The sequence below is a fragment of the Telopea speciosissima genome, chromosome 1 (genome assembly GCF_018873765.1).
Source record: "Telopea speciosissima isolate NSW1024214 ecotype Mountain lineage chromosome 1, Tspe_v1, whole genome shotgun sequence".
NCBI lineage: Eukaryota > Viridiplantae > Streptophyta > Magnoliopsida > Proteales > Proteaceae > Telopea > Telopea speciosissima.
In genome coordinates this window covers 44,231,602-44,303,690 of record NC_057916.1, presented here as the reverse complement: position 1 = coordinate 44,303,690, position 72,089 = coordinate 44,231,602, and the positions used below count along the sequence as shown (strand labels likewise).

At 40.2% G+C, this 72,089-nt stretch overlaps 1 protein-coding gene and 1 long non-coding RNA gene across 2 annotated transcripts; one reads left to right on the top strand and one right to left on the bottom strand.

Annotated features, from left to right (window-relative positions):
• Nucleotides 1-18,889: 18,889 nt before the first annotated feature.
• On the bottom strand, nt 18,890-69,588 carry LOC122643259 (putative PAP-specific phosphatase, mitochondrial). Its single transcript, XM_043836903.1, has 9 exons — nt 69,357-69,588; nt 69,170-69,266; nt 68,964-69,066; nt 68,557-68,768; nt 68,088-68,147; nt 56,213-56,601; nt 53,725-53,803; nt 53,588-53,638; nt 18,890-19,166 (listed from the first exon to the last, which is right to left on the bottom strand). Exons 1-9 carry the CDS (start codon nt 69,461-69,463, stop codon nt 19,017-19,019), a joined length of 1,248 nt encoding a protein of 415 aa, XP_043692838.1. The 5' UTR covers nt 69,464-69,588; the 3' UTR covers nt 18,890-19,016.
• Nucleotides 47,536-53,216, top strand: LOC122643270. The gene is made up of 3 exons (XR_006330175.1): nt 47,536-47,751; nt 50,633-50,638; nt 53,204-53,216. It is a non-coding gene; the product is annotated as an uncharacterized LOC122643270 (long non-coding RNA).
• Nucleotides 69,589-72,089: the final 2,501 nt, after the last annotated feature.

Here is a 72,089-nt window from a genome sequence, read left to right as displayed (position 1 = left end):
CTGCGAGTTGATTCTATACCCATTTATGGGTATTTTCTGCCACATCTCCATGCCCATAGTATCGGGTCTTGACCACGTAATCAAAGGCTTTAAAAGGTCTCTGTAGTGGAATATTTTTTATGTGCAGGACCTTCCGCTTTCACACTTGAGCAAATTAGATATATTTAGCTAGTGACTTAGTAGGTCTATGGCCTGCCCCCGAAACAAGTACTAGCATATAGCATAACCAAATGGAAATGTGGCTGGGCTCAGAAAGAAAGGAGGAGTCGAGATTTCAGGCTTGAAGAAGGAATCAATGAGGCAAATTGAGCTAGGTTACACTACTTTGAGGAGAAATCCCTTACAGAATGAATGTGCTTTTGATCAGTGATCGTAGAAAAGTGAATGCTTTCTATGATATCTTCTTTCTGGCTACCAAACGTGCTAATTGGTCAAAAGAACTTATTCTGAGTTAGAATTCCCCTATTTTTGTAAGCTCACTTAGTCTACCTGTTTTGTTCTGATGTCATTGTATTCTTCCGTATTCAGCATTCGCCGGTGTCACAAAAAGCAAAAGCATATCAATTCATTGAGGCAACTAGTCTTGGTAAGGTTTACCACTGAATGAGAAAGGCCCCTAGGTAGATAGAACGTATGACCATTTTCGGGTGTTTTAAGGCATGTTTGTCTGCATCCAGTGTCCCCATGTGTGATACGCGTACGAGGGACAACAAGACAGCAGGGAGTCTTTGTGACCGGGAAGAGCCATGCATTAATTTGGAATATTTAAGAGCTTCTCCCTGACATCCACCCAAAGGAGTACCGTCAACCCCCCAAAGGGGTACCATAACAGCCACCGCTGCCGACTGACTAATTTCGGGGAGTGCAGGGTTCCAAACCATGTTCGGTTCTGGTAAAAAGGGCGGTGGGTAGGCTTGGAAGGAAAGTCAAAGCGGGGGCTTCTATAACCCACCACGATTAGGGCTGGAGTTGTCACCCCTGGGCAAGAATAGGAGGTTCTACACTCGCTCACAATCTCTTATTTAGTTGATATTGTAGGGCCGCAGACCTCAATCAAAAGAGGAAAGACAATGCCCATCATACCATTCGGGGATGTCAGTTAGGCCATTCCAGGAGACAGCAAGCGGGCTGGGACCGAAGCTCGCTATGCCGCTACAAAGTATTAAGCTTAAAGCAAAGGGCGTGGTTGGGTCTTCTAGTAGTCAGATAAGAGATCACACGCCTCTTTGTCTTTTTTTGTTAGGCCCGTTTTGAACCAAAACACGCTAGTTCTTCCCATCTGACAGATAAGAAAGAAACTGGCACAACAAGCTCAGCTGGGCTGGCCATAGTTACTACATCTTCTATCGAGGTAAGTTACTCACCTGTTCTCCCTTCCCGACCTGGCAAGAAGTAGTGGATAGTAGCCCGGTCTCCCCATCCTTCTATCAGAAGGGCAGTCCCCCGCCCCGGTAAGGCTATTGATCCCTATTCATTCGAGCGAGATAGAATACTTTATTTCAAGCTGGTTAAGCACCTTCACGATCCTTACCCATAACCGCATTGCTTCCGAGATGCTGTTGTTAGTTCACTACCGAATCATTCATTCAAGCTCGCCCCTTATTATTATTACTTGGAGCAACCTAAACTAGGAATCAATGTATATATCCTATGTGTCTAGCACCAATAATGGGTTTGATGGGCCCCTCATCAGAACGGAGAGAGCGGTTAGGCTTAAGTAGTAATAGTGATAGGGCCTCAAACAATAATGAGGGGTTAATGCGCCCTGCATGCATGCTCGGATAGGCACCACCCTACCCTATGTAACCCCCAGGTCGGGAGAGAGCTTTTACCGCCACACTTGCCTCGAATCGAGAATCGAGAGGGATCGATTCTCCCTCATAATTAGATGGAACTGCTGCATCGCATCCAACGAACGTTTCGTGATTGCTGTAGTTTGGAAGGCCAGTTGGCCGATGAGAATTATGCACAATCGTTTCCTTGCCCACCAAGTCATCTCTTCCCCACGCACCGCACCAATGCATAGAGCTCTTTCTCATAAGTGGGATGAATGAGAACTGCACCACTGAATTTCTCATCACAGAAGACCGGCCTCTTCCGCAGCAAGCGAGACTGCCCCCATGGCGCAATCACTCCCATCTGTCTCAATCCCAGGTTGTCCCCCCACCGACAATGTGTCCTAAGCACACCAACGACTAGTTCGCACTTCTGAAGCAGCAGCCTCCCAATCGACATGATTGGGGGTCGACGGGATAAACGTAAGTTGGGGTGGTATAACATGCTTTTGGGTATGTGAAAGTAATGCACAAAGACTGTAAAATTAAAGTACAAGGAAAAGTAAAAACTAAAGTACGGGGAGGGGTAGAAATATACCTGGAGCTTGGCTGAACTGTAGGAGTTAGTATACATGAAAGTAAAGGAATAAATATTAACATATAAGACTAAACACATGGGTGAGTGATGAGTATGGAGAACGGTGGGAAACACCATAGGGATAAATATACGTGGCTATGATTATATGCAACAAGAAATATGGAGATACGGAGAAGAAAAAGCCTATTCTACGTGCATGCATATAAGAAACAAGATATGGAGGCATGAAGAAGTGTGAAACATGATATGGCGTGTGAATCATAGATGAATAAATACATGAGTGTAGTGGACAAGAGATAGGATCATGGCATGTGGACAATACAGGACATGGATTATAATACATGGAATATGGTAAGAAGGTGGGAGATAAAGAAAGAAGATCATGCAACGCAAGTCTTAGCATAAAGGGGGGGGTTGAGGATCATACAATAAGAAGTAAACATAAAAGTATAAGAAAAAACAACAGGTTCAGGTGTGTGTGATCACCATCTAAAAAAATGAGATCACACACCCCTTTTTGCTAAGGTGTGAGATAAAAGCGAAAGAATGCAATAAAACCGGTAAAACAAGTTAAAGTAAAGGAAAACTAACATAGTTAGAGAAGCTTGAACTAAAAGAAGTGTAGTCTTCCCTTTGTGACTCAGGGGAGAGATGTTCGGAGATGATATCGCCAATAATTCGGCTTACTCTGGTTCTCCCTTGGACAACACTTCATCATCGAACTCAAAAATCACCAAGTAAAGGTGTTTCTAAGCTAAGGACTTAGAACCAAAAAATCCAAGGACCCTCCTCAACATGAGAGAAAGTGTATTTATAATTGTAGAGAGGTATGTGCACTCCCAAATTTGTGCTAGGTGGTGAGGTTTGATCTAGGTCATTGGTGAAGCACCGGAAAGGCTGTCTTTGCAACGACGGTGGGTGTTTGGTCAAAGTAATGGACAATGGGGTGAGGGCAAGTGGTTTGTTACCAAAGGGGGAGTTGCTTGGGGCCTAAGAGAGCCAAAATACACATCCAAGTTGCCAAAATTGTGCTTGGGCGTAAAAGGAAGTGAAATCGAAACTAAACACGACAAGTTTGGGTGTTTCAGATTTGCATAGTATCGACATTGATATGGGGTCGAGTTAATATCAAAGAGGGAGTAGGCCGACATCGAGCAGCTGTTGATGAACAATATTCGACATTGGTAAAGGTATTTTTGGGTGTTGGTTGAATGCAACGAGTGTCGAGTGTGTGTAGACATTAAGGAATGGGGTCGATGTCGATGGAAGGTAGGGTCGATGTCAACTCGGGGCCTTTGAATGTTGACTTAAGGTTTGAGTGTTGATAGAAGGATTTTGGCTGTTTGAGCTAGTTTTATGCTGGACCATGCTTATTCCAACGAGAATTGGGTCAGGTGTAACTCTTCCAGGGGTGGTTTGACTGTCTTGGGGCTCTGGTTTTGGCTCTATTAGTGGGTCAACGATTTGTTTACAGATTCGGGAAGTGTATACTTGCTCAACATCTACAGATGCATCGACTCTACGCCTTGGAGGATGCTCATTATCGTCATGGGAAGCCTCCAGGGAAAACGACAAGATGAGGTGTTTACACTGGGAAAACCGAGAAGAGAGAAGAAAAATTACCGAAGGAAGAATACTTACTGGCTGTGAAAGATCGAAGAGAAAATATAGACACAGAAAATTGTAAGTGCACTCACTCGTAGAAGAATGCGAAGATGGAAAATCTAAAAGTAGAAAGATAACATGCTGTTCTATAAACCCTCGAAGGCAGAAAACTGTTTTAAAGTTATGTCCCAAAGTGCTTATACATTTGCAAATAGATGCGTGATGTGTAGCGACCCCAAGAAAGGGTTTTTGGGTAAATTTTGTGATCTTCTAAGGAGATTAACCATTCTCGAGCTATAGTACAACACTTGGGAACATCTGAGAGCACCACAAAAATATGCGCAACAACGATCAATGGTTCCAAGAGAAATCCGCTGAAAACACCCTTTTGAAAGAAAAAAAAAAAAAGACCTAAAAGGGCAAATATAGTATATTGATAGAATTTGAACGCCTCCGGGTCTTAGCATCCTCACCGTTTGGGAAAAGAATCACCTGAGCAACAGCATGCCCACCAACCATAGGGCTTGGCCCGTGCATGACATCCAACTAATCCCGACCAGTTGATCGACACAACCAAATCAATCTAACAGTCTACTCAATTTACTCCCTCAACCCTATTCAGGTCTAAGGGAGTGGGGGCCCCTAATATGCATAAATATAACCCTCCAATAAGCACGCGACATGTGGTAAGTATAATTCCCTAATCACAAGATACACTAAGTCACCCTGTCATATTGGGACTCTCCTTCTGCCCCGTGGAGGTTTTGCAGCATATCTTATCTTTCCTTTTATCAGGATCTTCCATCTATGGCACCCTCCCATTGGGTTATCTTCCTATCAGAGAACCAACTCTACCACCAGACAGTCTAAGGAAACCTTCCACATTGGGACTGTCCCTCATAATCTACATTCCAATACAGTCTCCCACAATGATCCGACTTCCTTCTGGAGACACCTACGTTAATTGGACTCTCACAACCGAATCTCCAGGATATAAATATACGGCTGATCACACAGGTATGGATGGAATTCACTACTCACAAGCTTTCTGCATTGTTGCTCAACCACTTCGAATCATTGTTGCTTGGGAAATTGACTTAGGCATCTAAGAGTTCCCCCCGGAATCCATTTTGGTCCTCTCTTGTGTCTCTTACTTCATCTATGTAGATAGACATTATACGCACTTCAGGCAGATCCAGTTTTCCACCGCAACATTGTACTTATTAGAGAAGTACTCTGACAAGTTGGAAGCCATCAAATGAAATGTAAACATAAGCACTGCCAAAATGTATGTAAAGAAAATAATAATAAGTTTTCTAGGAAATTGGGATTGACTGGAAGGCCCATTCTAATTTATCTCTCTCTCGTCTTCCTACCCGATGAATCGTGTGTTACTATGAAGGGTTTTTCTTATGGATCCAGATCCTCCACGGCACGGGCCGCCCCAATGGTCGTACTGCGTAGACACAGGGCTGCGTGCACTTACCGCCTTACCCCTTCCCGAGCACCTTATCTGGGTGGGGCAAGGCGGTCATTATGCGCGGCCCTGTGTCTGCGCAGCATGGGGCCGTAGGGGCAGCGTGCAGTAGAGGATCTTGATTGCTTTCTTATTGCCTACTACTATGTATCAAGGTGATTCGGACTTTCAGGCATACAAATATGCTTGGCCCATGGACCATAGCCCATAACCGAAAATCATTGTCATCTTCTCCCTTTCGCCCTCTGTTTTTAGGGGAAAGGGAGAAGAAAGAATTGACTCTCTGTGAAATGGAGACGATTTGAATTTTCGCAGCATGGCTTATCTCAGAAAGCCAGAGGTGGCCAAAGAAACTCCGAAAGAACGTTTGAGGTTGGACAGAATTGTATATTTTATATATGTTCATCCTGAAAAGAAAAAGGAAAAAAAATTAAAAGGTAGCTAATGATTGACGTTGTGTCAAGTGTTAAAAAGTCTTTTTCTTTTGCAGGTGGGTTTGGGTTGTGGGGGAATAAATAAAAAACCTTTCACTTCTGCCTTGCTTGAAAGAAAAAACCCAGGATTTTGAAAAAATCGAATCATTATTGTTAAAAGGCTTGGTTCGGAGTTTTGCCAAAAAGCACAAAGCTCAATTGCGAAGAGCTCAGTCATTGGATCATCCTTTCTAATTTTATCCAAACCAACAAGAGTCCATGCCTTGCTTGTCTGTAACAGCCGACCATTGTTACAAGTGTTTCTCTCTTATTTCTTCTCTCTTCTCTCTCCCTCTCTGTGTGTACAAAGCAAGCTTCTAGAGAACCTGGTTTGTTGACTTCAAGAAGGGAGATTGAAAGAGATTGAACTCTGAACTTGCTTTTGCGTCTCTCAATAATTGGCTTTCCTTTTGTTTTGGATCCATCACGGTTTCTAATACTTATAAAGAGCCATCACCTTTTTTATTATTAATTAAATAAGGTTTTCCTATCAAAGAAAAAAACAATGAACAAGGTTTTTTTTTTTTTTTTTTTTTTTTAAACTAATGCCTTACTTTAAAGCTCCTTATAGGGCTATACGGTTACCAAAGCCACATTTTCTTTCACTCATCAAAGTCTAGTTTGAAACCAGCCGGCTAAAGAGCTGTCAGTGCCGGCTCGGCCTAGTCTTAGTTCACACAAATGACGGGGGCATTTAAGTCAAAATGCCTTTGTACTAAGCAACTCTCTATATAAAATTACGCGCCCCTCGTCCAAGGATCCCAACCCTAATCTATATTCTACACGATATTTGCATGACGACCTCCATCCATGCACCGTGCACGGTTCCCCTCCATACCAAAAAGGGCCTTTCTTCTCTTTTTCTTATTTTATTCCGATGATATCCCGGAACGTCCAATGGCTACGTGTTCCCATGCAAGACGCTATCACTCCAAAGTGGGGTCCACTCTAGAGTAAGAAAACCCCAGTCCAGTCACCCCTCTCCCGCCTCATTCACGTCATTATGACGTCTGCTCTCGCTCTCTCTCTCTCTCTCTCCACAACAAAAAAGAACAAAAAAAAAAATAGCCTCTCTACTCTCTTTGACATCCGTGTTTGTAGAGTTCTTCTGGTTTACAAATTACAAATGGGTATCCCTTTCCCCTATTAATTTCACTATTTTGTTGTTTCTTGTTTCTTTGTTATATAAATAAATGGTGTTTTTTTTCTTGTTTCTTGCTTCTTTGATATATAATTTGGGGAGTAAAGTTCTCTGTGGGAGAGTATATCATCCACACTCAAACACAGAAGACGCGAAATAACAGTCCCACCCCATGAAAGGTGAAAATTCTACTTCCATGAAACCAACCCACGTAGAAGCCATGAGAATGTCGAACAATAAGTTGAGAGGATTTCTTAAGCTGGGAAAATCTCTGACAGCCCACCAATCACTATGAAGAATGGCATCATCCATGTACGGTTATATGATCAGAAAAATAGAATAAAAATAATAAAAAAAAATCCTATTATGAGAGACTGTAGTATATTACATTGCTACATGGGAAACTTTTTTCTTATATAAATAAATAAAAGGTATAAATGTAAAACCTCTACAAGCTTCGAAGACATTGAAAATCATAAGTGGAAAGTGTCTTATCCACCTCTATCTAACAATAGTAGTTAATTGGTCAAATGTTTTTTTATTCATTTACTGAGATTTGGCAACTGACCTTATAATAACGGATTGTTTGACCATTCCCTCCTTTCTTATATATGTTTCCTTGTTAGTTGTACATTTTCACCTCCATTAAATTACCATAAAGAGAGCCCTTGACGAAATTTCTTATAGTTGTCATGGAATGTGAGTAGGCAATATGGTGTCGGCTTGTAAATATTACAAGCTTTAATAAAGCTTTAATTTATACTCTATTAATTAGATTAATGAGGTTTATCAAGGACTCGTCTCCCCATGCTTGCTATCTTAAAGACACCTCACTTGTTTAATGACCTTGCTAATTAGGGATTAGATTTCCTTAAGATGCGTTAGCCAAAATGAGTCACATACGTCTTTAGTTGAAACCAATATATTTATAAAAATTTAGGTATGGATAATCTAAATATTGGTAATGACTGTTGTGAAGTGTCCAATACCTCTCAACAAACGTTGAATTATAATCTTATTATTCTCTATCCTCCTATCCATGCATTTTTATTTAATTTACGTAGTTGTATATGGAGTCCACATGAAGTCATACACCAATACAAAATGTAAAAATTATTATTAGTATTTATTTATATTTATTAGCTAATAAGAGAGAATACATGGCTTACATTGGTCCTCTAGAACTTTCATAACATACTAACACTATTGCCTAATCTTATTATTTTATCTTATCCATGCATTTTTATTTAATCCACGTAGTCGTATATGGAGTCCACTGAAGTCATACACTAATACATAATGTAAATTGTACCATTAGTACTTCTTATATGGGCAAGAGATCTCTACTTGGTCGCATGGTCCCTACACAAGCGTATGGGATATATTTATCAGATAATGATAGAGAACACATGGCTTACATTGGCAAGAATGGATCATCTACATGTACGTTTAGGTGAACGTACAGGTGATCCTCCCATTGTAAATGACAAAAATGGGACAGGTGGTTACCTCTCACACGTACGTGCAGAGAAACTGGACTCTTTCATAACATACTAACACATACGTAGCCGCATGAGGCTATACATACGATACACACTGGCATTTCTCCTCACTGTGTATAATAAACGTGGAATACTAAATAATTTATTCTGACAGCATCCTCATCTGAAATGCACATTAGAACCAGAAGAGTAACACAAAGAGAGGAAGAAGGCATCTTAAACTCGTCAAAGATGATTTCCAAAGTTAGTTGGCCAAAAAAACTAACAGAACTCATTTAAGTTGTTGGAACAATGCAATGGAGCAACCTTTGGAGTCAACTCCTAGCACCTTACAAGATGGACAGATTCCCATCTAAGCATCCAAAATGGTTCTAACTCAAAAACCAAGACAACAGAATAAGCTTTAAACAAAATTCGAAGAACTACCTTAACAGTATTGTCAGTAAGTGGTAAGAAGTACGTTTGGGCTATTCAGCTCTATTGTTTTGAAATTAGGTACACTTGCCCACCAAAAAATAGATAAGTTTTTGCAATCTACATGCATTTCAGTTTGGAAACTGGATAGTAAGCTAGGGGGCAACCCACCCTTGTCACACAATTGGTTAAGACTCACAGCACATTCTTGTAAGTCATAAAGCATATTCACAACTTATAATATGAGAAAACATATTTGTAGACTTTTCATTTGCTTCATTCACCCCTTTGCCTCTTGGGACTAACTTTTACAGCCATGGAAGGGTTTCAATTTGGCAAGCTTCTATATTGACAACTGTCCTTTATTTCTTTTCTATTTGTGCCAAGTGTCCTTGACAGTTCTTATAACCATTTTTCTAATGTGGGGTTTCTTGTTCTTGAGCCATGGATCTCCCATTGTTGTTAACCACACTACTCACTTAGTTTGGACGTGTTTTGCTCTGGTTGATCATCATTTTTTCTTACCAAACTACAACTAAACCCAAATTGTGTCCCCATCAATTAAGTTTTGTAACCAGAAGTAACCATTAATTAACATTTAGATCATATACTTATAACAACATCACCCTCACCATCATTTGACGCTAGTCTTGAGAACATAGTTGGGTACTTGTAAGATGGTATTCAGAACTTCTATGGTTCATGACCTTGGTTGGTTTTCTCTATAACACCAAATTAAGTGGAATAACTGACTTCCATCCATCCATTTGTGGTGGTTCATGGTCGGATGTCACCTTGAAGACAATGATTGATCGAACTTCCCAAATTGTGGTGCAAATTCCTTTAAAATGACGCACCAGGATGCCTATGCAACGACAATGGTTGACTGAATCTCTCTAAACTATTGGCCATTAATGGTCTGTGATCTTGTGGCTACTACTCTTCCTATAGGTCACTTTTCTCATCATGTTTCTAACTACTCCCTGCCATGAGGCAACCCCTACATCACCATTTGATGATTGATAGAGAAAAAAACAAACCTCTTTTCTATTATTCAGCTATTGTAGTCTTGGATACAGCTACTCACCTCTTTGCAGCCTATAAGCTTCCAAGAGAGGGCATGACTAAAAATGGGGTAAAGGATCAACAAAGAGGAAGAAATACATATAGAGATGGGAATTTCAGCTAAGATGCATAAACTTGTATAAACTTCCTTATTCAAAGATATTAATATTTTAAAAATATTACAAGCAATTGAAATCTTATCAATAAAAGGGTGTATCCAGTGCACGAGGGTCCCGCCATTGCGGGGTCTGAGGAGGGTAATAATGTACTCAGCGCAGAGAGGCTGTTTCCAGAGACTCGAACTAAGTGGTCACAATGGAGCAACCTAACCATTGCACCAAGGTCCCACCGTCCAATTGAAATCTTATCAATATATATTTAAAACTTAGGCTGTGCTTGGATCCAATATTATTATTGTCATAAAACCATAGTATATTTTTGAATTAGCAAAAACAATTATTCTTTGGTAATGGTAAAAAATTTCCATTTTGTTTTCTTTTTAATTTTACTGAATTTACTTATAACCAAATAGGACCTTAATAAAATTTTAATGATTTTTCAGCATGATATACTTCTACAGCCACATTTGTGATTTTTGAAGCATGATAGAGTTCTGTTTAATTTGCAGTAATCCCACGGGGGCCTCTGTTGTATGTGTCTTTGTGTACTCTACATCATCAAATTTGTTAAAGATGAAAAACCAAGTATGGTAACAAAATTTTACTTTACCTTTTGATCAAAATATCGCTAGAAGCGATTGTGGATTTGCAGGAATTTTCACTACCAGGAATTTTCAGGTCAAAGAACTAATTTGGAGAAGAGCAAATTATTTCTGGGGTCCATTTCGCCTCAAAGACATCAAGCGATTGTGGATTTACTTCCAATCCCAATTTGCAATTTTCCTACGAGATATCTTGGAGCGGAGATTTCCAAAGGCCGTGTTAAAAAAGATATGTTGCTTCTAGTGCTTGATAGAGACAGAAATAAACTTGTAAGATGGAAGTGCAGACTTTTATCAATGGTAGGACGAGTGGAGCTGGTGAAGTCGGTGGTGTCTAGCATGCCTATTCACAGTTTTTCGGTGTATTGGTGGCCTTCATCCCTCCTCTCTATTCTTGAAAGATGGATGAGGAACTTTATATGGACTGGTGATGTGGAGTCAACTAAAGCTATTACCATTGGCTGGGACAAAGATGTGGAAGCCGAAGGAGGAAGGAGGCCTTGGGATTCGGACACTTAGAGATGTCAACAAAGCAATGCTAAGTAAATTAACCTGGAAGGTTAGGATTGAGGGCTCGATGTCTTGGAATTTTCTCAAACATCGGTTTGTCAATAAATGGGGCAATATCCGCCTGGGCTATAGAGCTTCTTCAATCTGGCCAGGGATTAAAAAAATGTGGAGCTTTGTGGCGTCGAATGAAAGATGGATCTCGGGAAATGGTAAGGACATCAATTTCTGGTCGGACAGATGGATAGGGCCAGATTCTATTCAAAAAATTACTTGCCTTGATGATGCTTTCTTTCGAAATGATGGGACCAAAGTGGGGGATTTTATTGATCTTGGAGAGTGGAGGCTGCCGTTGGTCACCTCATATGCTCTGGCCTGTGCTTTTCAGATGATTAAAAATATTCAAATCCCAATCTACGCAATGAAGGATAAAGTTTGTTGGATCCTGTCGAAATCTAGTGACTGCTCTTCAGCATCTACCATGGGAAGGCATTAGAACGAAAAATCCGAAGGTTTCAAGGGCAGATTTAATATGGTATAAAAAACTTCAACCTCGCCACTCCATGATAGGTTGGAGGCTGGTCCATGGAAAGCTGCCTACAGATGAAGAAATTCAAAAGCGGGGAATTTGCATGGTGTCCAGATGCCATCTATGTAGGAAGGATGTCGAGTCTTTGAAGCACATTTTTCTCCATTATGATGTTAGCAACGCTATTTGGAGGGAATTTTCTTCATGGTTTGGTTTTGTCTAGGCTCGGCCCTCCTCTATTGCTGAGCTTTTTGGATGGTGGAAGAGGAAGTTGCGAAGTACCAATGTCAAGGATCCTTGGGCTGTTGGTGTGGTTGTCATTTACGCAGTTATATGGGAAGAGCGCAATAAAAGATGTCATGAGGGTCATTCTCGACACTTAAATCAGATCCTAGAGTGTATTAAAGGAGAAATAAGGGATTGCAATAGTGTGATTAAGGGGATTAAAACTTCCCTTGATCTAATGTGCGTTAGATCTCTGGGCCTGGCCACCTCCAGTTCCTCTTCCAGAGGAATTGCCGAGGTGTTCTGGTGCAAACCTCATACAAATTGGATCAAGCTGAATATTGCCGGTAGCTCGATTGGGAATCCTGGTAGAGCGGGGGTAGGTGGCGTTTTTTGTAATCACCACGTTCAAGTGATGAATTCTTTCAGTAGATTTCTGGGGGCCTCCAACATTTTTGTGGTAGAGTTTGAGGCTCTTATGGATGGTCTTTTCATTGCAAAGAAGATGGGAATAAGGGACCTATGGATTGAATCTGATTCGGACTCCGTGGTGATGTCAATTCACTCTTTTAATATTCCTTGGTTTGTTCTTCAAAGATGGTTGGTGCTTAGATCCTATCTGGAATACTGCCATTGGAACTTACCCACTGCTTCAGAGAAGCTAACCCAATTGCAGATTACATGGCAAAGCAGGCGGCTAATTCTGGCGAGTCGATTTCTAACTGTGTTTTTCCTAGACACATTGAAGAACAGCTGGCACATGATGCCATAGGAATGCCGAGATTCAGCTTTCTATAGTGGTGGGTGAGGTCCCTATTGATGGCCATGCCGAAGGTGGGGTTCCTCGCCTAGTAGTTTGTTTCCTGGGTTTGGTCTTTCTGTAATTTGTCTTTTTTGTTCCTATTTATTCAATGATCTCTTAGCCAAAAAAAAATAAAAATTACCAGAAGCTGTTTATACTTTTTATCTTATCTATGTTGTGGGCTCCACATGTTTGAGAAAGGAAAAGGAAAGTTCCCAATAAAAGGATAGTGAATTTATTTTACTTCATTTCACTGTGATTTTATTTTATTTCTTCTTATCTTCTTGCTGGAATTCTGCATCACTATAGCATTATAAAGCAAATCATATTTAATGTAAATAATTCCTTCTGACAAACATGGCAGATATTTCATTTCTTTCTAACCTAATTTTAGAGTCTATGTCCTATGTCTATTCTACAGAGCAGCTGCAGGAGGAAAAACACCTAAAAATGCCGTGAATCATGATATATTTACAGATTTTAAGGGCCTCTCCTGGGCCTCAAAGTGACCTTATTTATGGGCCTATTATAGGCCACCCTTTGGGGTCCCAATGGATCTCCAGACAGGACTGAATGGCACATCTTATGGCAGCCCATTGCTACGGTGTCCTCACCTCTCACGAGATAGCCCATCATAGCAAACTTGGGTCCTATATGGATTCCTAGAATCTATCAAGTTGCCTATTTAGAAGTATAATGATTTCAGATTAGTACTAAACATGTCCATATTTTTATTCTAACATAATTTAGAAGGCCATCAGATTATTAAAAGTTAAACCTTATAAAGAGTAGCAACAATTAAAGGGTAAATTACTGATCACCCCTGGTTTTCAAGCGAAACTCAAATCACCCCTTGGTTTTTTTAAAAACTCATCCATCCCCCTCTAAAGTAACAGTATTAACTAAAATCAAACCAAAAAGTGAAATGACATTTAACCTCAATCAAAATAAGATAAACAATGACAATTGAGGTACCCAACCATTGTAGAAAATGCACTTTAGATACCCAAAGTTTTTAAATTATATTTAGCATACCAATTTTAATATATTTAATTATATTTTTTAAATTATATTTAGCATACGAATTTTGATATATTTAATTATATCCCAAATCACCACCACCGCCGCAGCCACCAACATCACCACCCCTACCCACCATTACCGCCGGTTCACCCGACCACCCTTGAACCCAAATTCCCAGAAGGCAAAAACTCCTGGAATATTCTAAGGAAAAAGATCTCTCTTCTTGAATATATAGGATTCTTCTTTATCCAAAGATCCCACTTTCACGGTAGCACTTGCAGCAGCCATCCTCGGAAGAATTAAACAGCAATCCGTAGCAGTAAAATGGTGATTGATTGTTTCTGTAGAGGAAAATTTCTTGTATTTTGTTTTTGACCTTTTCTCTCTGAACTAACCTCATCGATTATGTGAACCAAAAACAAAATTTGTATGTTTCCGCATAACAAATCAAGAGAGCATTGATGATTTGAGGGCTGCCACACGCAGAAGACTAAATCCCCCTTGAATCTAAGAAGTCACCATCTGATATTATGGAAACCAGTCCCCCAACTATGACATGCACTCTGAAGAAAGTAAAAGCTATTGATGATTTGTTATGCCATAACATACAAATTGATTCAAGGGAAAGAAACAGATTATACTCAAATAGATAACCTGGCATGCTCAAGAGGGGAGAATAAGAAAGCACCAGTAGCGGAGAATGAAAGGAGGGAAACAAAGAAAACCCAAATAGAGAAAAGAATCAAAGAAATAACCTATAACCATTCCAGGGTTTCCACTTATGCAGCAGCTTGCAATTCTTCAACTCTCTTCTTATGTTGTTACATCATTTATATAGAGACTTAAAAATTTCATTCATTAAACCTCATCTATTTCATCTTTATGAAAGATCAAAGCATCAGAAACTTGATGGGGAGGTTCTCGTATCACAAACCCTTGACAAACAATACACTTAGCTGCCCATCTCGCCTAATTTTTATTTTTCCATTACCATTTAAAGATTTGGGGGTTCCAATCGCAGCAAAAATGGGGTTATCAAAACCGCAATCAACACTGCAAACGGAATACACAATAGTGTGAGACTTCTGGGCTTCTAAAGGTGAAGAAATGGCCAGCCTCGCAACAGTATCCCTGTTCAAAATGTAAACGAACTTCTGCTTCTCGCAAGCAGCAATCATTACTGCACGGCTGTTGGGATCAATAGTCAGGTACTTCCCCGGAACATTGCGACGACAACCCGAGAGAGGGAGAGGGAGGGGGTTGTAGGTCGGGGTGGGAGAAGATGGTCGCGTGACGGCAGCGGTGCGACAGTGGGGAGATGAAGAAGACGAGAGGAAGAAAACCTAAATTGTGTTTTGGGGTTTTTAGATTTCAAGGGTAAAATAGTAACTATACATTGGTCAAGGGTAGTTTAAGGATTTAAATTTATTTAACTGGCTGACATAATCACTTAACAGCATAAAACTAACGTTAGGGACTAATTTGTCATTTTGGGGTCTAAACCAGAGGGTGATTTGAGTTTTTTCAAAAATCAGGGGGTGATCCGAGTTTCCATTGCAAACCAGGAGGTGATCGGTAATTTACCCTTAAAGAGAAACTAATAGAGAATTTCTTGGAGTCCAACTCAGAGTTAAGAGTATCTATTTCTCACCAATCAGTAACGAAGAAAAAATATGATGAGATTGAATATCTTATTTGAATGAAATCAAAATATTTTGAGTGCAAGATTTACATACCCTACCTTGGCAAATAGTTTCTACTATTAACACCATTGCCATGCTTCAACTTCAAATATAGATCCATAATTTTATTTCAACGGTGAATATCTCCGAAATCTGCAACCTTATTTATCAAGCACAAGACCCTCCCTCAACCCTACAATCCACCATATTCCCAGAACAATCTAAACTCAATTCCCGACAAGTGCTCAACCAATTAAATTCAGCCCACTCCTTTCCCAATTGGTTGATTACTAACCTTTTATACCCCAGCATCCCTATTCCTTACTTGAATTCATCCTAAATTCGGGTCCATCAACCTGAACCCCCACACTAATAGAACATCCCTGCCTGTCCCACGTCAGTATCTCTTGGTTATTCAAGCAATGGATGTGTTATGGTTGGAGGAAGAAGAGAAAGATGCATTATTACTTCGCTAAAAATATGCCAGCTTAGAACATTAATATCTATTTCATTATGGATGCTTCATATCGACTACCAATATTTATGCAAGAGAAGTTGATGTATTTTCAGAAATATAGGGTGGTACATGCATGCACTACTTGTCCTCGCTTACCTATCATGAAGACAATGCGTTGGATAGATAACAGAGATAATTTAGGATGAGATCGGTGAAATTAGGAGGTTGCCGAGCCTCTTTCTCAATAGAGAAGTTCTAGGGAATTCAAGTCTTATCTTTTTTTTTTCCACTTCTGATTACTAATAAATAGTCTGCGTAGCCGTTACAACTTACCACTCCTACTAGGTTACAACTGCTCCTCTCACGCATCTTCTGTAACCAATCCCACCAACTCTATAACACTTGCAACTCTTAGTCACAGTAACCAATCTACCCATGATATTGCAATTTACCATAACCATGTTGACTTCACAAGACACATGTCATTATTCCATGCACGATGTGCATAGTGTGCATGTAACATAGGGAGTGAATCATCATGGATTATCTTCTAAGTCTTTGATGGGGTTAGCATCATTCTCAGTTACCCAGAAAAGAATACACCCATCTGACTTTAATACTAAAATGTCAAAATTCATCACCCGACAGTTAAAGAAATGCCACCAATGCCACAAATTTCCCCAGGCTCCATTAACCTAGACACTGGCATGGTGAAGGAACCTAAATCACAATCTTTTCCAGTTGATCTCCGGTAAGATTTATTCCTCATGAATCGCCACGAAGGGAACAAGTCACAAGGTGAATGTACATTCTAGATATTTATTATTTACAAGAGGGCTAAGCACACTAGGTTTCTTATTACATTTTTTTTTTTGCCTACTATACACGATTAAATATTATGATGCAGATAAATCATCTAAATGGCTTATTTTATTAGAAATAAGCTCTGGCCTGGGTTATATATGTGTTGAGCCTTTGGTAAAATGGGTTTTCATTGTAATAAGCTACTTTAATGGGCCTAAATAATGGGTGTTAGGTAGGAATACAGGATTTACTTTACTAGGTTAGTTTCAGTTGTTTTATTTAAGTTTAACTCCTTTATCTAATGTAAAGGGTTTCCTTTTAGGTGTTATTTTTCTGTAAGTTTCCTTTAGGCTATGTAACTTGGGTTGGACGAGTGTTTTACTTAGCTAGGGAGTCTTTCTCTTATATAAACAGCTTGTAGGCTATTTGGCCCTAACCAACGAATTGATGAATGAAGTTTATGGTTGTTGCCTTTTTTTCCTACTGAGAAAGTAGACTGCATTGAGACTCAGTGAAGAGTGAGAAACTCTTGGGATTGGAGGGATTCTGATCCAGACCTATTGGTGGGAAATCAAAGGTCATATCCCTTTCTTTATATATTGTTTTCTTCTTTCAAGTACAAATTTATCTACTGTTGTTGTGCTTGCTGAAGTTTGATATAGTTTGATATTGGAAGGGGTATTCACCAACTATTACTGCAGTTCATATTCTACTGATGTTGGGATTTACATCACAGCAAGGGATTCCCAAATAGAAGCTGGTGGCAGCCCTGTTTCCAAATTGCTGAAGTTGATATTGGGTGTCATAGGGGTCTGGCCAGCAGATTACCCTCATTTTGATGTGTCAAAGGTCCTCTTAAAAGGATCCTTCGACTAGAGGTTTAGCCAGATCAGACCAGGTGATCTGTTTTTATAAGAAATCACTTGATTTTGGATTAGGTATTCAAAACTTCTCCTGTTTTGGCTGTTATGCTCAATCCGACTGTTAGAACGTTGTTGTATTTTGGTGTTTGCCCATTCTAACAGTTTATAAACATTGGGCATAATCTGACCTTCATTGGATAAAGTTGACTTTGACCCTACTCTTGACCTAAATTCTATTTTTCTTGAGGTCCTGTTAAAAGGGGTGTATAACTGAACCTAGGGTTCATCCTACATTCCTACCTAACCCCTGGCATATTAAAGAGCAAAACGTATGGTGATTCGACAAGTTTCCCCCATAAAGAAAACCCCAAACTGATCAACTATTAGACCCAATTTAAGGGTAATAAGATTATCCAGTTCTCACGTACTGATCTTGACAAAGTTTGAAGTCTAGGCAGTCCCAAATTAAGGATTTATATCTTCCACCCTAAATTTCCTACTCGAATTCATAATTTAGAGTTTCACTTTCAAATGCAATCTGCCCCCTTTTGGTTGATCCCTTGAGACTTCCATGATTCCATCCATCTTGCGCAGAGAATAATCCGTGACAAAGTTTGAAGTCTAGGCAGTCCCAAATTAAGTATTTATATCTTCCACCCTAAATTTCCTACTCGAATTCATAATTTAGAGTTTCCCTTTCAAATGTAATCTGCCCCCTTTTGGTTGATCCCTTGAGACTTCCATGATTCCATCCATCTTGCACAGAGAATAATTCTTGTGCAAAGTTGACATTAAGGGTAATGAACATCACTCTGACTCTTCTATTCTCCCACAAAAAAGCCTAACTAAGAAATTGATCATATAAATCATAAATGACACAATAATTTGAATTAAAGTAATGTTTCCCAGACAATTAGCCACTGAAGCTTCCTAAAACCAACATTAATGATAAATTTGGCCCATTGACATGGCCTAAGACTTCCCCAAGTCCACCTGGTGCATCCAAGTTCCAAGCTAGTTAAAATTTTGAACAACTCCAAGAGTCATGGAACCTCTTCTTAACCCTACCATCAATTTGCTTAAAGCCACCTGTAAATGACTCAAAATTTTTCTTTCCCATCAAATATTCTGTTCATAGTAATCATTTGAGGTGTAGCTGGTCTATACCAGTAGCAAAAAATACAAGTTTGACTTCTAAATAGGTTTGATATTATAAGCATGAAAACTGTCCCAAATAATAGTGATTTTGATGTCAACATTCTCAAGACGATTTGTAGAGTCCTTATGAGTGCAATCTAAGAACATCATTATAAGAGATATCTCATAATTTAAAAAATGTTTACAATTGTCAAATCAAACAATAGAGGAACTAACAGAGATAATCTCCAAGATCTGTTTATGTAAGTTACCATTTGTCACAAGCACACCAGCTGAAATAAAGATGACCCTTCGCTCAACTTGATCTGCTGCAAGATCAAATTGACTCCCTTTCCAGTCAGTAACCTGATTAGACGGTGTTACTTTCATCAATCCCAAAAAATATTGAAGGAAAGGAATAATCCTTGTTCCGGACAGATGTTAAGGTTTACTAGGACATGTATTTTGTTCAGCATAAATGTGTTCTTGGATTCTTAAACTATTAATGTATTTGAAGGAAAGGGATGCCATTAGCATATTTCCAGAAGAAATAGCAATACCAGAAGTTTTCTTGCACTGATTATGGCTACTTCAAATGGCTATAACAAGGAATAAAAACACTAAGAGCCCGTTTGGTAACACTTCTGCTCCAGAACAGGTGTTTTTTACCTTTATCATTTTTTTCTGTTTCTGTGCTAGAAACATGTTTCTGGATGATAAAATGGTGTTTGGTAAACTTGTTCCAAAAATATTTTTAGAACAGAAAAACAACACAAAACCATTTGGTAAAATCTGTTCTGAAACACCTTTTACCAAATTAATAAATTAATACATTTTAACCACCAAAAAGCTTAAGAAAACAAATAATGATTATATTTAAGCTGAATTCGGTTGGATTTAACATGATGTAAAGTTAAGCAAAGGTTTAAAAGAAAAGAAAAAGGCAAAAGGAAACTTTCTAACCAACAATGACTGTGCAACTAACTCAAACTTACGACAGAAGTATATATAGCAAGTAAAATTTTCAGCTAAATTACTGGGTTTTTTTGTAGAAAAGTATGGCAAATGAAATGTTTAGTTTACCTTCAAACTACTGTCTAAAGTGTTACTATTTTTTATAAATGTTGATGTTCTCTTCTTAAAATATTCTACTTCACAACTCCTTACATCCAACCAGAGCCAACCTCAGTTTGCCTTAACAACCAACAACCATAAACTCAATAGACCACTAGACTACTCAAGCCTAAATACAATTGCCTAATAAAATGAACAACACAATTGATGAACCTTGACACAATTTTGAATTCAAGGTTCCACCCAATTACCCGAAGCCAAATCGTATCCATCCTAGAGTACATCAAATGTGCAAGTGAGTGCATGTGTGTATGCATGTGCACTCACATGTGCTTGGCCAAGATTGAATCCATAGATCCCAACAGTCTATGCCTGATTACTAAGATTAAAGTTAAGGCCCAACCTCCCATCCATATGCCTTTGGAACCCAATTCCCAATTGAGTGTAAAAAGCTAGTGAACTGTAAAAGGACCAGCCATAAACCTGCTCAGCAGAAATGATCGTCGGATAATCCTAATAGAATTGGTTACATAAGTGAAATAGCATGTCTCAGTATACAGGTGCAAGTATGAGCATTACACCCAATTTCAGATAATTCATGGAATTTTGGCTTTTTGTAATGAAAAGTGATATTTAGGAAACTAATACTGAGGAAAATTGAAACGCTAACCTGTTGCTTGATTGCGCTCTCAGCGGCTTCAAGTGCCTTCATGACCTGAAATAAACTATCATTGGAAGAATCATGGACACCCAATCCAGAGAACCTGTCGACTAAATTTGCAATTCTGGTCTCAATCGGAGGGTTCCACTGAGATCAAGTATCTCGACAGTTAGCCAATCCATTCCGGACCAGAGGAAGAAGAAGAAGACGAGCAGAGAAAGAAAAAGAAGAAGATGAGCAGAGGAAGAAGAAGAAAACGATGAACAAAGGAAGAAGAAGAAAATGACCAGAGGAAGAAGAAGAAGACGAGCAGAGGAAGGAAAAGAAGAAGAAGAGCAGTTTTTACCTGTTGCAGAGGACGATCTCACAAGGAACCAGTATAGATCTTAGGGTTTCGTTGGAGAAGCCCCTCACAGGGGCGGCTCGTTGGAGAAGAAAAGACAATGGAGCTCTCGTCTTCAAAAAGATCGGGAACAAGTCTACCACTTTTCCCAAATTTGTTTCATTTGAAGTGTTTCAGAAGTCAAGAAACAAGGTTTTACATGTTTCGACATTTCCTGTTTTTTGTGTTTTTTTTGGCCGGTTTGTTTCACTAGCACAGAAAAACAGACCAGTGCATCCAAAGGGTAGATTTCGTTTTTCTGTGCCAGTAGCACAGAAAAACACCAAAAACAAGAAACAGAAGTGTTACCAAACGGGCTCTAAGGCTCTGTATGGCAATGTTTCTGTTTTAAAAAAAACTGGTTCCGAGTCAAAAAAAGTACTCTCTGTTTCTGGATTTTTGGAGTGATTTTGTACCAACAAATGTTGTATGGTAAACCTAGGAAAAAACTGTTTCTGTAGTTACAGAAAAACAGAAACATGTATGGAATGCGATATTAACATAAACAGTTCTCTTCTATTTCTACCAAATTACATAAAATGCCATCCCTTGACATAATTTTCATGACACAAATTTTTGAGAATAGCCACATAAGAATGATTAACCCATTGAAGTTGAGGTAAATTGTTATAATATTGAGTAAGTTCCTACTATTCAAACTTCCCCATAAGAAAAAGAGTTATTACAAATCACTTTAACCTCGTAAAATAAGGTAAATAACAGCAATAGAAATGATCATACACCACATGACTAAAAAAAATTTAATATCAAACACCAGATTGTTGTTCCCAGGTTGACACTAAGAGGGGGTGAATTAGGATCTATAAAATTTTCTCCAATTTTATCTCCCAGCACTCTCCCCAATGTACCCACTAAGAATCCCTCACTTGGCACTCCCTACTAGCTGTCCTCAATCACTAATAGGCTAACCCACTGTTGTAGACACACACTTGGCATTGATACTGTTTCCTATCTCAAGCACACACCACACTGATAATGCTTCCTAGAGCTGACTTGACTACTATAGGTACTCCCACCTGCAACTGTTACAGGCACCCTCTAATTGGTTGGGGCTATTCCAAGTTTACCATTCCTCCACACACTTTGTCTCAAACATTATAATGGCAATCTCAATCACACCCAGTTGTGTGACACACCTTGCCTCTCAACCACTGGCAGGCATACAATTCATGTGGCAAGGTCCAACTGGTGTGCACACCCATCCTGCAGACAAGCACTCCAATATACATAGGTAGCAGTCACATCCAAAACACAAAATATACGTGCTTCAGCAAGTTTCTTACATTAACGGAGGAATGCCCAACTGGGCTCAGCATCTACTAAAAACTTGGTTCTGACCGTGACAACAGTCCAGGTCCTGTACACCTGCTTTGGCTTGTGATAATCACAAACGAGGGCTGCAAACCCCAATAGTGTTTCAGTCACAACTATGACTTAGGAGCACCTCTCCTACTTCAACCCTTGATACTCAAAGGCAAGGGTGTTACCCCAAAAGAGTACCCAACACCTACTGAATACCCAGTAAAGAAATGGGGTTATAATGATGCCCTACAATGTAGCAGAATAATACAAACCCCTAATATTACAACATTTACATTAACCTAGGCATTTATACAAGCATCTAGCCTACAAGTCAAATACAAGAGATAAGGTTTACTAATGGATTACCTTCCCAATGTAATCCCAACTTGGAGTGCTCCACCGGTGCACAGAGTACAGACAACTCGGATGCAAGCTTCAAACTCCATGGATGCTCACCTTCAATTTCCACAACATGGCAATGGCATAAGCATATTTACTCACACTTTTTCCCCTCCTTGCACAACCCCTTCTATGTTTTCAACAAAGCATACCACACAAGATTTGTCTTCAATGGAGCTTGAAGCAATCAATCTTGAGTGATGGAGTAGGCAATTGTACAATAAAAACTCCCACTTGCTTCTCTCCCTTCCTTTCTTCATGTTCTTTTTCAAGCATTGCATAGTATTCAACAATAGCTCACATACATTCCCTTAAGCTCAAAATATGACATGCAACTCATGGAATGAATGATGAATGACTTTTATGCCCTTGGAATGGTAGTTGGGATGGATTCATTGCAATACACAAACAAAACCCCTCTCAAATCTTCATCAATACTCACCCACCTTTCAAGTTCACAATGGAGCTTTAAAGAAACCAATAATGGTGGTTGGAGATGAGTCAATGCACCATCAATAACTCCACCCTTCTCTTTTCTCTCCTAAGGATTTTCTACCTTGTGTTATTGAAGAGATATGAAAAATGAGTCGTTAAACATACTTAAGAAGCTCAACAAAATCCCCAATCTCGTGCATGGTCTAACCACCCGGTCAGACCAGTTTCAAGTGTAGCAGACTAACATTTCCTCAGTCCAGAAGTCATAAGTCCCTCTCTGTAATTCCGATTGGGCTGATTCTTGTTGCATCTAAAAGAAGACTCAAAATGCATTAACTTTCATAGAAATAGCCTTTCTCTAATTCCGCCCAGAACATACTCAAAAATCTATCCTAAGTCAGATGAACCAAAACTGTCATGTGTTAACCGAAACATTAGAGCTCCCAAACGGACGACCAACCATATCAAAAGAAGGGCAGAATGAGTGTCCTCCGTGGAACGGCCATATCTTCCTCGTGCAAACTCCGATTGACCTGATTCTTCTTTCTACATGAAGAAAACTCGAAGGGCTACAACTTTCATGAAGACACCTTCAACCAAAGTCCAGTGCAAGGATCTCAAAATTGCTCATGACTATGACATATGCTGAGACTCCTTCCTGACACATATGGGCCATGCTTGAAGATCAAATCATAACTCTCTTGTCTAATCTTCAATTGAGTTGCTTATTTTTCCACATGAAAGATGACTTAAAGTCCTACAACTTTTGTATTTACACCACTAACCCATAATCATTTTAAAGATCCCAAAATGCAGCTTGAATCTGATGCATATGCAGAAACTGCATCCTGAACCATACATGCCTTACCTGAAGAACAAGCCATAAGTTTCCACTCTATTATCATATTGATATGCTTTAAATTTCCTAGAAATCTAACTCAGATATACTAATTTCACATGTTTTAGCTCCTCCAAATTCCCACTAAAAGACAGCTGAAAAAATCCATAAAGGTACTGTAAATGCACAACCAGAATTTTGGGCACATGTGCTGCTTTTGTTCAAACCAAATCTCCCTCTTCCAAAAGCAGATTGATGTGATTATAAATCCTAATGGAGAGGAGTGAAGGGGCTTCAATCTTCATGTTTTGAGATTTTACAAATTCAACAAGTAGGACAGCTCAAAAATCCATGAAAGCACTATATAGTGGAAATAGTGTTCTGAATAGTTTAACGCTTGCCTGATGTCTTTGCTGTAACTCTTTCTCTACAACTCCAAATGACTTGATTGCAATTGCATTTGAAAGATGCTTAAAGGATCTATGTCTTTCATGTTTTGACCATTCACACAGGATGAAAGCATCATGTTCGAAAGTTACCCTAAGAGTGCCCATCTGTACTGTGGCTTGCTGCAAACAAAATTGCACGACAATACGAAAATAGCCATAACTCTCTTATATTGAATGATTGACGGAATTATTTATTGGTGGAAAGCTAACAAGAAGGGCTACAACTCTCATGATGTGAGCTTTAACACAGAACACTGTAGCATATCTGAAATTCACCTCGAATCTGATGATTCAATCCTGCCATGTCAGCACACACTCATTTGCGAGTGTGTTTGCCAACCAAACAGACCAGTATAGTTCAAGAACTTGCCGAGATCTCGGTAATATCTCGGTTTTTTCAGACACCGAGACGAGATTGAAAGCGAAATGGAGAAATACAGTGTCTCGGCCGAGATCTCGGTGGGAAACCTTGGTATACAAACACTTATTTATGCAAACCTTACAGACACTTATTTATGCTAGAAAGCAAGACAGACACTTATGCCAGAAACCAGGATAGGTGCTTATTTATGCCTAATATCATTTTAAGTAAAGTTACATAAGCTATTATTCATAAATAAGCAAATACCCCCTATTTGAATCCAATAAATATAGTTAATAAATTATATTCCAAAAGGATAAAAAGTCAACCCCCCAGTTCAAGAACAAAAACTGGATTTTCGGTGGTAGATGCAATTTTCAACTTTTTAATGCTGGGGTTTTTCTTAAATCTATAAATTTCATAAATCTTAATATGTTAAAACATTGCTAAAAACCAAAAATACAGTAAAATATTCATTTTTTTTTATGTCTAAAAAAAATATTTTCATTCAGAACGATTTTGACAGCATTCGTGCACCAAATTAGGTTTGACTGAAACATAACTCCTTCAATATAAATCAAACTTAAGCAATCCTGGATTTGTTTGAAAGCTTAGTTGTAAAGCTTTCCAATAAATCCAAGATTGCTTAAATCGTTTTTAATGAAAATATTTTTTTAGACATTAAAACAAATGAATATTTTACCGCACTTTTGGCTTTTAGCAATGTTTTAACAAATTAAGATTTATGGAATATTTTTTATTTGAGAAAAACCCCAGCATTTAAAAGTTGAAAATTGCACCTACCGCCGAAAATCCAATTTTTGTTTTAGACCTGGGGGGTTGACTTTTTATCCTTTTGGAATTTGATTTTTTAACTATTTTATTGGATTCAAATAGGGGGTATTTGCTTATTTATGAAGAATATCTGAAGTAAGTGAAAAAACATTTACTTAAATGCTATTAGGCATAAATAAGTGTAGAAAACCTAGGACCTGTAACTAGTAACTTTAGAGAGAAGAAAAGAGAGAAGAAAAGATGGAAGAAAATTGTAATGCTTGAGTGATCATATCGATCAGACAAGCTCTTTATTTATAATAAAGAGAAAATTACAAAGGGGACAGAATACCCCCACGGTATTCTGGTGTACATATTCCAACAATAAGTGTTTGTCCTGGTTTCTGGCATAAATAAGTGTCTGTCTTGGTTTCCCACTAAATCAAACTCCTATTTGGGCTTTGACTTTAAAATCTGATAGTGTTAGTATGTTTAAATGGCCCAAAATAGGTTGTATACCAACTTTCATGACCAAACTAGGTCAAAAACCCACTGAAACCATCAACCGAGTTCAAAAGAAAAAAAATGCACCAACTCGCCGAGATCTTGGCCAACTTAGTTTTTTGGCTGGGCAAAACCAGTACCGAAACTGAGTTCTCAAACCACGGCTTCCAGTTATGCTATGTTGAATGCATCATATGCATTGAGCCAACACCACTGATGAATGCCATACTCTCTGATACACTGACAACTGCCAATTTCATTGTACACACCGGTACACATCTGTACTGCCAACTCAGTACACCTATTGACCGTGCTACCATATCATACTGCCATTTGAGTGTACCTACTGACCATGTGCTGCTATGTCATATTGCCATTTGTCTGAGCACATGTGATGCCTTGCCACATCACTGTAGATGCCCTACCACATCAGTATGCTGCCTCTACCTCTCTAGACTCTACACGGTAGACTAAGCTTATGCATTGTGTTGACAACAGTGACAACAACACATGCACTGTGTGTACAACACGGATAGTGTAGACAGTCGTCCCTCTATGGCTGATATCAAGGTGCATGGTTAGGAGCAATATCACGAACAAGAGTGGAGGATGAAGATTCATTGGGCTTGTGGTAACTCACCCACATGAAGAAGTTTGGATGGTTTTCATTTGTGGGGCGTTTATAAAACCACCGTGCGTAGTTGCATTCCGTATGGGCAACCTTCAAAATCCTCTCTCCTTGTACATAGACACATAGGTTGTGAATTTTTCATTGTTCTACAATATTAATAAAGTTAAAAATTACTCTAATTTCAGCATGTCCTAACTATCAACATACATCAATGTTCTTACACATCAAAAGAAATAGTACAAGTTAAGAATCATATTTCAGGCATGCGACATTGCCTAACATTGCCTAGCCAACTTGTTTGCAATGTTCTTCCTAAGTGTATCCATCTCTCTTGCCCTATCTCTTTAGCTAGTACTACCATTTCTGTTGGAATATCATCATCATCGTTAGATGGACACTGTCAAATCTTCCTCTCCATAATGAGAAAAATTCTTGTCAGCATGTTGTTCGTCACGAATGAAGTTGTGCAGGGCACAACAAGCAATGACAATGCGTGGTGGCGAATTCTGTAAGGATCTGCAACTCAGGATCGATTCTGGAGGACAACTAGATTGAAATCAGGTTGTATAGGACCAAAGAACGGTAGGCTTGTCACACCCTAGCCTGGTTAATAAGGGCATGGTGTGACTGGATGCCAACCGACATCTAACCAACTACCAGGATCGCAAGTACAGTACTCCCATTCACAGATTTAACACAATACAGTAATCAAAACGCAGCGGAAGAGAGAATAAATAATAATAACAACAGTAATAAAAGGAATCTAAGTGATAACTGATATATATATATATATATATTGATTTAAGACTTGCATTTACACTATACAGCTTCTCAGAAGTAAATACAAGCTCAAAGGTCTACAAAAGCCACTATATACTTTACAATAACAAAAATAATGTATAAACACAAAAGAACATAGCCTAGTCTGTCAGGCCACATCACAGGAATGCGCACGCGTCGCATACGTAGGAAACATCATGTACTTCAAACTCCCGCACCGCACGACCATCATCGGTGTGAAAATCCAAAGCAACCACAGTATCCATACTTGGTTCCTCACAACCCGCCATAGTAGCTAGAAAAAATAAATATCCGCGGGGATGATTTCCACTGAGCCCAGCGAGGGAAAACATGCAAATAGATGCACATAGTCCATCATGCATGTCTTAAGTCTAAGCATGCAACTAGCAACAGATCTAAGTCTCATGAGGTTTAAATGCTACTGTAATAGGTATGATATCTTCAGTTCCGGAATCACGCATCGGACCCTAAGAATACCACTCTGCTACGATAGAGACCCCCAGTACCAGAATTACACATCGGTCCCCAGCGAACCCCCAATGTTAACCCTATTGTTTATCCCATTCCGGAAATACTCTTTGGACCTGGGACAATGAATGACATTCCGGAATCATCCCTTCGTACCTACCACGGGTTATCCAACACCTCACCTCTGTTGGCAAGGGTCGTAGCATTAGGTTCATGATAGCCTAACCATATGCATTTCTAACATGATGTCATATGATTCAATAATAGATAGTAAAGTAAATCAGTTCCATCATCACCTCTCAAGCACATCATTCATAGATCACAATAATAAGATGCATATGCAATATGGAATGTAACCTAACCATCATGCATACACTTAATGCAAAAGAAAAGCTATAAACATATATGAACATAACTTCTAACATGATGAATGAACAGGTGCAGCAAGCATAAGCATAAATTAATGGAAATAAACACTCTCAAACAAAGTCAAATTCCACTCACCTTGAGTTGGATGATTATCCAAACTAAAGTAGCTTCAACTCTTGATAAACCTCAACCAAAATAGGGACTACAACCTATTTAATAGTATATGATATCAGTGGAAGGTTATAAGACAAACCACAAAAGAGCCTAAACCAACTAGGGTAAAACGAACACAGCAGGGGAGGACTGGATGGAGGCGGTCCCCTGGGACCGGTTGACCGGTTGGAGGGCTACACCTCCATTCGGTGGCTGAAACAATATGGTGGTTTGGGTTGATCCTTCATGGATCTTGCCATGCACAACCATAAAACCAAAAATTAACTTGAAGGGAAGGAAGAACATACCAATTGGTTCAAACAAACCCAAATGCATGTTGGGTTTACAGTTTTTATAACCATTTACCTAATTTCCTAAGTTTGGGCTGAGATGAGTCAAGAACTCAGCAGAACCAAAGAAAGAAATGGGAAATTTCAGAGTGATTTGACAACCTACCAGGGATATGGAGCAGAGAAGATGGTAGCAGCCAACAATCAAACCTTTCCTAGAGCTTTTCCTTCCAAGCTCCAGGTATTCCAGTCCTTCTTCTCCTTTCCTTCTTCCTTTTCTCTTCTTTCTCCAGAGCAGAAACGGTTCTTGTTTAGCTAGGAAATGAATTCCTAAAACTAAGTATTGGTTATATACTTAGATTACTAAGGTGTGTTTGGTTTGGTCAAAACAGAATTAATTTGGAAAAAGTGACTCTCTAAGTTAATTGAAAGACAATTAACCCCATAAAAACTTATAGTTAAGTCCCGGGATTGATGTCCTTCAACATAGATGGGAATCCGATTATGATGGAACATAGGCGGCTCAACCACACAGGGATGTGGGTCCTACAGGTGAAAATTTAGTTTTCAGCTAATATTACATAATTAAAGCATTAATTCTATATCTGTAATAATGGATTGTTACCTATAACCCGCCCTAAGAGATTGAGAGGTTTTGCATATGCTCCACCCAACATGTCTCGCATGCAAAACTTATGTGCGGGGTCCCACTGGGTTCTTTAGACTCAATAATGGCTAACTAGGTCGGCTCTTCGGAATCTTCCATAGATGGGTCAAGGGATTAGTCTGAATCCTCAACTGATACAGACCACAACATTGAGGCATACATGGATACTGAACCAGAACCTGAAATCACACAAGTTCAAATAGGCTCAAATTAGAGGTGGGTCTCACACTCCCCCAACCTTATAAAAATTTCGTCCTCGAAATTGACATACCTGATAAGCCAAAAAGATGAGGGTATCGTTCTCACATCAAGTCCTCTCGTTCCTAAGATACCTCAGTAGAGGAGTGATTACTCCATCTAACCTTGACATACGAGATGGTACGGTTCCGTAGATTATGTTCCTTCCTATCAAGGATTTCTTCAGGTACCTCCTCATATGTCAAATCAGCAACAAGTTCAGCTGGCTGCTAAGCTAGAAGATGTGTCGAATTTGGTATGTACTGTATCAACATGGAGACATGGAAGACATCATGTATGCCTGCAAGTGATGGAGGCAGTGCTAGCTTATAGGCCACGGCCCCAAATCTGGATAGAATTTCGAAAGGACCAATGTACCTCAGATTCAGTTTTCCCTTCTTTCCAAAGCGTACAACTCCTTTGGTTGGAGACACCTTCAGAAAGGCTTTCTCTCCAACATTGAACTCCAAGTGCTGCCTTCTCTTATCGACATAGCTCTTCTGTCGAGATTGAGTAGCCTTAATCTTCTCTTTGATGAGATCAACCTTTTCACAAGTTAGTTGGATCAACTCTGGGCCCAAGATGCGCCATTCACCTACTTCATCCCAACACAATGGGGTGCGACAAGTCCTTCCATAAAGTGCCTTAAAAGGTGTCATGTCAATGGTTGCTTGGTAGCTTTTGTTGTAGACAAATTCAATCAGAGAAAGATGTTCATCTTAACTACCACTCATCACCATCGCACATGCTCTAAGCATATTCTTCAAGGTCTGAATTGTTCTTTCCAATTGTCCATCAGTTTCGGGGTGATGCACCGAGTTATGGTTCAATTTAGTGCCCATTGCACTTTGCAGGCTCTTCCAAAACCTTGATGTGAACCTGGGATCCCTGCCTGACACTATATTTAAAGGTATGCCATGCAATCGAATAATGTTGTCCACATATAATTTTGCTAGCTAATCCATGGAATAAGTGATCTTTATAGGGATGAAATGGATTGTTTTTGTCAATCTATCCACAACCACCCAAATGGTATCCATACCTTTTCTAGTACGAGGAAGACCTGCGACAAAGTCCATGGTAATTTGCTCCCATTTCCATTCCGGTATAGATAATGGTTGTAACAATCCATGAGGTTGATGTCTAAATTCTAATGCCGTAACTTGTTGGCAGGTTAAGCACTTGGACACATAGGCTGCTACATCATTCTTCGTTCCATACCACCACAAGTACTGTTTCAAATCCTTTTACATCTTCGTAGTACCTGGATAGATAGACACTAGAGACTGATGTGCCTCTTTCAATATCAGATTTTTCAAGTCACCATCTGCAGGCACACACAATCGGTCTCTGAACATAAGGACACCACTGGGAGTCACAGTAAAGTCTGGGTTCTTCTGTGTTCCTTCTTTGATCTCCTCCATTATCCTTTTAAACTCTTCATCTGAAGGCTGAGTTGAAATGATCCGTACTCTAAGTGAAGGCTCTACGGTTAGCATAGATACTATTCCGATAGTATTTCCCATCACAAAAACCAAATCAAGTTCCTTGAACTCCTTTACCAAATGTTTATTCAAATGTATCATCTCTATTGACCAATCTTATGATTTTCTACTAAGAGCATTAGCCACCACATTGGCTTTACCTGGATGGTATAGGATCTCACATTCATAATCCTTTACAAGCTCTAGCCATCTCCTCTGTCTCATGTTCAACTCTTTTTTAGTGAAGAAATATTTGAGACTTTTATGATCTATGAATATTTCTATCTTCTCCCCATATAGGTAATGCCTCCAAATCTTCAAAGCAAAAACCACTGCAGCCAATTCCAGATCATGCGTGGGGTAATTCTTCTTGTATTCTTTCAACTGCCGGGAGGCATATGCAACAACCATCCCATGTTGCATTAGTACACAACCTAGCCCTGTTTTAGAAACATCAATGTATACAACCATTCCCTCAGTACCATAAGGAACAATTAGAACAGGGGTTGTCACTAGCCTTTGCTTTGACTCCTAAAAGCTTTTCTCACAGGCCTCAGTGCACTCATACTTGACACCTTTCTTTGTGAGTTGGGTCATGGGCATTGCTATTTTGGAGAAGTTTTCTATGAATCTTCTGTAGTATCCAGCTAACCCTAGGAAACTTCTTATCTCTGTCACTGTCTTGGGCCTTTCCCAGTTCACTATTACTTCCACCTTGCTTGGATCCACTTCGATCCCTTTTGCTGAAACCACATAGCCCAAAAACCCTACTTGTGGTAGCCAAAATTCACATTTGCTGAATTTGGTATATAATTTCTTTTGCCGCAACCTTTGCATCACAAACCTCAAGTGTTCGGAGTGTTCTTCTTCGTTCTTAGAGTAAACCAAGATGTCATCAATGAATACTATAACAAACTTATCTAATACATCGTGGTTCGTGGAAAACTCTATTCATTAAGTCTATAAAGGTTGTCAGTGCATTTGTAAGGCCAAAGGACATTACTAGGAACTCATATTGCCCATATCGAGTCCGGAAGGCTGTCTTGTTGATGTCACCTTCCCTGACTCGAAGCTAATGATACCTAGATCTAAGATCAATCTTCGAAAAGACTTTGGCACCCTGGAGTTTATCAAATAGATCATCAATTCTTGGTAATGGGTACCTGTTCTTAATTGTCAACTTGTTCAACTCCCGGTAATCTATGCACATTTGCATGCTTCCATCCTTCTTCTTAACAAACAATACCGGTGCACCCCAAGGTGAAACACTTGGCCTTATAAACCCCTTCTTCAATAGATCCTGTAACTGAATTTGCAACTCTTTCAACTCACTTGGTGCCATTCTATAAGGTGCTTTAGACACCGGTACCGTTCCAGGAAGCAAATCAATTACACATTCAGTTTCCCTAGGTGGAGGTGGACTTGTCAAGTCATCAGGGAAAACATTAGGATATTCATTAACCACTGGAATTTCTGACATTGGCCTAACCTTTGCCTTAGCATCCATTACCGAGACAAGGTATCCCTGGCAACCCTTATCAAGCAACTTCTTCATCTGAAGTGCCGATATAATTGTTCTCCTTGGCTTCTTCTTTTTGTCACCCACAAAGATAAACCCTTCCTCACCTCTAGGCTTGAATAAAACCTTCCTCTCTGCACAAAGTACATTTGCCTTGTATGCCGCCAACCAATCCAAACCCAATATGACAAGGCTATAAAACTATAAGGCTGTTGATGGTGTTGGTAAGAGTGATGAGGGGTGACGCTTTTAAGAGAAGAAGAAAGAAGATGGATTTTAAGGATAAAACAAAAGATAAATTTGGCAAACTAGAGTCCCACTAGTTGTCCACCGTAGGAGTCCCACCTAGGAACACCAAAAGAGATCCACTTTTGGCCACATGAGTCACAAGCAAGAGTTCTCAGAGAGAGCAATTTGTTTTCAATTCATGGTTGCCTTTTGAGAGTAGCCAGGACTTGTAATATATAGAGATAGAAATCTTGAGTACAACACAATAGCAATAAAGAGACTTAGAATTCTAAAACCCCTTGTAATTCCCAATACATAGATAACAAGTCCTAAATATGGAAAAGACCTAGAAAGCTGCTCCCAAGCATAGTTCTAAAACTCGCGAGATCTCGATTTTCTAGGAGGTTGAGACAAGTCGTAAAACAAATTTTAAAAATGCAATTTCTCGGTCGAGATCTCGGGTAACTCGAGTCGGGTCGAACCAGATCTCGACCCATGTTATCCTTTAAAATTGTCATAACTCGTCATAACTCGACAGAACTCGAGATTTCTCGATCGAGTTCTGTCCAGAAGCTCTTTTCTTCCCCTTTGAAGGTTGTGAGCTCATTTTACCTCCGGATTTCAACGTACAACCTGCCAGAGAGTTGATTCAGCTACACAATTGAAGGATTCAGCTACAAAATTAAAGGATTTCAACGTACAACCTGCCGGAGAGTTGCTTCAGCTACACCCATACATGCCTCAATATGACAATAGTAGTAGATCTCACGCCTCATGGCAACTGCTATACCCTAGGATAGGGGACTTAGCATATGTTGATGACAACTCTTATATGATTGTTGTGGAAAACTATGTCCAACAGTACAATAACACTATGTCATGGGAAGACTATGTGGCACTAGTGGGGTCTGAATGCGTGATTCAAGGGATTTTTATGTGATGATAGTTGTAACATTGTTAAACAGTTTGATGTATCACTTTAACATTTCTAATTCTTATTTAAGTTGTTTTACATTAATTGAATGTTTTGCTTGCTTTCTATTACTAAATTATGTGTAGAGTAGGGTATTTTAGTACGTCATTGCCTACCAACCTAGGGTCCGAAGTGAAACTCCTATTTGGACTTTGTTTTTACAAACTCTGATAGTGCCATTGTGTTTAAATGGCCTAAAATAGGCTGAGTACCAAGTTTCAGACCCAAACTAGGTCTAAAACCCACCAAAACCAGGTTTCAAGTTGAAAAAAAAAATGCACCAACTCAACCGAGATCTCGAGATCTCGGTTTTTCCCAGGGTCGAGTTCCGAGTTTTAGTACCATGCTCCCAAGACATAGGAACTACAAATAAGACTTTGAAAACTAATAATGGAAGCCTTTTTTGTTTTCAAACAGTCTTTTCATATTTCCTAGTCTTATTTAATAGTCCTTTCATGTTTCTAGGTAGAAGTGTAATAGCCACTAGAGTATCTCCTAGTAGACCCCCCACTTTCCAAAACGCACGCAAGGCTAGGCCTTGGGCTAGCGGCTGCACTTCTTCTTAGCCCCTTTTTTTCTTTTCTTTCTTTTCTTGGTGTGGCGGTAACAGCCGGATGCCCCTGCATCAATGCGGCTTTGGGTCCTAAGTAGAAAACATGGCATTTTGCTAAGTAAAGGAAACAGTTTTTTTAAGGCCTCAAAGCTCCATTCTATAACATTCCTTACACTTGCATGGATGTGGATGTGGTTGGATAGTTCTTTAGCAGTCCTAGCTCGTCTTCCTTTGCCTCTGTAATCTTGGAGATGATAGCATTGCCCCTTATTGATAGATATCCAAAATCCACTACATAATACATGCCTAACATATACTATTTGAAACAAAAAATCAATGACTAATATTTGAGACTTCATACCAATTGAATAAACGTGGATAGTCTTTACTTTGTATTTACTTAGAAGAGGACAAGGAAGTGTAAGGTTGGATCTGCTAGTGCAGCTACAAATACATGACAATCATTCCCAGAGCTCTCCCAACCACTATACACAAAGGTGAATTTCATGTCATGTGAACATGCACACATGACAGTCTATGTTGTTTCTCCTTTTCTTCCTCTGTAAGGTATTTGTTTGGATCGAGGTACTAAGGCATTTATATGAGTGTCATCGATAGCACGATTCAATTCTAATACCATCCATAGGAGACACCTACTCATGGTTCAAGGTCTCGGTTACGGAGCTGCTTTCGGCCAGGCAGAAAACCAAGTTGGGCCGAGATCTCAACGAGTTGGTGCATTTTTTTGTTGAACTCGATGCTTGGTTTCGATGGGTTTTTCACCTAGTTAGGTCATGAAACTTGGTATACAGCCTATTTTGGGCCATTTAAACAAAATGGCACTATTAGATTTTGAAAAATCAAAGTCCAAATAGGAGTTTGACTTCGGACCCTACGTTGGTAGGCTACAACGTACACAGTCTCTAAAAGGCCCTATTCTACAGATAATTTAGTAGTGCATACAATTAATGTAAAACAACCTAAATAAGCATTAGGAATGTAAAAATGTAAAATACATCAATCTTCTTCAAATCACTGCAATCTTGTTGTAGATCAATGTTTCCACGAGTTTCTTGGAGTAATCTAGCGATTTTCCATCAAAAAATGGGAAGAGAGATCAATTTTTGGAAGTCCATAGCTTTTCCAACCGAAATAACCGAGACCTATCGAAATCTCGACTGGTCTCGGTCGAGATAAGGGCCTTGTATAACTGGGTTTGGTCTGGTTTTGGTCGAACCGAGATCTCGACCGAGACACGAAATCTCAGTCTAGTCGATGTCTTTTTTATTTCGCATAAGGTCTCATCTCGGACCTTCAAAAAAACGAGATATTACCGAGATCTCGGCGAGACCTCGTTCCATTCACCTAATTAAAAACATATGACCACCAAAAAACTGTTGTTACTCTATAAGTCTCTGCTGATTCTCCCTTGCCTTAAATTGTCGTTGTAGATGACGAAGGCTACTCCTTTAGACAAATGATCTATTTCGATTAGCTTACGTCTCACTGCATCACCTGCAAGGTGTTTGGCCACACCTCTAGGAAATGCCTGGTAAACCCCTCTGTTTCTCCCACCCCACCCTCAGACCCTTGCTTCTTAATCCCTTCTAAAATGTCTAGCTGCAAAACTCCCTTCCCAAGCCCCTCGCTTCTGCTCCTTGTGCTGGTACTTCCATCGCGTCCCTCTACCCCCTTCCTTCACCATCGTCAATCCTTATACCACCAACCCCTCCCCCTTCGAGGTCCCCACCGTAGCCGAGTGTGCAAGAAAGACTGTTAGTGGGTCTCTGCTTCTACACCTCTCCTTGTGGACATACACCAACTATTCCCATGATCCCATTAGACCAATAGTCCCCAATCCTTCTAGGACATAATCAGTTCCTGGCCTTGTGTACTATGGCAGATAGTACTGCCCCTGAGATGCTGGTAGTTTCTGCCACCATCACTTCCCCCCCCTCTTCCGCCGACTTCCAATTGCTCTGCTGACACAGCGTCCTTTGGCCCTAGGTACACTTCAGTTAACGCTTTTGCCCCATCCTTCGATCCCTCGGTCAATAGCCTTTCGAGTTCCACCAGTAACAACCAGTCCTCTTCCCTGCAAGCCAAAGATGTCTCTCTTACCCTCGATAGTACCACTAACTCTTCTCCCAAGGAGTCGAATCCCTCTGTAGACGATCATTCCCCCCTGTCAGTCGATTTGTCACCATGCTCTGCAAAACTCTATTGCATCTCTAATTGATTTTGTTTCCTCTTCCAACCCTCCCTCTATGCCTAATCTTTCTGCGCAAGTATCTCCCGCTATCGGCTCTCTAAGTGTGCGGTTTAACCCCTTTTCGAGTCTTGATCCTTCCTTCCCCCTCTCTTGCCTCTTCCCAATGCAACCCCTAGCGTGGGCCCTCCATTTGCCCTTATTTCTTATTTCCCATTCCCTCTCCGTCACTTGATCTGTTGATCCCACTGGCCTTAATGGGCAAGCCCCTTCGCTTGACCCGCTCATCTCTCCTACCATCCCTTTTGGCCCATCTAACCTTTCCCCTGACCCATCTCTCTTGGCCCATCCATCTTCTTCTGGGTCATCTTCTTCTGGGTTGATTCCCCCTTCGCCCCAGCCAAAGCCCATCACTCCCCCTCCGATCCCCTCCAGCCTCCTATTGTCCCCATCCCCCCCCCTTCAAGTTTATCGTTGGCACGACTCCAGCACTCCTCCTTGTCCTAAGGAGTAGCCCTACAAAGACTATTTGTTGGCCAGCAATGAGAAGATTTTGCCCTCTATCATGGGATTTCGGATCATTCTACTACTCTTGGGTATCGCGATTCCGTCGTGGTTGGTCCTGATTGTGTCGATGTGGTGTGGCTTTCCCTTGTTAGTGTATTGTGGTTGGATGAGGCTCTTCCCCCATTTCTTTTGAAGGCCCTCGCCTTCCCCTTTGTAATGGCAGGGCCTTGTAATTGGCTTCCGGTTGTATGTTCTCCCCCCCCCCCTTCTTTCCTTTGGTAATGAATTTTTTTATTCATCCAAAAAAAAAAAAAAAAACAAGACAAAAACTAAAACCATCCAAATTGTACCAGTATCATCATCCACATATATCCATCAGTAGAATAAGGAAATCATCAATTAAGCATTCTAAGAAGTATGTTCCTACAGTGTGCGGGGCATGAAACGAATGCCTCTCTCTATTGTGGGTCTGACATGTGCCGTGTAACTGCCTTCTTATATAATTCCTTGTCTATATCGTTGACTATCTCAAGCACTTCTATGGCCCTAGAAATGTCATACTGTAGTTTACAACTTGGGTTGATGTACAAGACATACTAGCATCCCTCTCCAACATTGATCTATAGATGTCTTAAATGGCCCTGCATGCCAGTGAGAAATCAGAGTTTCTACTCCACTTTCTCTTTGTATTAGGTGCCATATCATGCTTGTGGGTGCGAATCAGTGTAGGGGTAGCTTCAGGTTGACTGTCATTCAACGGCTCAACTTTCTCATCATCGCTAGATTCCCACGCAAGACTCATTATTATCCTCCATGCCATTTGACTCATTTGTTGACAAAGCATTATGATGACCCATGCCTCCATCACTGCTTGCATAAGTATCCCCAAATATCATACACAATTCTGGCCACTATGGAAGATCATACATCTTGAACTTTACCAATTAGGGTTTGCCTGACATACATAAATACCCACAATCAATAAATATGATCATATTACTCCTCTTTCTCTTTTAACACAATTATCTAACAAAATATAAGCTTACTTGTATATGCATTGCCCATACAGATTCATCATCAACTGTGCAAGTTCGTGTCAAACATTTCCAACTGAAAGCAATTGTCTCCTACTTTTTAAAACTACTGTAGTCCTGCCTCAGTTTGTTCATCTTGCTCCTCAACTGGTTCATTCTGTAAGAGACCATATTTTCTCTTTGAACTTGGTCACAATGTTCCTCCAATCTGTGTTGATAGTTTTATTGCCCTTCCAAGCCTCATCCTCCACTATCGTAACAAAAATGTCAACATAAGCTTGGCTCCACTTTGCATTTTCATTCAGTCATTGAGAACTAGCCATTTTTAACTATTCCACCAAAACAAAAACAAAAAAATTCATGAACTTTTGGTGATTAGGGACATGCATACCTCAATGCATGTAGGAGTAAAGATATCCAAACAATGTAATGCCAAATAATGAATTCTAGTATCTAATTGACAACATCATAGATCCACACCCTGCAAGTCAACAAGCAATTGCTGCACTAAATTACAGCCCTTAAGGTAAATCCAGATTTTGGATTCAAGTGCCCATCCCATTTAGACAGCAGCTAATCCAGGAACTTTTGATGTACATTACCAAATTACAGCCCTTTGAGCATAGCAAAAAATATAAATAGAACTTGCAAAGCCAAAAAAAAATGAAACTAAATGCCACGAAAATACAGGAAGTTCCATGTAAATTCAGAATAGCAACCTTAATTAAACATCACATACTAGTATGTGTATTAGGAATCATTGTTGAAGAAAGAAATTAAACAAAATATTACATCCAAATCTAATTAACTAGGTTCTAAAGTATACTTCTTTTTTTTGGTGAATAAAAATTCTATTACCAAAACCCTAGGAGGGGGCAGGGGGAGAAAAATGGGGGGGAATATACAAAGGAGGAGAGGAGGGAGAGAGGGGGGGGGGGAAGCAAAAGTCTCAACCTCAAGACAGCCTAAGAAGAGGTGGGAGGCTGCAAGAGAGAAATATCAAGACCCCAAGATACAACAATATGTCTGTTCCTTGGGGAATAAAAAATGGACCTATGAGGGATAAAGCTGAGCTTGGAGGAAACATCAAAAGAGATGGCTTTCCAAATCAAATCAAAAGATCTAGAGTTGGAGGCCCATCTCCTAAGATTCCTTTCCATCCAGATGTGGTAAATAGTGGAGCCAACTACAAGCTTTCCAACAATGTCACAGATAGTGCCTCCAGTGAATGTCATGTCCAACCATAGCCATTCTCTATCAAAGGCCAGGGGCCTCCTGCAACGGGGCCAAATGGTTGTAAGGGATTTTTTCCAGATGGTGGAGGTGAATGGGCAAGAAAAGAAGAGATGGGCTATGTCCTCAGAGCCATTCCAGCAAAAGGCGCAAGAAGGGGAGACAGGGATGTTTCGGTGGAGAAAGAAGGCTTGGGTTGGGAGGCAAAGGCTAAGGGATCTCCAAACTGTGAAGCTATGGTGAGGGATGTGGCCTTTGAACCAGACTAACTTGTGCAAATGGACAGAGGGGCCAGGGTTCCAAACAAAATTCCAAGTTGATCTAGAGCTAAAGAGGCCGTTGGAGGAGGGAAGCCAAATAACCTTATCCGCGTGAGTTGGGGGAGAGGGGTGAAGTGGGGAGGGACGGCCAGATCTGGGATAGAATATAGGGATAGAGCGAGGGGAGGGACCAAGAGCCCTGAGAAATGATGGAGGAGAGGGGGGCAGATTTGGGAATGCCAAAAGAATAAATTGACCTGAGCCCAAAGACATTATAAAGGGCCTCTAGAGGGTGCCAGGGATCAAGCCAAAGGGAGATGGAAGATCCATCAATAATAGTGGAGGAGGTGGCTCTGAGGGCAAGGGGCGAAGGAGGAGAATCTTGCGCCAGACCCAAGAGGAGTCACAGGAGATGGGAACAGTCCAGATGGAATCAATTTTTAGAAAATGGGAGTAAACCCAGTTGACGTAGATGGAGTCATGTCTAAAGGGGGTTTAGTTGGAAGTGAAGGACAGCAAGAGAACAAGGGAAAGATGATGGTAGGAGATTGAAGAAGAAAGAAGAAGAAGGAGAGAAGAAGAGAAGATAGTGCAATGTTGTGTGTTAGAGAGATTCTCTCCACCACACCTCTATTAATTCACTAATAAGATAGAAGAAATTACATACACCTCCCTAGGGAGGTAAAAGGTAAAAAATAGAAAAATACAATATAAGGCAACTAGTAAACTAACTAGTTCCTAAAGTACCTTTACAACATATAAACTCTAACACTCCCCCCTCAAGCTGGAGAATAAATATCATGCATTCCCAGCTTGCATAACAAGGCACCAAACTGAAGAGAAGAAAGCCCTTTGGTAAAGATGTCCGACAATTGGTCACCAGTCTTCACAAAAGGGGTGCAAATGCAGCCAGAGTCTATTTTCTCCTTGATGAAATGCCAGTCCACCTCGATGTTCTATGTTATGTCGTGTTGTACCAGATTGTGAGCAATGCTTATAGCTGCCTTGTTATCACAATAGAGCCGCATACGGTCATTAGTAGCAAACCCCAACTCTTGAACCAATCGCTTCAGCCAAATACGTTCACAAACTCCATGTGCCATTAACCTAAATTCGACCTCTACACTAGATCTAGCTAAAACAGGTTGTTTCTTGCTCCTCCATGTGACCAAATTACCACCTACCAATGTGCAATAACGAGAAGTAGATCTTCCGTCTAAGATGGATCCAGCCCAATCAGCATCTGTAAAGCCCTCTATCCTCAGGTGCTCATGCCTGGCATACAATAGTCCTTTCCTTGGGGAGGACTTCAAGTACCTAAGGATGTGGTATACAGCATCCAAGTAGCCACTCTTGGGAGCATGCATAAATTGACTCACAACTCCCACTGCATAAGAAATATCTGGGCGAGTAATAGACAGGTAGATGAGTTTCCCCACTAGTCTCTGGTACTTCCGGCATCAACAAGCGGAGGACCACAATCTTCTCCTAATTTATGATTCTGCTCAATAGGAGAACTTGCTGGTTTGCAGCCCAACATCTCTGTCTCTTTCAACAAATCAAGAACAAACTTCCTTTGACATATGTTGATGCCTTTCTTAGACCTTGACACTTCAATTCCCAAAAAAATACTTCAGGGGACCTAAATCTTTAATTTCAATGTTGAGCCAAGTAGGACTTCAGCCTAGCTATCTCACTACTGTCATTTCCAGTCACAATAATGTCATCAACATAGACAATAAGGGCTGTGATGGTACCATTACCACTCCGGGTAAATAAGGTATGGTCAGCTTGACTCTGGGAGTACCCATTCTTCAGAATAACCTGGCTAAACTTCTCAAACCATGCTTTTGGAGACTGTTTGAGACCATATAAAGCCTTCTTGAGGAGACACACCTTGCCTTCAGCTAAAGGAGACTTGAAGCCAGGAGGGAGCTGCATGTATACCTTCCTCCTCTAAGTCACCGTGGAGGAAAGCATTCTTCACATCCAACTGGAACAGAGGCCAATCTCTATTGGCTGCCAACGACAAGAGAACCCGAATAGAATTATGCTTAGCTACAGAAGCAAATGTCTCCTGATAGTCAATCCCATACACTTGACTATACCCTTTGGCCACCAACCTTGCCTTGTACCTCTCAACTGCACCATCAGACCTATACTTGATTGTGTAGACCTACCTACATCCGACTGGAACTCTCCCCTGGGAAGATCTACCAATTTCCAAGTACAATTCTTCTCAAGGGCCATCATTTCCTCGGACATGGCTTGCTTCCACTTTGAGTCAAACATAGCTTCAGTGAGATTCTTTGGGATGGAAACAGAAGAGAGAGCAACAGTGAAAGCGAGCTCTGTAGGAGAAAGAGCATCATAGAAACAAACTGGGAAATAGGATTAGTGTAAGCTCTCTTTCCCTTTCTAATAGTAATTGGAAGATCTAAATCAGAAGGAAGAGAAGGAATGTTACCTGACTGGGGAGGATGTATCTTAGGATGTGGATCTCTAGAGGAGATTTAGATTGTAGGCATGCGGTTGATGAGAAAGGAGGCAGTAAGAAAAGCATCAGACCAATTAGTCTTAGGAACATGCATGCCAAAGAGAAGACTCTGAGTAACCTCCAATAAATGGCGATTTTTCCTCTTAGCTACCCCATTTTGTTGGGGTGTATCAACACACGCTAGCTGATGGAGAATGCCATGGTCAGTAAAAAAGGTTTGGAGGCCACCAAAAATGTACTCCCCCCCTTTATCAGAACGAACAATTTTGATTCGAGTGTCAAATTGAGTAAGAATCATATGATAAAAAATTGCAAATACATCACAGACATCACTCTTATGTTTCAGCAGAACAGTCCAAGTAGAGCGGGAATAGTCATCAACAAAGGAAATAAAGTAGCGATAACCAAGTAAAGAAGTAGTAGGAGATGGCCCCCAAACATCAGTATGTACGATATGAAAAGGAACAGTGGATCTATTGCCATTATAAGGATAAGAAGAACAACAATGTTTAGCAAAGAGGCATGGTTCACACTGAAACACATGGGAAGAAGGAATGGAAGAAAACAAATGCGATAATTTTTGTCTCATAACACTTAAAGAAGGGTGACCCAAGCGTTGGTGCCACAACATCACAGATTCAACAGTACTATTGTCATTACGCCCACATATATAGGCCTGAGCAGTAGGTAGAGGGGATGGTCCTGGATCAAGAAGGTAGAGTCCCTTTTCCTCACGTCCATGGCCAATAATCCTCTTTGTCACCAAATCCTGAAAAACACAATGAGATGGAAAAAAGGTGACAACAATTTAAGGATTTGGTTAGATGACTCACAGATAAGAGATTAGTGTGAACTGAGGAACATGAAGAATAGAATCAAGGGAGAGAAAAGAAGTAACACGGACACTACCCTTACCAGAAATAGAGGATAGGGAACCATCAGCGACCCTAACCTTTTCCTTACCAGAACAGATGGAGTAGGAGTCGTAACACTAAGATATGCCAGTCATATGATCAGTAGCTCTAGAGTCAATGATCCAAGTAGGAGCAGTAGAAGGAGCAGATGTAGAAGCTTGTAGAGTGGAAGCTAAAGGACCAAACACTGCAGGTCCAGATGAATATCCCATAGTTTCAACCTCATGCATCGTGGTGTGTGCTCTGGCTCCCCCTCCTGCTATCAGACATATCGGAGGGATATCCATAAAGGATCCACCATCTCTCTTGAGTGTGGCCAAATTTCCCACAGTAGTCACAGAGGAATCTTTTCCTGGCATTCACATGGGTTGGAACTTGGCCTCTTCCTCCAACAACTGACATAATGTAGGAATATACAAAAAATAGGGATAATATCCAATCCAAATGGGGAGTACACACTCTACCCAAACAGGTCCAAACAAACAAACTTCCAAACACTAGAATTTCAGTCCAGCTATCAAACAAGACAAATATCTCAAAGAGAAGCAACTCCACCAAAAACTTCAAGGCATAGCTTCAGCACACAGCTACTAGGGAAGCTCAAACAACACTGCTCATCAACACCAAGTAGTCAAAACACATCACAGATCAATAAGACAGGTAAAAGGAGATAGACCAAGGACTAACGAAAAATCCTTTCTTGGCTGGTTGTGATCAATTTGACCTCTAAGGGTCCATTTTAAAGGAAATGGAGAGTCATTGCTCAATCCAAAAAAAAAATATCAATCACAGGTAACCACAGTCCAGCATGCAAATCAGGTAATACTTCCACAAAAAAGCTCCAAAGATATGTCTCAAGGCACAATGATCTCATCCAGCAACATGAAGAGCCCAAACAACATAAATCAGCCAAACCAAATAGCAAGAAGCAGCACGGGCCATCGATACAAGTAGCACAGATGAAAAACAGAGCCTGGTGGTACCTTAAAATCCAAGAAGAAGATGAGTTTTGAAGTAACAACTCTTAAGGATATGAACCGAGACCATGGGGGGGTCCAAGTAGACCCTAGGGCGATTCAAATGAGCTATACCTCAGCTCCAATGACAACCGGATGAAGGAGATAAAGGGAGATTACCAAGAAGCTGGCAGTAATGTGCTGTTCAGCTAGATTGAGCTCCATCTATCGGGTATTTTGGGAGTTACTGCTACTTCCTTTCAGCAATCGATTTCAGGTTACAAGGCTGCCCAACAGGTGTTTGATGAATTGCCTAGTATAGTTCCCCTTCTCCGATTGGTGTGAAACTTTGAAGACTTCTTCCATCATCATTGACGAAGTATTCAATCACTTTTTCAGCCATATTGATTGGGGATTTCTTGTGTTATTGCAGTTACCATTTTCTGCTATCAAGTTCTTGTGTTGCTGCCTTTTCTTGGAGCATATCTTTGGGTCATCATGACTGGTTCTGGTTCAGTGGTTCTGACCTTACCTCTGCTACCTCTGGGACTGATGGACAACCTCGGAGTGATTATCTTCCTTATGCAGCTGCACTTAAGCTTGACATTACCAACTACATGATGTGGTCCAGATCAATGTACTTGACTATTGCAGGTCGAGACCTCACAAGACACATCACTGGCACCACTGTTAAGCCAACTGAGGAAGGTCCTGCCAAGAAAAGATGGACTGCAAATGACTCTATAGTGATGTCCTTCTTACTCAACTCTATGCAATCTGATATCTCAAGTGGGTACTTGTTGCTTGATACTGCTGCCCAGATCTGGGCTGGTGCTAAGGAGATATATGGTCAGGTTGGGAATGATGCCCAGGTGTATGAACTCCATAAGAAGGTTCATGACACCTCTCAGAAGGAGTTATCTGTCTCCCAGTACTGGGCAGCCCTCCGAAGCCTATGGCAGAAACTTGATCATTACTCCGACTACCAGCCTACTATTGCTGCGGACATTGCTACATATCGCAAGCATGTGGACAAGATTCGAGTGTATGATTTTCTTGCTGGTTTGAATGTTGAGTATGATCAGATTCGGGTTAAGATCTTGAGCAGAGTTCCTTTTCCATCTTTGGAGCAATCCTATGCATTGGTCCTTATCGAGGAGAGTCGTCGATCGCACACTCCTACTATTGATCGATCAGCCCTCCAAGTTGGGGCCAGCCCTACTCCTGTTACTGAGGGTTCTGCTCTCTTGGGTGCTTCTTCAAAAGAGGCTGTTCGATGTGAGCATTGCAACAAGCCATTCCATACAAAGGCTACTTGTTGGAAGCTTCATGGGAAGCCTGCTGACTTCGAAGCCAAATGTGCAGCCAAGAGTAAGTCCCAGACCAAAGCTCATCACACGGAGACTGTTGCCACTTCACCCTCTACCGAATTGGGTCTTTCTCCGGAGGAGCTACAAGCCTTCCGTCGTATGCTGAGGGCCTCATCTGCTTCCGCTGCATCTTCTACTGCCTCTGCACCAGCCTCTTCAGGTTCCCATTTTGCCCAGTCAGGTATTCCTTTCGGCAGTCATTGTGCATCGGTTGTTTCCAATCCATGGGCCATAGACTCCGGTGCCACTGATCACATGACAGGTTCTTCCAATTTATTTCATAAGTATTTTCCTTCCTCTGGTAAAGACAAAGTTCGAGTAGCAGATGGCACCCTCTCCTCTGTATCTGGGAAGGGTTCCATCAGCTGCTCTCCCTCTGTTACCTTGTCTTCAGTCCTACATATTCCCAACTTTACTACTAATCTCCTTTCTATTAGTAGTTTGACTCGAGATTTGAACTGTAAAGTAACCTTTTCTTCCTATCAATGTTGTGGACACTAGGATTCCAACACAGGGGGAGCCTACTTCTCAAGTTAAAAAGAAGTTGATAGAAAATTCCAACCTCCAAACCTTTTATCGGAAGAAGTCGAAGAAGAACAAGCAAGTTGAGATCACTACCACAACAACACCTGAACTTGTCCAATTGGAGCCCCCTGAGCCAGAACCGAGCTCCACTGGTAATCCTTCTTCTCCTCAACCTTTTCTTGATCTTGATTTACCTATTGCTCATCATAAAGGCACTAGGTCTTGCACTCAACACCCCATATCCCATGTTGTTTCCTATGATGCATTATATGCTTCCTATCGTACATTTGTATCTTCTCTTCCCTCTGTTGGTATTCCACACAATTGGCAAGAGGCTCTTACTGATTCGAAGTAAAAAGCAGCCATGGTAGAAGAAATGAATGCCTTAAAGAAAAACAACACATGGGACATTGTAGCCCTTCCTCCAGGAAAGAAACCAGTTGGGTGCAAGTGGGTGGTTGTGGTCAAGCAGAAAGTTGATGGCAGTGTGGACAGATACAAGGCAAGACTTGTGGCCAAAGGGTTCACTCAAACCTATCGGACGCGAGTTTGAGATCAAGGATCTAGGAAAACTCAGGTATTTTCTTGGGATTGAAGTTGGCAGATCATCAAAAGGCATCTAATCTTTCCCAGAGGAAATACATCCTAGACCTTTTATCGGAGACAGGGATGTTGGGTTGTCATCCAAGTAATACTCCTCTTGAAGCTAACACTAGATTGAAGGAAGGTGATGGAGAACCAGTTGAAAAAGGTCGTTATCAGAGGTTGGTAGGAAAACTGATTTACTTATCTCACACACGACCCGATATTGCCTTTGTTGTGAGACTGGTAAGCCAGTTCATGCATGATCCCTATTCCACACACATGGAGATTGTTCTTCGCATTCTTCGTTACTTGAAGGCAGCTCCAGGAAAGGGAATTCTCTTATCTCCACATGATCACTTGAGGGTTGAAGCCAATACAGATGCTGATTAGGGTGGCTCTTCAGACCGTAAGTCTGTTACAAGGTATTGCACCTTTGTTGGAGGCAACCTAGTTACATGGTGAAGTAAGAAGCAAAATGTGGTGGCTAGATCAAGTGCCGAAGCTGAATTTCGTGCAATGGCCCAAGGCATTGTGAATTGTTATGGCTTCGAGGTTTACTTCAAGACATTGGTGTTCCTACTCCTCTTCCTATGATGCTATATTGTGACAACAAGGCTGCAATTAGCATAGCCCACAATCCAGTTCAGCATGACCGTACTAAACATGTGGAGATTGAGAGACATTTCATTAAGGAAAAGCTTGAGAGTAGTCTTGTTTGTGTTCCCTTTGTGAAGTCTGGAGATTAACTCACTGATGTGTTCACTAAGGGGCTGAGTGGAAAGTTATTTCATCCTTTTGTATCTAAGTTGGGCATGATTGATATCTATGCTCCAACTTGAGGGGGAATGTTGAATTATATGGTGTATACCGTGCGGGTATACATGGGAATTTACTGTGTATTTTCCCCTTTGTTATTTTTCCTCTTTTCCCTATCTAATAGCTCTAAATATTAGAGTTAGTTAGAGTCGGGGTAGCAGTGTAATTTTCCTTTTCTATGCTGCTTTATAAATAGAAGCTTGGCTGATCTAATTGATCAACTAAGCATTTCAGTCCCAAACTTCTCTCAAACTCTTATTTAAAGAACTCTGTAATTACCTTAAATTGACGGGGGAAGAGGTTAAGAAGAGGTGGTGAATGGTGGAGGAGGAAGAGAAGATGTCCATGGTGCAAGGTTTTGTCTCTGAGTGGGGTGTTGCTTTCCATCCCTTGTTGTCAAGGTCTGTTAAGGAAATGGTGGAAGAGCACTTAGCCGAAGAAGAGAACCCCACCCCCATTTCTGACCATCCTTGTAGTAACACTTGTTGCTCATGTCTGAATCTAATAATTTTTCCTTCCTCTTTCTTATAGATTTGTTTAAGTTTTTTTCCTTCAGAAGATCATAGATTTTCCTTTGAGTAAACTTCTGTATTTCCTTCATTAGTGAAACGTTATTACTTCCGATTTCTCTGAAATTGCAAGAGGCAAAAGGTAAAAGTGATTTCTGAAACACATACGATACTTGTCGTTTTGGTTACTATTGTTGATTACTCCCTCTTTTTTCTGTAATGGATCATCTTTTTTGTCAAGTGCCACATCCTGCACTCAAAATAAACCGAGGAATCCCGGTAGAGATGATGATCAGAAAGTAAGGAAAGAGCAAAATGAAGGGCAAAATTGTAAGAAAGCTTACAAGTTGGAGGAGGGGCAAGGCTATTTTGGTCTTTGACATTGTAAAACAAACACCGTCAGTCCCAGGGGATCTGTAAGTAAGGTTTTAAAAACAAGGGGGTGTACAAGTAAACGGGACAAACCTCAGGGGGTGTACAAGAAGTTTACTCATGAATGGTTAAAGCATAATATAGTTACAAGTTGACCGCAAGCTGCCTAGTTAGTAGACATTATTAAAACAGAAAACATAGCACCTGCTTCTACTGTCTATCTATTGAGAGACTTGAAAGAGCAGGACTACCATACTGACCCTTGAAAAACAACGAAAAGAGCTAGAGTTCAAAAGTTGATTCCAATATTATTGTTAGGAGACTCTAGAGATTAAGAGGCAAAACCCAGAATAAGAATTTCAAAGTAACCATCAAAAGATGGTTTTTATGCCCACAACAACAAAATGCAAATGGATTTCTAGCATTCATATTAAAGACCATACCCTTTCAGGGGAAAAACAAAGATTTCAGCATTCACTTCTTGCCAAAGGCGTGAATGAGATGAGAGATAACTGATGATATCCTAATGGAGTCCAAAAGATTGAGAGAGAAACTACGGAGTTGTCGAATCCCATTAAAACACTGGATAGAAATTGAATTCTAGGTTGCATATGCAGTAGCCACACTCACAGGCATGATCAGTGACACAATAAAACCATAAAAGTAATTGATAATGTCAAATCGATGCTTTAGCATTCCATTGGGCATCTTTCAAGAGAGAGAGGGAGATTTGAGAAGATTTTAGGGCAACGGAATATGCAAATAGAAAAAAGGTACCTGAAATTTGAGAAGATTTTAGGGCACAAAATTTTCCCAAAATTTGTTTCTTCCCTACAACTGCAGCAGAGAAAAGAGAACCGAGGAAACATGAGGAAACATAGAAACTGTTACTGGATCAAGCGAGAAAAGAAACAAGGAGAGAAAGAACCAAAGGGGAAAGAGAAGATTGTTATACCTAGGTTCTCCAGGAAAGAATAGCAGCGGCCAGAGACCTATCTCCAAGTACGAGATCTTCAGCAAGCGGTCGTTCCTTCTGCGATCGAGTGCATGAGGGATGAAGAGGAAGGTTCGGTTTCAGAAGAGCAGTATGAAAAAGCTCAAACGGCAGTCATTCCTTCTGCGATCGAGTGAGTGACAGATGAAGGAGCTCAAACGGAAGTCATTCCTTCGGGGAGTTTGAAGAGGAGGTTCTGGTTTTCAGAAGAGGAGTTTGAAGAGCTCAAACGGAGTTCTTGAGAGGGTTGTGGAGGGCCAGTTAGGAGAAGAGGGAACTGGGGAGATTCAGAATTGCAGGGGGGAAGAGAGAAGATGGAACACAGACGCACAATCACTTAATCAACAAGTTCAACTCCATTAGTCAATTATCAAAATCTGAACTCTTCTATCGTATTAAATCAATTTAAAAGAAGCTCCCTAACATAGAAATAGAAACTAACTAAAATGGAAACAACTCAAAGAAGAAACTACCAAAATAAACCACATCTAAGAAAAAGGAAACTACCTAAGAAGCTCCTATGTAATCTACCCATGTCAAATAAAATAAACTAAAATAAATATTGCATCCTAAGTATCAGCCCTTGCCAGACCAGAAAACCGGTTTAGGACCAGTCCTTGGTTTGGGCCTCCAAAGTGGGTCAAGTCAGTCCAGCCAGGCTAATGCAACAGCTCTCCTCTGAAAAGAACACGACTCCGTTGAGTTTGGATGAGGTCCAAGAATGCAGTCCGAGTCAACTTGTCGTAAGAGGAATGTACCAGCTGTCTACTTGAGTTTGATAGATGGAAGGTCTTTCGCTGGGAGGAATTTCATCTCAAGTCCACCATGCTGAAAGGAATATGTATTCTCATATTCATTCTAGGTGGAATCGGCAAGATTGAACTGGGACCCGCCCAGCCACCGCCAGGGGGACAACCAGACCAACCAAACTAGTAGGCAGTGCTTGGCTTTCTTGCTATACAACCATGGGTGCCCCAAAAGGATGTGGCAGACTTTTAGAGGGAGGACGTTACACTACACCAGATCAATCAGTCCACCAATGGAAAATGTGAGCAAACACTTTTCATTAACCTTAAGATTTGTGTTGTTCACGCCTGCAACCTTATAGGGATTCGGATGAGGTTCCATCTTCAAACCCAACTTGCGAACAGCATCTTCAGCAACAACATTGGTGCAACTGCCTGGGTGAATCACCATATCACACAGGTTGTCATTGCATCGCACCCTGGTCTGAAAAATACGGTTACGACGCCAATCTTTTTGTTCCTCATTGAAAACCTTCTGCGTAGCCAAGAGGGGGCGAATAACATAACAATACTGTCACTCACCATCACTATTATCATCATCGATCTCACTAGGCTCACGCTCATGCTCAGCCACCAGATTGACTGTCCTTGTTGTCCGTTACTCCATCATTTCAAATGGTATGAAGTTGTCCTTGTCAATGTAAGCTACTAAACGGTTAGGGCACTAAGCAGTCATATGTCCGTACCCCTTGCACGTTAAGCACTGAATAGCTGCTTTCAGCATCACCGAATTTCTGTTATACCCACGTCAAGGTGGAGAATAAGGTCTATTTGAACCTCACCGAGGTGGGGAGTAAGGACGAACCAGTCGTGTAGGTGCCATAGAAGAACCAGTAGCCTGTGGTTTGCTAACTGAAACTGACTTCTTCTAAGAAGAACACTACTATGGGCGAAAGCCATCACCTCTAGAATATGTGTCGTTAACAGCCCTCCGATTATAAGGTTTCCTCAAATTTTCCTCAACCTGATATCCCACCTGAACTGCTTCCTCCATAGTAGGCAGCCTACTGGTGGCAAGTGTGGCACTGATCTGTGGATGCAAGCCGTTGCGAAATTGTGCCACTAAGACATACTTGTCCCACTCAAACTCAAAACGAGTGGCTAAGTAATAGAACTTGGCCACGTACTCTTCAACTGACATACTATCAAGCCTCAACTACACAAATGTGAGGTGTACACACTGCTTGTAATCAGCTGGTTGGAATCTCCAGTCCATCGCATTTTGTATCTCAGCCCATGTAGTAACTTGCCCAACACCTCGAGTCTGGTTCTGTTGCTGGTGTTTGATCCACCAGACCTGAACCATGCCTTTCAACATACCCTCTGCAAATATTAATTTCCCGGCTTCTGTCAAGTTGTACCATCTGAAGAAAATTTTCAAATTATGAGCCTAGTCAAGATATTGCTCCGGGTTGTGGTCCCATAAAAATCAATGACCTCCAACCTTGTTGCTTTGTCCACTCCATCTTCATATCGCCCAACCTCATATGGCGGTGGTGGCGTGTAATGTGGTGGTGGGGTGATGCGTAATGAGTCTTGGGCGACAAAGTTAGAGGAATCTCCAGATAGCATGGGACTCTTTCCTTTCTCAGAAGCCACCAATTGGTCAATCGAAGCTTGCATAGATTCCATCATTGTCTGAATGGAATTGACAGCTGTAATGAGAGTATCGACACATCCAGTGAGGGTGTCAAATTTAGCATCAGGTTCACCTTTGTATGAGTTAAGCTGTTGGATAATCTCGCTATTGGCGACAATGGGGAAGGTAAGTAGGATAACACTCAAAGGGTAATGGCAAAACAGTAAATAATGAGAAGCGTATGACACTAATGGCAGAACTGTAATTAAACTGAACTCTATAAAGGATGGCAGTATCGTAATATTGGAGTTCAAGTAGAAACAGAAAAGAGAGTATATAGTATTACGTATGGAAAAGGGCAAAATTGAAAACAAGTGAGAAAATAGGACAGAAGGGGCTAAAGCAAAATGGGAGGGGCAGTTTAGGAACAAGAAAGAAAAATTAAAGTAAAGGAACAAAGAAGGGAGATCATGGGGGTTACCATCTCCTATTTGCAGTCTGATTCTCTCAACCAGAGAAAGTGAAAGAATGGCGGAGATATGGCCTGCAAGGATGGAGGGGAACTCACGATTTCGAAGGATGCTATGGTCGCGACTTGTGACAGAGGAGGCTGTGGCAACTTCAAAGGAGGTCGTTAAGGGCTTCGATGGAGTCTCCTATTTCGACAAAGGACCCAACCAGCGAGGGACCACAAGGGTAGGGCACTGCAACTGGCATTAGAGGAGGGATGGTGGACTGGGACTTCAACTGCGACGGTTGATGGAGGACGCTGATGTGGGGAGTTGACAGCGGCAAGGGGTCCTGAACCAAGTACGGTGTCTTTTTGTTTTTTCTTTTTTTTTTTCTTATTCAAATCTCTGCTTCTCTTCTTCTGACTCTCGCTCTATCTTCTCTGCTCTCCCTTTTTTTCACTGTGTCAAATCCTAGAAGGGGTCGATTGAATATTCAGAGGGAAAGGGGGCAGTGGGGGCTGTCAATGGAAATCAACAGTGGGGTTTGTTGTGGGTTGGGGTAGCTATGATATCACGGGATGATATCGCTAATTTTTTTTTCCTTTTGAAATTGAGGGAGGAGAGGGTTGCGGTGGAAGGGAAAGGGAAGGTTAAAGTGGGAGTCGACAGGAGGGTATGGGTTGAATTTCAATGGGGTTTCAATTGGTGGGAGATTTTTTTTTTCACTGATGCTGGTCGCAGAACAGTAATGGAAGAGACGGATGGAGAAGAAGAAACTGGACTGAAAAGGAGAGAGATCACAAGGAAGAAGTTGAGGGACCCTTCGGCTCTAATACCAATTTTGTGGAGGGCCAGTTAGGAGAAGAGGGAACTGGGGAGATTCAGAATTGTAAAAGGGAAGAGAGAAGATGGAACACAGATGCACAATCACTTAACCAACAAGTTTAACTTCATTATTCAATTCTCAAAATCTGAACTCTCATTACCGTATTACATCAATTTAAAGCAAACTCTCTTGCATAGAAATAGGAACTAGCTAAAATGGAAACAACTCAAAGAAGAAACTACCAAAATAAACCATATCTAAGAAATAGGAAACGACCTAAGAAGCTCCTACGTAATCTACCATTTCAAATAAAACAAACTAAAATAAATATTGCATCCTATGTAAACTACCAGCCCTTGCCAGACCAGAAACCGGTTTAGGACCAGTCCTTGGTTTGGGCCTCGAAAGTGGGTCATGTAAGCCAGGCTAAGACAACTGCATCAGAGGATCGAGAGTTCAGTAGTGACAGAAGACTAGTGAGTTTCGTGAATTCCTGAAGTCCGTCATCCGTCATGCACACTTTTTTGTTTTGGCCAAAGTGTTATTGTTTTTTTTTTTTTTTTGGTACAAGTTTTTTTTGTTTCTCAAAAGGGCCTCAAATCTGTTTTTTTTTCACCCAGTTCGTTCCAAAAAAAATGAAAAAACAGACCGGATGACAAATACAAGATCTGTTCTGTCTCAGTTCCAAAAAACTACAAAAACACCAGAATCTTTTTTTTTTCTTAACGTTGCCATACAGAGCCTAATAAAATCGTAGGAAGGAAGCATACCTGTCCACCGGCTTCAAGTACACATATGACTCCAGCAGCATGATCCCAAGCCTATAATGTAGATTGAGTCAAATATAATCCAGTCATCCAACATACTCTTGCTCCTCCATGTTGCCAACATTCGATATGTAACATACCTTGATAATAGTTTGAGTCCTTGCTTGAAGAATGAAAACTGAAGCCTTACCAGAAGCCACCATTAAGTACTTACACAAGCTGCAAACATATATTCATATTGTAAGAAAATAACTATCTGTAAAATAAGAATTAACTAACTGACTTTATATCCTGTCAAAGGAGAATCTAAAACAGCATTCATAATGGTTGTAACAGTGTCAGGAACTTAAACAACCACCAATCACATGAGAGAAGAGGAAGAAAGGTGGGAAACACTGCTACAGAGTTTAGTAATCGTTAGTCTCAGCAGTTCCCACAGTTGTATTTATAATTGCCAACATTAAACTTTAGGAAAGTATCCTAGATAGGAGGATAGAAAACATTATAAGAATCAAATCCTAGCTAAATTAAGTAAGAGTGGTCTAATCTATCTAGGAAACAATAGACTAAATCTAATCACTAACAACCAGCCATAATAGAGACACTCCCCACCTTTAACAATGGTAAAGTATATGCATTGCCCATCCCAAAGTTCACCATGATTTCGGCAGTAATTATCCAAGTATTGAGGGACCATACCCAAGCTTGGTAGAAATAAACAAAAAGCAGGTAAAACCTACTTTTATGTTTAGGAAAAAGAAGAGTGATGTTTGAGTTATAGTAGGAGACATAGCCAAGTATTGCCTGTCTAAGATCTCCAGGTCAAGAATTAAGCATTATTGTAGACGTAATCAATGATTGACAGTCTTTTTTTTGGATTTGATATGACTTATCGGTGATGGAGAAAATGTCTAATCATCATTTTTTAACTATTATATAAATTAGTGCATGTTAGTGTCACAAACTTCTTCAGTTCTTCCAATGAAACTCTTCAGGAACCAAAATTATTATGAAATTTCTTTTTCTTCTTGTTCCAACCAATTTTTGGGTATATACCAGGAAATTTTGAAAAGAAATAGAACAACTATAAAATCTACAAATAATAATTTAATTTACTATTTAATATATAATTTATCAAAATTCTGACCCCATATTGTTGGGATAAGGCTGAGTTGTTGTTGTTGTACATAAATAATCAAAATTCTTCATGAGAATTTTCAATTAATCTCTCATAAAAAGAATTTTTTTTTTTATTTTTATGAATTCAATATTACTTTGAGGAACTTCTAAAGCACATTTAATTGAAAATATTTCTATTGCCTCCTGTAGTCAAAAACTTGGGAAGTTAGCAAGAAACCAAACACATCAAAGATAATTCTACTTGTATGTCAATCCACACTTGCACATATATAGCTGATTTCATACAATAAAACATCCCTTGAAAGTTAAATGAAGTGGGAAGGAATGTCATCCAATATGTCTGGTGCTGTCATCCAATACATCCGGTGCTGAATGTGGATCTAGATTGGTCATTATGAGCAAACAGGTGCAACAGAAAATGTATACAAAAACTCAAATGGAGTTTCAAAATTTGAAATAAGGATATGCATCTCGTAACTAGAAGGCCACTGAACTCTAACCGACCAGATTATGCTAAGCATCTGATCTGTCACTCGAATGGCCAGAGAATTTATTCTTATTGCAGAGCCTTCAATCTCATGTCTTTCTGACGTTCTTGCTATATTTTAGATATTGCTATCCACAATTTTCAAATCAATTGGGATGGAATTCTCACTAGAGATTGATCTGCATCTGTGGGATGGTTTTAGTCCAGATTGTTCGCCTTTTTCCTTCAGGCATACCTTAATACGTTTTCTCTTTCTTTCATTTTTCTCAACATAATTATATCTCTGGTCATCTCTGATCACTAGGGGGTGGGGGTCATACAGTCATACTCATGCCAGAAGCACCAAACAAAAGTGAAGATTTAAATCTAAGGAGTTACAGTCAATTAAATTGGGTCAACTGCAGAAGAAATCTTAAGTAACCCACCCTCCTAAGCTCCACCTCAACCAATATGCTAAGTACCCCTTGGTTCATGGAATGACTAAAATTAGATTTTGACATTAACAACCGTCAAATACAAAATTAATTTTTTACTTATCGACAAAAGGTCTTTTTTTTTTTTCAAAATTGACCAAAGTCATGATAATTACAATGGTTTCAGGTGAAACAACAGAAAATTTTCAGTTCCAACCATGAACACCATGTTGTGTTCTTCCAAATGGGTACCTTATCTTTTAAGAAGGAAAAAAGGGTAAATCTGTTGAGTACCACTAACTGTAGCAAGGTGACTGAATTGATCGAGGAGGTAATATAGAAAATCCCGACACTGTCTGAACCTAAATATACTGGTGCCAGATATTTTTACATGTCTTCTTTATTTGCACTACAATTTAATGACCTTTTTTTTAGTGCTTGTTGTCTTAGATTTATCAAAAGGAAAAAGAACAACTCAAATGAATGATATCTCACAAAAGAAAAGAAATAAATTTTCAGTGGTATAAAGTAGGAATAACTGGAAGGTACATGTAGATAATAATATAGTGAACAGATGAAGAACTAAACCTTCCACAACATGTTGGTAAAAGGGTAATTTGTCTATCTCCGATACTATCAGCATTATTTGTCGAGCTGAACAAGATGGATATAGGCAATGATTCCCAAGTTTGACTATCAGAAATACAAAAGCGCGCCTCATGAACCAAGCAACACTTATCCACAAAGCATCTGACCCAATCACTATGCACTTCAACCCTGTCAACCAGCATATCTGATAACCTCTTTCTCCATGTTCCACAACCAATATGGGCAACCATAACTATCCCTGATCCTGATAGAAGTGTTCTATCTTCCTGGTCTTCTGCAGTTAGTTGTTTGGAAAATTTTCCTTCCCAATTGGGGCAGCCCATGACCCCTAACACGATTTCCCCTTCGACTACAAGAGCCAGACCTACCTGAAATTTTGGGGTACTTAGAAAGGAATACGAACATTACCAGAAAATTAATACACTGTTTTTTAGAAAGAAATTCATCCTTCAGGAAATATATAATGAAAAGAAATTTCATAAGAAAAAAGGTTAGCGGACTTTTCAGTTTAGATATTTATAGACACCCATGACCTCCTTAATATTTCATAAAACACAAGAAAAATACATTCAATACTATGAGAAGAGTTATTAATAGACAACGATTTACATAAACAAATATGTACACTGATAAAACACAAAATTCTTTACACAAAAAGAACAAACTAAGTACAAACTGAGAATATTAAAAACTATTTCTTCCATGACTCACGTAGCTCTTATTTTTCAAGATTTGCAGGCAAGATTCGACATTTTGCTGAAATTTCACAAAATCTCGCGTAGTATTTCTGTTTCGCAAATTATCTGAATGAAACCACATGCGACACTAAAAGATGTACAAATTTCGACCGAATTTTCAATGATTCAGTCATGTTTCAGTCTGAAGTTTTGTTTTGCCAAAATTTCAGCCAAAACGCTACTCTGTCTTAAGAACAAAAACAGAAGCCCAAATGAAATTTCGACCCATTTCACTCATTCAACAGGTTTCGCTAGTGACGCTTGGAAAACCCATTTTCTAGGAAAAAAATTATTTCACCAAAAATTTGAAGAAAAAAAAATAGGGTTAATACTTGGTGTTTGGAGCTTAATTTTATATTTGTTGGACACCGTTGGCCAACTACGGCCTCAAGGAGTCGGGTTTTTTCTGTACGAAAATTAATTATTTTAATTTCTATATTTTAAAATTGTTTTGAAAAATTACAGAAAAAGGAAAAATTTTCTGTTTTAGGTTTGAAAATTCTTTAAAATTTATGAAAGTACTGTTGCTGTATTTACAACTGAAAATACTGATTCATATCTCATTCCATTATTCTTTTTTGATAAATTATGGTATTATTATTTCTAAAAAATTATAAAAATTATTTTTAATTAAGAAAAATATGAGTTAAGGAAAAAATAGAACATAGCTATATGATTGTTTTAGTAGTTTGAAATGATGTAGAGTAGCTAATAATGAATGCATTTTTTTATACAATAGTGTAACAAGATTGCAAAATGGCTGACAGCGGAAGTGGAAGCACAGCATGGAAGCATTGAGTGGCTATAGGGAATGATAGAAAAAGGTCACAATGTAATTATTGTTGCAAGATAATAAATTCAAAGGGGGCACTAGACTGATGTGGCATCTGGTTGGTGGTTACAGGATGTAGCATAATGCTCAAGGTTCCCTGGTGAGGTACATAAAGCCATGGCTACTCTCATGAAGAGAGGAAGGCAGAGGAAGTTGGAAAAGCAAAGATCAAGGGAGGAGTTTGAAGAGGCAGTCCTAGAGAGACACCCACCAGCAGCAAGGGCTGATTCAGATGATTCTAATAGTGATTACATTTCTGTTGATGTAGAGACAGAGGGAGAGAGGAGAGTAGGAGACAAATATGGCAGGCTCAGGAAGAGAGCTGAGTAACACATCAGTTGGAGAGGGTTAGGGCTGCAGAGATGGGGAAAGGAGGAGAGAGGAGGAAGAAGCAGAGGTAGTGGGAGTTGCCTTTCAGGAGATCATTTGTTGTAATATGGGTACAAGGGTAGAATTGACTTATAAGGGTATTTTGGCCTTGTACTCTTTCTAGAATATTCTTCTTCATATTATAAATAAAGTGGGCTGTGTGTCACATTGACACAAGTCATTCTCCCAATTCCCAAAATTGATTTCATCATGGTATCCAAAGCCAAGAGAAATCGACCTAGGGATTCGAGCTCTAATGCTTGAGAACACAATCGCAGCCATTCTTCACTAGATCACAGCTCCACCACCACTGTAGCACAACCACTTCCACCTCCACCTCTTCCGTGACTCTCTCTCTCTCTCTCTCAAGAAAGCTAGCCCCTTCCGCCTCTGCCAACTTTCCGCCTCCCCTACCACCGCCCCTGCCACCTCACGACCCCCTTTTCTCATTTTTCCGGGGGTTCCCCCTCTCTGTTTTCCACCTTCTCTTTCCCTTGGTGGTGAGTTTATCCCAATAAGGGATTTTTTTCTCACATTATGATTTAATTCTCCCTTTATTTTTTGGAGATTTTTATATGGTGTATCCCTTTTTTTTTTTTATTAAGCGATTAAGCTTCTGAAAACCAGTAGACATGTCAGACGAAGAAAACTCCACTATTTCCTCTGGACAAGAAGGATCCTCTGTACATCGTGAGCGGGATTTTCCATCATTCCAGACGAATTCTGTCAAACTTGACGGGAACAATTATCTATGTGGTCACGATCTGTTTCTCTTGTTGTGGGTTCCCGTGGTTTAACTAGCCATTTGACTAGCACTTCTGTTCGTCCTCCTACTGCTGGTAAGGCTCAAGATAAATGGGACATTGATGAGTGCTTAGTGATGTCCTTTCTCCTCAGTTCTATTGATCCTTCCATCTCCCAGAGTTATCTTCTTCTGGAGAATGTTGTTGTTGTGTGGAGTATTGCTAAAGAAACCTATTCTAAGGTTGGTAATGCTGCCCTGTCTTATTAACTCCGAAGAAAAATTCATACTATGGAGCAGAAGGATCTTACCCTCAGCCAGTACTACAATACCATACGGGGTATTTGGCAAACTTTGGATTTTTATGGGAAATTTACGGCTACCTGCCAGGCTCATTCTATGGCCTATCGCAAGTGGGAAGAGAACCTTCGGGTTTATGATTTTCTGGCCGGGCTGAAAATGGCGTATGACCAGATTCGTTCCCATGTGCTTAATAGGGAACCTGTCCCTTCTCTGGAACAAGCTTATGCCATTGTGGCTTCCGAGGAGAGCAGGCGGGCAGCCATGGTTCATCCCCCACCTGTAGAGCGGGCAGCCATGGTTCATCCCCCACTTGTAGACGTGCTGCTCTTCACACTACTCCTACTTCTGGGTCTGCCAAGGGGATTTTGGCTCCTACCTCTGAATTTGTTCGTGGTACTACTACATCTGCTAAATCACCGATCAAATGTGACTATTGTGGCAAGGAACATCATACCAAAGATCGGTGTTGGAAGCTACATGGTCGCCCAGTCTCGTGGGCGCAATCAGCCACGGTCTGGAGGCACTGTTGCCCATCAGCCTGTCACTGAGGACGATTCTTCTGATGCACCTCTCTCTTCTGATGAGCTGACCAACCTGCGTTGTTTGATGTCTCGGCTGGAAACTCAGACTTCAGCATCTTCGGCCCATGCCAGTGTCGTCTCTGCCACTACTGCCTCTTCTTTTGATGGTCCTGCCACTACTACTTCAGGTATTTGGTTTTATGGTCATAGCTCCTCTGTTAACCCAGTACCATGGATTATTGACTCTAGAGCTTCAGATCACATGACTGGTTCCCCTTCCTATTTTTCCCAGTATTCTCCATTGGCTGGTCATAATAAAGTCAGGGAAGCTAATGGTTCTTTTTCTCTAATTTATGGGAAAGGCCTTATTAAATATTCTCCTTCTCTTTCATTGTCTTCAGTTCTTCATGTTCCAAACTTTTCTACTAATCTATTATCTATTAGTAGTATTACTCGTGAACTGAATTGTAAGGTCATTTTTTTCCCTTCTCATTGTGTGTTTCAGGACTTGGAAACGGGCAGTACTATTGCATGTGGTAAGATGGAAGGTGGCATGTACCTGTTAGAGCAGCCTCCTACTGCACTATCTACTATGGCTTCTCTCTCAGGATCTTCTTTTAAAGCGCTTGCTGATTTGCACACTTGGCATCGTCGATTGGGACACCCCCCTTTACAAACTCTTTCTAGTTTATTTCCTGGTTTTTCTAAGTCTTGTAATTGGAACAATTTTCACTGTGATGCTTGCATCCTTGTAAAGCAAACCAGACATACCTATCCTATTTCTGATAATCGTAGTTTAGTTCCTTTCAATTTAATTCATTCTGATGTGTGGGGCCCTGCCCATGTGGTTTCATCTTCTGGTTATCGTTGGTTTGTGACGTTTATCGATTGTTATAGTAGAACTACATGGGTTTATTTAATGCAACCAAAAAGTGATGTGTTCCAGATTTTTCAACATTTTCATACTATAGTTTGTACTCAGTTTGATGCAAAAATCAGAATTCTTTGGTCTGATAATGGCACTGAGTACTCAGTCGTGACCTTTCAATCTTATTTTTCTGCCCGTGGGATTATCCATCAAACCTCCTGTGTTAATACTCCACCTCAAAATGGGGTCGCAGAGAGGAAAATCCTTCATCTCCTTGAGGTTGCTAGGTCCTTAGAGACTCCTGTGGTTCCTGTCCAGGGGGAGACTCCTGTGCCAGTGGAAGCCACAGTTCAGCCAGTACAGGAAAATAAGGTTCAGGGAGATAAGCCAATTAAAGTGTTTGCTAGGAAGAGGAAACAAGAGCAGCACAGGCCTACTACCATCTCTCCTACTCAGTTGACTGAAACGATTCCAGGTCCTGTTGACCCTGTTCCTTCTGGTAAGAAACTTTCTACTCCTCTTAGTGGTTCTACTCTGGATCTTCCTATTGCTGTTAGGAAAGGTAAACGTAGCTGTACTCATCATCCTATATCTAATATGGTCTCTTATGACTCTTTCTCTCCTAGTTTCTAGACCTTTCTTGCTTCTTTGTCCTCTGTTTCTATCCCTAACTCTTGGCAGGAGGCAGTGGCACACTCGGACTGGAAAGAAGCTATGCAGGAAGAGATGAGAGCCCTAGGCAAAAATAACACCTGGAATTTGGTTCAGCTACCACCTGGAAAGAGAGTTGTAGGATGTAAATGGGTTTTTGTAGTAAAACATAAAGTTGGTGGAAGCGTTGAGAGATATTAAGCCAGGCTTGTTGCAAGAGGCTTTACCCAACATATGGGATTGACTATCAGGAGACGTTTGCTCCAGTGGCCAAGATGAATACTGTGAGAGTGCTCCTGTCTTATGCAGTGAATCAGGGATGGAACTTATTTCAGCTGGATGTAAAAAATGCATTCTTACATGGTGAACTAGCTGAAGAAGTCTATATGGACATTCCACCTGGTTTCGATTCTCAGAGAACTCAGGGAAAGGTGTGCAAACTCAATCGAGCTTTATATGGGTTGAAGCAATCCCCTTTGGCGCGGTTTGGTAGGTTCCACAAAGCAATGACCTCCATTGGGTTCAAGCAAAGCAATGCAGATCACACATCGTTCATTAAGAGGACTACCACACATGTCACTATGTTAATTGTGAACGTGGATGACATAGTTATCATAGGGAGTAGCCAGGAGGAGATTGAGTTATTAAAATAAATTTTGGGCACTGAGTTTGAGATAAAAGATCTAGGTAAACTAAGGTACTTTCTGAGTATTGAGGTTGCCTATTCCAACCAAGGAATCTCTCTATCTCAAAGAAAGTACACCATGGATCTATTAACTGAGACGGGTATGCCGGGATGTAAGCCAGCTGAAACCTCTGTTGAACCAAACTGTCATCTCCGGTCCAAAGAAGGAAAACCAATGAATAGGGAGCAGTACCAGATATTGGTGGGAAGACTTATTTACATGTCTCACACTCGTCCAAATATTGCCTTTGCAGTAAGTCTGGTAAGCCAATACATTCAAGATCCTTACTCTACCCATTTAGATGCTGCTTACAGAATTTTGAGATGTTTGAAGGCTGCACCTGGGAATAGGATTTCGGTTTCTCATCATGGTCACATGAAGGTTGAAACTTATACAGATGCTGATTGGGTTGGATCACCAGATGATAGGCGTGCTACTTCTGGCTACTGTACTTATGTGGGAGGTAATCTTGTTACCTGGAGGAGTGAGAAACAAGCAATTGTGGCTAGTTCCAGTGCCAAGGCTGAATTTCGGGCTATGGCCCAAGGTATATGTGAGGTTCTTTGGCTCCAAGGGCTGTTGCAAGATCTTGGAATTCATGTTGAGTTGCCAATGCGATTGTATTCTGATAGTAAGTCTGCAATCAGCATTGCTCATAATCCTATTCATAATGATTGAACAAAGCATGTGGAGATAGACCGTCATTTCATCAAAGAGAAGCTCGACAGTGGTCAAATATGCATTACCTTTGTTCCTTCATATGATCAACTTGCTTATGTTCTTACCAAGGGTTTAAGTACTAAGTTATTTAGTTCCATTGTCAGCAAGTTGGGCATGATTGACATCTATGCACCAACTTGAGGGGGAGTGTTGTAATATGGGTACAAGGGTAGAATTGTCTTATAGGGGTATTTGGTCTTGTACTCTTTCTAGAATATTCTTTTTCATATCAGAAATAAAGTGGGTTGTGTCACATTGACACAAGTCATTCTCCCAATTCCCAAGATTGATTTCATCATCATTGAGTATGAGGGTACCCCCACCACCAGTACTAGATGATGTTGATGATCCCATTGAGGTCCTTTAGTAGGATCCTCTAGTATACAAGGCTCAGGATACCTAGAAAGAGAAGGCTTAAGCAAGTCTGGGGCTATTGGAAAGGTAAAGTTGGTGATGCCATTTTGAAGTTCTTCTTTCACAGCATCCCAGCTAATGCCACTAAGGGAACATACTACCAAGGCATGATTGACACTGTGTGGAAAGCTGGCCCAAGAGTGAAGGGGCCCATTGCATATGAATTAATGAATGTCTATTTACCCCACCAAAAGAAGGAACTGGAAGAGTGCATTGATACATTGAAAGGGATATGTGGATGCATCCAAGGAGAAAAATGATGCAAAGTATATCTATAAATTGCTGAAAGATGATGTACAAGAGATGGGGGTACAAAATGGTGTCCAAGTGGTGACGAACAACGGGAGCAACTTTAAAAAGGCCAGTGAGAGATTATGCACAACAACAAGTACCACCTCTTCTGAATACAATGTGCAGCCCACTGATTGACTTCATGCTTAAGGATATATAGGGAAGAGATCTATAGTAGTGGGAATGTTCGAGTGGACAAGACAAGTGACCACATTTGTCTACAACCATAGATACACTTTACAGTTATTGAGGGAGAAGTGCAATGGAGATTTGGTGAGGCCTAGCATTACTCAATTTTCCACTAACTACATTGCATTGAAGAGCTTTGAGGCAAAGATGCTTGGTTTGAGGTCCATGTTCGCTTCAAAGGAATGGTTTGGTCGGAGGGAGTTAGGTTCGCCACAAGGTAGGGCAACACAGACAACCATCTCTAGTGACCATTTCTGGCAGGATCTGAAGGTCGTTCTTATATCGGAGCCAGTAGTAAAGGTAATGAGGATAGTCGACTCTAAGAAGGCTACAATGCCACACCTATACGAAACCATAGAGATGATGAAGGAACACATACGAGTAGCGCTACGCCGCTACCACATAGTGGGAGGGCATACCTAAAGATTGTCGAGGATCGATGGGATAAGCACTTAATGCATCCACTACATAGGGCTGGTGAATTTTACTTTTTAGTTTAAGGTACTTAATTTAATTTTTATTTGCGTATTCATAAGTATTGACAAGTTCTTTATATAATTCCAAGCATACTATCTCAATCCCAAGTACTAATACAAGCGTCGACTTGGGATGGAACAATCACTAATAGATGCAATGGAAAATGTGGTGGCCAAGTTGGAGCCAAATGCAACTATACAGTTGAGGTACAATAATGAAGTGAGACTTAGTAGTCACTAGTTTGTGAAGTATTTATAAGACATGTACACTTGCTTTTGTACTAATGCGACCATTACCCATGTTTGGGATGAGTATAGATAAGGACCTTCAAGGATGCCCTTAGGACTTTCGATCGTGCAGCTGCAAAGTCTAGTAGAGATACCATAGCTCCAGGTAGGTCCACTGCATTATTTGTCATTTTGTCTCCATTCAATTCATATAAATATGTACCAAGTATAATCATTTAACATAAAAAATTTTAATACTAATGCAGGTGAATGGTGGGTGCTCTATGGGAATGGTGCACCTACTTGAGAAAGATAGCAATAAAGGTGCTCTCTCAAACATGTTCCGCCTCTAAATGCGAGTGCAACTAGAGTACATTCTCACTCATCAACTCCAAGAGGTGGAACCGATGATTGGGTCACTCACAGTTGGAGCAGTTGGTGTATGTGCATTATAACTTGAGACTGAAGATGCAGCACATACGCATGGGCATGGAGGGTGATAAAGATCCAATCGAGCTTACCAACATTTTCCAAGTAGAGTCAAATGATGAGAATCCCCTATATAAGTGGGTGAGGGATCGAGGTGACCCTGTCATAGATCAGACTGGGTGTAGGCCCAACCCCGAGATAGCTAGATGGATACGAATGTCAACGAGTTTACGGCATCTCAAGAGGGGCGTGTTCATTCAAAGACACCATGAACTTTTCAGTCTCAGACTAGAGGGGATGATGATGACATTGAATGGTTGCATATTAGTGGCCATACTTACACACCGTCCACATTTGATGGTGATGGTGATTAGGGTGATAGACATGTAAGGATGCATGAGAGGTACCACGAGCCGAACCCGGAACCAGAGCTTGAGCTGATCTGATTCACATGTGAGACTTAGTTTGATTATGCCACATAGGATGAGGACCATGATGCATGTGCAAGTTACTCGAGAGGCCCACTTTGCCGATTTATACCATCACCTGAGGAGGAGGATAGCATGGAGCCAATGGACATCGATGTTACGAGCTTAATTGACACTCTCAGAGGCCTAAGTATGGGCGAGAGTAGTATGCATGGGGGCAGTGCCGCAGTGGCGCACACCAGCATATGGCACGAGAAGCACCAGTTCTGAGTTTGTTGGGTATGGTGGCTATGGAAAGTTTAGCTCTTCATTTTCATTACCTCTGATTATGAGGGTCAGTTACACAGTGGCTCATCATTTATGGACAGCATCTTCTCGTTCCTAGACCCCAACATACATGTCTGTGCCGGTTCAAGGATCTGTAACCAGTAACTGCAAGTGGAAAGAGAGAGAGAGAGAGATGAAGAAGAAAGGAGAGGAGAATACCCAAGGAGAGAGGCAACCGAGAGATTGCAGTCTCCCTCCAATGTATGTATTAATAGAACCAAATCAGTTACTATCATAGCTGGGATAGGAAGACAATCCTAGTCTAACAACAACTAGGAAACAACCCAAATAAGGAAAAAGCAAACTGACACCTAGTACAACCTAATATAAGGAAATAACAAGGAAAGAAATAAAAGCAACTAATAGTCCACAAGAAGCCAGTGGTTGTGTCTGCTGGAAGGGGCTCATAGGAGTGTCACTCTATGATTACAAGGGTGTGGGGGCAGGAGTTGATGCAGATATGTGTCTAGGAGTCAGATCCATCTGACAGTTAATATCAAGAGAAGGGGACCCCAACTGATATGGATCTACTAACAAGGTAAAAGTAAATCGACACATCATACATCACTATTATGTAAAATATTCAAGCATTACTTGATCCAAAAATGAAAAGGTTTAACAAAAAAGTACGTAAACTCACAACAAGACATTACGAAGTATAGTATAAACTACAATCCAAACAGGAATCAACATGTAATAATACAAGCAATAGTTTATGTTGTGTGCATGTGCAAGTAATGGGTACATATCCCTTCGGAAAAAAAAAAATTCCAAATTTGGAGGATCTGATACTTATTCAGACATATTGTGTCAAAGAAAGAAATGTACCAAGGGTAGAATGACGAGTGCAGGTGATGTAGGACAGCCTAGTGTTTCAAAAACTAGGGCTGAACTACAATAGAAAGGTGGTGGGAAAAGGGTAGAATGGTTAGGGTTTTAAAGAATAGACAAGAAAGTGGGAAAGCTCTTTTTTTGGGGACTGTGAACAATAAAGTAGAATAAAAAAGAGGAGAGAGAGAAGGGATCAATCTGTTGGAGGGATCAAGACAGAGGAGAGGAAAGAGAAAGGCCTTCCCTTGGCACACACTTCTAATAAAATTTCTTCAATACAACTCTAATTGATTGGGGGTTCGTTACATATTAAAAAGAAAACCAAAGTCTCCCAAATTTAAAACTCTTAGGTACCTAAACTAACTAAATTAACAGGACTCTAAAATACTAACACTTAGAATTGCTGAAACTTAAATTGTCTAAATAACTTGGCCCCATACAACTAACCAAAAGATGACTCTTTATTGAATGAAAGCCAACTACACTACCTAATGGACTCCACTACTAGTTAAATATCTACATTTGTACACCCTTTCAGACCCTCACTTTTGGGTCTTATAATTTACCCCATTACAACTAAAACCTCAAAGAATTATAAGCCCACAGATAAATTTTGTTCCGAGCCTCCTCGAGTTTTGGCATTGAGAAGAGTAACCATGAACAGTACTCATTACACCCAGAATAATTAGATTTTTCTTTTCTTTTACGTTATTTCTTTATTGGTGCAAGGTTGGCCTTTCATACCACGTATTTCAATTATATATATGTATATATATATATATATATATATATATATATATATATGTATATATATATATATATATATATATATATCTTCAAAGTTGCCAAAGTGCTCCTATCTCTCACCTATGGATATCAGCATGCTGAGAAAATCACGAATATCTTGCTCTGCCTTTTTTTAGTAGTCAATTTATATTGCATTGCGAAAGCAGGGGTAAGGCTGAGTACATTATGACCCTCCCCAGACCCCGCAATGGCGGGAGCCTCATGCACTGGGTACGCCCTTTTTTATTGCGTTAGCTCTGGATTTCCTATAAAAGGAACCACAAGGTTAATTATATAGGGTTCCTGCACTCCGAGAGTGGCATTAAGCAAGTCATCACATGGACATAAATCCTTTCCCATTTCAGACGCTTCTACTGATGTCTGGGAGCATAGTACACAACCAATAAGCTCCCTCGCAAGATAAACATCTCCGAAGATCAGTGTTTGAACTACAACTGACTCAAGAAATAAGATGTATGGCATCCCACTTTTTATTCAACTAGCATGAATTTCAGAAATTAAATATTTTAGCTGTCAGTTTGTTTCCTTGTCAAGTTCCATCATTTAGCAGTGAAGCCGATGATAGATCTAATTGTCCAGCTTCTGAGAACATTTATTGGAACTTTATAACTTTTAGTAGGACATGACCTGTGATCACAAAAAAATTTTGGCAACACCCATAATAGCATTGCTTAGAGCACCTTTACAATAGCAAATCAAGCATCTTTTCAGACTGGAACAAAGAATAATAGCAGATATCGAAACCAACACAACAAATCATGTGATTGTTCAACATCATATTCTAGAGGCACATGTACTGGTCATAAGAATTAGGACATTCTCCTTGCAAAAAGATATCCACTTTCAGTACATTTTACAAACAAGCATGATATTAAAGGGAGGTTTGACTCAACATTTTCTCATAAAACAAGAAGTAAGAAAGATTGTGGAAAAAAGAGGGAACTGGGGGAAAGAACAACAACAACTCAGCCTTACTTATCACATGAACCGGGGGAAAGAACATACCACATATAAGGCCTCACCACCTTTCAAAAAGCCCTTAGTGCCATCAATTGGATCAAGTACCTGGATCAATCATATGATCATAATGTGAGGAAAAGTATGCAATTTTGCATGTACAAGAATCAAGATTGCCATGCAGAATGACTAAAACAGAATCAGATAACATCCAATGATTTCCTATGGGGTAAACGAAAAAGTAGGCTTCAACACCTGGAACAAGCTGCAATATTCTGAGGGTGATGGAAGGCCAAATGCAGACCACTGGAAGGAAATGGAAATAATACAACAGCACAGTATTGCATTCTCTTTTTAGTAATTCCATCATTTAACAGGAAAAAAAAAACACTACCTTATAATGTTAATAAATGAATTTTATCTAACTTCCTAATTAAAGACAGAAGTAGCAAGCTCCAACAGCGAAGAATACAAGGCATTAGTGAAAGAAAAAAAAAAGCATATATGCTAAACGAACCCAATAAATAGCAGGCTTGGTTCCAAAAGCAAATGCATCCTTTCCACCTCTATCAATAGCTTCCAAGACATCATCTTGGCTTAATAATTCGTCTCCAAGACTTGCTTTATCAATTACAGCACTTACTACAGCTTGCGACAGAGGAGTTGAACGTATGGATTTTGAGTCCTCTTCAGCCACCAAAGGAATTGATGGAAACAATCTACTAAGCTCTGTCAGCACCGGCAATCAACAGAAGAAGTAAAAAAATATATATATATTTGGATTAACACTACAATTATAAATCTTCTTAGAGCGAGAATATGACATTTGGAAACTAATTTTGAAACAAAACCACGTAATGTTGAGGGAGGAGGGGGAGTCAAATTAGCACCAATAATTCTGGATTAAAAAAATTAAAGTCCTACCTAAGCTAATTAGAGCTTGCACCCCAAAATCGGCCACTGTGACTGGCGTCTGATCATTTTTTTCAAGAATTCGTTCATTGCTGCCAAACAAGGACTTCCGGACCTGTTTGATGTGGAAAAGAATTTGAAGCGGGGGAATATCCATTTATAATTTAAAAAAAAAAAGTTAAATCAACACAATGTAGGAATGTAGGAAGAGATTATACATCGACGCAAAGACGGCAAGATTTTTCCACGACATTTACTGCTGCTTGAAGTTCTCTGTGGTACTTGGCGTTTTCCGGCGGAAACGGTAAGCTTGATCTGAAAAATAATTTACAACTCATCAAACCATGAAAATCTCTAGAACCTAGAGCAACCGAACATCTATTTTGAACGGAAGAACCGAAATACCTCAGAGTAAAAACTCGAGGGGAGTGACTACGAGATGTGGACGAGCAACGAGGATTAAATAATTGACCAGATGAGATTCGAGGAGAAGAACAATATAAGAGATCCATAGTAGGAGAGAAACTAGGGTTTTGTTTTCATTAGACGTCTGCCGGCGATAGCAGTATTAATCATGGATTCTTGGTTGGTTTATTCAATTATTGTCCACGGCGCTCTCCGAGTGGAAGTGGAGAGTGCAGACAGAAGAGCCGGTGATACTACTTTCATGTTTTGGTGCTAAAAACAACATGATCGCTTACGAATTACGAGTGGTTGCATAAAACTGGAGCACGAGTCCAAAATCCAAATCAGCAACCCACTAGGGACTCCGTGACTTGTCCCCCCTTATCTCTTAACGTGATTACGTGACTTGTCTCCACCGATTAACGGAAGGAAACGGAGCAACGGTTAATAATTTTTTTTATTTTATTTTTAATATCTTCCCGCCAGCACGACGTGCCTAATACGGACTTGTGGGTAGCAGCCATCGTCCTGGCATCGCTTTTGGAATTGACACGTGGACATATGACCATCCAATGGTCATTTTTAAAAGGGTAAATTACACGTCACCTTCTTGTTTTCAAACGAAACTCAAATCACCCCTTGGTTTTTGAATAAACTCAAATCACCCCTTGGTTTAGACACCAATATGACAAATTAGTCTTTACTATTAGTTTTATGTTGTTAAGTGATGATGTCAGCCAGTTAAATAAATTTAAATTCCTAAACTACCCTTGACCAATGTTGAAGATGAAGGAAGAGTAGTATTATAAATTTAATTCTAATGTTTTAATACAAGGGTAAAATAGTCTTTTCACACCATTAACTAACAGCAAACTAACACCGTTACTGTATAAGGGGTGATTTGAGTTTTTTAAAAAACCAAGGGGTGATCTAAGTTTCGTTTGAAAACTAGAGGTGACGTGTAATTTACCTTTTTTAAAATATTTCAAAAATTGTTTGTGAAACTTTGTTTTTCTCATCAAACTAAGACGGATCGGTCAAATAGATCGAAACCAACCAAACCAGTTTGGTTTCAAAACAAAACCCCAAATTTTGGGGAAAATCGTTCCTCTCCTCTCGTCTTCTTCCTCTCACGCACTAAAAACAAGGATATTGAATCCTCCTCATTAAAGCGGCACAGCCAACTAATAAGTTGGTCACTGGTTTGAGGAGCGCGCCTTGACCTTGAATCTCATGTTGCACGGTCACGGTCACGGTCACCTTGTGGTGATTAAGAGTTAACAAAGAGAACAATAATTCCTGCTTGTGTGCGGTAGAGAGTAGTCTTAACCTATCACAACTATGAAAAGAATTGAAGAAGAAGAAGAAAAACAGCTAAGAAAATCTAAGATTAACATCGAAACCAAACACCACTGTAAAATTCTTCCAAAGGAACAATTCAAACTAAAAAAAAATTAAAGCGTCGGACCAAAACCTCTGTTTGTTGAAGTTATACCTTTTTTTTACATGGTGATCAAGGGTAAGGGGAAAAAAAACTAAAAGAGCTTCTAATCATCTCAATTATATTCCATCTTTGGACTGAGAAGAACAGACGATGGGTAAGGGCTAGCATGCGACGATCTGGGCGGCTCAGAGAGCATCTTGCCTCTATGGTCATGCTAAATGACGCCAGAAAACTCAGGTTGTTGACATTTTTCGCCCATCAATATGGCTTTCTGCCACAAACCTCCATCTTCAAAGTCACCATCTTCTTCTTCGCCTCTTCTTCCCATTCTTGACTTCATTCTTATGGGTACAGCCTTGTTGCAGATATTGCTAAGAAGTCGCCTCGGTGAATCTAATGGCGATTGATGATGATGATGAAATGAATGATTGCTTTTCCTTCTCTGTTAAATTCCTCCCTAGACCGCTTGGTTGGTTTCACGCAGAGCCTTAGAAGAGCCATTGGAGAGGCCAAAATCCTGTTTTTGGGCTCTAATGGATTTACAGGGACCACACCATGATGCCGTGAAATCGATCACCAGCTTCACCACCACTAGTAAGTCAATTACAGGAGAACAAATTAAAAAAAAAAAAAAAAACCGACAGAAAAAGCAGGATTACAGACCTGTTTTAGTGAGTGAGAGGAAGAAGACTAGAAGAGAGGAACAATTTTCCCCAAAAACTAGGGTTTTTGTTCTGAAACTGAGCTGGTTTGGTCGATTTTGGTTTGCTTAACCGGTTCGTCTTGCTTTGATGAGAAAAATCGAATTTCAAACAACTTTTGAAATATTTTAAAAATGATTGTTCGATCATCATATGTCCACGTGTTAATCCCACGAACGACCGCAGGACGATGGATGCTACCCACAAAGCCGTAGAAGATCTGTTCTACTACTATAACCAGTCTCTCTTCTCTTCCCCTCTCCCGAGATTAAACCAAACGACTCTCTTTTCTTCGGTTCTTCAATCGACAGAACCATTGTTGCAACCAATTTCTCTTTTGTCTCATCTTTATCTTTCATAGCTTCCCCCTGACAGAAAGATACAGATGGAGAGAGGAAGAGCCTCTTAGATCTAAAAGGGCTTTTATAAAAAATCATATGCCAAAACTCTGTATGAATCTCTAGAGCACAGTGAGATAATAAAAAAAAAAGATATAGGTGATTCGTATCTTGCACCTATGTGTCTTGATAAAGAATGATTGCGAATCCACGACCAAACTCGGATAGCCACGATGGGAATCTTCTACGG

Coding starts and splice junctions, on each gene's coding strand:
- LOC122643259 (XM_043836903.1), bottom strand. CDS start 69,463: ATGGATCTCTTATATTGTTCTTCTCCTCGAATCTCATCTGGTCAATTA. Junction 68,148..68,556: donor CCAAGCCTGCTATTTATTGG/GTTCGTTTAGCA, acceptor TGATTGATCCAG/GTACTTGATCCAATTGATGG. Junction 19,167..53,587: donor TACTTGAAGCCGGTGGACAG/GTATGCTTCCTT, acceptor CCGTCTAATCAG/GTTACTGACTGGAAAGGGAG.